General features: G+C 38.2%; 2 protein-coding genes across 3 annotated transcripts; one reads left to right on the plus strand and one right to left on the minus strand.

Annotated features, from left to right (window-relative positions):
• The first annotated feature begins 3494 nt into the window (after positions 1-3494).
• Positions 3495-20286, plus strand: LOC128614278 (guanine nucleotide-binding protein subunit alpha-11-like). 2 transcript variants are annotated; one of them, XM_053635676.1, is made up of 8 exons: positions 3495-3780; positions 4909-5059; positions 5981-6165; positions 7323-7477; positions 11484-11612; positions 14533-14662; positions 15877-16030; positions 16855-20286. In XM_053635676.1, exons 1-8 carry the CDS (start codon positions 3775-3777, stop codon positions 17055-17057), a joined length of 1113 nt encoding a protein of 370 aa, XP_053491651.1. In that variant the 5' UTR covers positions 3495-3774; the 3' UTR covers positions 17058-20286. The 2 variants fall into 2 exon arrangements, with proteins under 2 accessions (XP_053491651.1, XP_053491652.1); XM_053635677.1 differs by having other exon boundaries at positions 3497-3780; positions 4904-5059.
• A 35924-nt stretch (positions 20287-56210) lies between these two features.
• On the minus strand, positions 56211-58894 carry LOC128614282 (C2 calcium-dependent domain-containing protein 4C). The gene is made up of 2 exons (XM_053635682.1): positions 58773-58894; positions 56211-57582 (listed from the first exon to the last, which is right to left on the minus strand). Exon 2 carries the CDS (start codon positions 57536-57538, stop codon positions 56279-56281), a length of 1260 nt encoding a protein of 419 aa, XP_053491657.1. The 5' UTR covers positions 57539-57582; positions 58773-58894; the 3' UTR covers positions 56211-56278.
• Positions 58895-61464: the final 2570 nt, after the last annotated feature.

Below are 61464 nucleotides of genomic sequence, written 5' to 3' on the forward strand. Positions count from 1 at the left end.
CAAAAAGTTAGAGCGAAAAGGAGTGCCAAATACCAGTCAATGTATTTACCAATGTATACCAATGTGTATAGGTCTATAGTGACTGAATCAACAAAATGTATGTGTATGTCCAATAAAAAAGTGAAAGTTGTCTTCCAGTGAATGAAAGTATGCAATGTAATCAAAGTGAATGTGCTTATTAAACAATAAATCAGTCTTTATACAGAAAGCCTTATATGCCATAAACAAAGATTGATGCAGTAAGTGTTTTTTTAATGCATAAGCTTCACAGTCACCGCAGTTCCAAATCTATCTGCTGACACAATGCTAATTGTTTATTGAGAACAGGTCACCATTAAACTGTTGCCAAGACAGACGATTTTCAGTTTTAACTGTGCACACACAGACCACTGTTATCACACTACACTGGCACCCTGACAACCCAGCTAACAAACAGAAAACGTGAATGAGGAACCCGTGTTTGGGAATTCCAGAAATAATGTCTTTAGCTAAATAACAGCAGTGCACAAATGAGAATAACGCAAATAATAAAATGTGTAAATCAAGCAATGTTAACCCACTATGTCATATAATTTTAAGATTCGTAAAATATTATGAGAATAATTACATGTATCCAAGAAAAATATTCAGTAGTTATTCCTTATATTACAATTATAGGCACTAAAGTAAATGTCAACAGTGACAAATTAGAAGCCCTCAAGTACATAATTACAGGTCCTCAAAATCCTTACATATATAATCCTTTATAGTTGAAACTTTATTTCTTTTATAGTATATCATTCAGTAATTACACTAAAACTATTAGCAGAATGCATGTAGTTAAAAGAGAGAGGAATGTAAATATGGACCTATCAGAAGGTCCTGGGAGTTTAAGGAGTTAAACTAGCCTGCTTGTTGTATTTAATCACGCCTAGGTCTAGTCTGTATCCTATCCTGACATACATGGCAAAATGCCCAATGTTGAGTTATGACTGTTCAACATTGGGGCTTGACTGTGTACACACATCAGCACAGGCAACTGAGTATGAATATCATATTTATTATTGTAAATACATTTTAAATAGCTGTAGTATGGATTAAGCCCCCTATTCTGGGTTCACTTATATATATATATATATATATATATATATATATATATATATATATATATATATATATATATATATATATATATGGCCCACTTGTGAATATGCTCTGTAAGATTAAGGTTCCTTGCCATCAATCCAAGATCATATGTGGGTCAAAAAAATTGCCACTGACACTGGACTGTCAATCATTTGCTTTGAGAATTGATAAAGTTCAATATGGGTCAGCATTTATAGGCTAGGTCTTAAGCCTCATACACTACTAAATAGTAAGGGGTAACAGTCTCTGCTTAAGAACATGTTCTTGGACAAGTATGGCCACACAAATGCAAATTCACAACAATTTGCATAACTAAAATTGTACACAAATGTAACAGAGGTTAATGTTAAGGTTAGAGTTGGGGTTAGCACTTGTGCCTTTTCTTATTCATGTGAAATCAAACTGAATTGAAACACATTGTACTCGCTCATTCAAACATAAGAATTGTTCACAAAATCAGAGTTCATGAAATCAGAAACTAGTTGCATTTGGGCTATTTTGGCATGGATCCCAAATGCTGCAAAACCCTTAAATGTATCTGCTTGCATGTGACCTGTTTTGTATATTTTGTATTAATCCAGACCAGCTACTTCACAGCTCTGGAGTCCACAGTTTGATCCACAGCTTGAGTTACTGTCTGTGTGGAGGTTTACATGTTCTCTCCATGTTCATGTAGGTTTCTGCTGAATTCTCTGGTTTCTTCCCACCTCCCAAAACATGACAGTAGGTGGACTGGTGGCTCTAAATTGTCCCTAGGTGTGAATGTATGCATGCATGGTGCCCTACAATGGACTGACATCCCATCTAGGGTCTATTCCCACCTCATGCCTAGTATTTCTGGGATAGGCTGTGGATCTACCACGACCCTGACCAGGATAAAGTGGTTACTAAAGATGAATGAATATATCAATCCTGTAGCAATACATTGCCATTCTTATTACTACTCCAACACACTACTCCCAGCCAGCTCCAGTAAACCCTTTCAGATGTTTCAGAATGCAGCAGCACAGCTTGTTTTCAACCAGCCCAAAAGGACCCACATCACAACCCTTTTTGACTCCCTCCACTGGCTCCCTCTACCTGCCCGCATCAAATTCAAGGCCTTGATGCTCACGTACAAGACCTTGTCTGGAACAGCACCTCTCTAACTCAACACTCTCCTTGAGGTTTATGTTCCCTCATGCAAATTGCGATCAGTTAATGACCGACACCTGGTAGTGCCTACTCAGGAGGCACGAGGTCCCTTTCTAGAACCTTCAAACTGACTGTCCCTCAGTGGTGGAATGAACTTCCAACCTCAATCAAGACAGCAGAATCCAGCACTATCTTCAAAAAACAGCTAAAGACCCACCTCTTCCGAGAACACTTAAATAACCCCTAACTTGCCCCCCTCAAAAAAAACAAAAAACTGCACGTACTCAGGCTCTAACACCTCTACTCTGTGTACTTTGCTCCTCTAGAACTCAATTATAAATCTTACATGGTAGCACTACTTGTATTGTTCTCTGCTTGATATATCGCTTTGCTTGTGTTTCCTCATTTGTAACTCGCTTTGGATAAAAGCGTCTGCTAAGTGAATAAATGTAAATGTATTATTTTCTTCTAGCCTGTGCAATGATGCTCGTGACCTCTTCTGCTGGCAAATAAGATGAGACCTTATACTGTACATTATATGATCCACGGTTAGGGTTAGTGACTACTTCATTCGTACCTTATCTATGAAATCGATCAAAATCATTCTGCGCTCTCAATAATAAATTAACCGAACTCTACTTTTCCTTGTCGCTGGGTTGGTACCATCAAGCATACCTGTTTTGTACCTTTAGTGTGTATCTTTTAACTGAAAAGGCTCATGTGGTTTAAGGCATTAAAGACTGATCCATGTACCTTCAATTATAGTTGCACAGGTACACTGTATTCACGTTTTCGAGTGAAAGATTTTTCTGAGAGGAAAAAAGATGTCCCCTTAATGGTACCACAGCAGCAACAAGGGGGAGAAAGTTTTGGCAGCCTTATTTCTGAGAGGAAAAAAGATGTCCCCTTGATGGTACCACACCAACAACAGGGGGGGGTTGGCACCCTTACTTCTGAGAGAACGACTCATTCAAATGAATATGAATCTTTCAGAAACTTTAATCTCAAAAGCATTAGATCTGTCTGGTTGCATTTGGGCAAATTTCATCTTACATTCCGAATGCTGTAGAACATCTTGAACTACCTTTGGCCCACAATACAATTACCATCGCCTTATCTGAGTAAGGCGGTGGCCTGAGTAAAGCTGAGAGTATCTGAACACAGCTATGTTCTCAGTGAGAATCGTCTGGAGTCTAGGTATAAGTCGTAGCTAGCCCTGAGAGCAGCTCACTCGTTCACTCCCTTTACTCACTCCCTCGAGTCGCATTCCTCTGATACGCATCGGGAGCAGCCGCTCACATACCTGTCATATTCCTCACCAACACTGCACTTCCGTGAGTCATACTAGTCTTCTGACCGAAAATAATGCGGACGCACGAATATCTGCGTTTGTGGACTTTTTGATGAAGACAAAAAGTTTTCGGGACAACTCCAGTTCACCTGAGCAAAAGATGGCTCGTGTTTCCCACCGAGAGTCACAGACCGTGTAAGCTCCCGGAACAGGTGTGACAACGAATGAAGGTGAGTGATTTTGTTACTTTTGTCTGTCGTACCACGTCAACAGTTCGTTTGTTCACTATTACAGCAGCTATAATGAGTTTATTTACAATGTGTACCCTAGTGCTTGTAGACTATTTCCTTCCTTTGTTGGGGGAAAGTCCACCATCGTTTATCAGAGGCTCCTCTTTCTTTCACACATCAAAATGGCACCCAACAGAATCACCGCGCGTTTACACACTTAACTATCCACAGTATTCAAAATCCTTTAAGGACATTTACGAATCGAAACCTGGTAAATCACTGTCCACTGCCCATACATAATATACAGTAACTGCCTCGAGCAAAATCCACTAGTGTTGAATAAACGCCTCTAATATAGAGGTAAGACCTGTAGTGTTTATAAGCCTATTTGTCTGACAACAAATAAACTCTAAGAGAATTTACTACAATACTGAAGGTGTTCATTAAACACCCTTTTAGACCCTCTGAACTTGTGGGTAGTTTCAGTACCCAGGCAGCCTGTGGATCAGCTTTTTGGAAAATTCCAGAAACCCTTATTTACTAAACAAAAAATCAAAATCAATGCTGCATAGATGACAATAACACAACGATTCTGCTATGATTAGTAAACTAAATGTGATGATATTAAGAGTACATTAAGATCATGAAGAGAAACTGAAAATATTTGAACAGTGGCAAGAAAAAAAAAAAAAGTGCCAGCCCGAATTATGCATAGGTAAGAATAACCAAACGTCTGGAAATAGGCCTATTTAGCTAAATCAGATCATTTTATACTATGATTACTTAAGAAAAGTTTATGAAGTGAATCTGGATGCAATCGAGCGCTGAAAGGGGTAAACATTTAAACCCTTGAGTTGATATTTGTTTCAGTTAATCCATCTAAAGATTGTTATTCAGTATCTATTATGAATTATCCAATAAAGGTGAAAGGTTTGTAAAATGACATATAATTTTATAGGTGTGAGGAATGTAAGTCTGGACCCAGTGTCAGCTACTGGGAGTTTAAGGAGATCATTCAACATTGTAGGTTTTCAGCCTTCCCTAGCTCAGCACTAGAGACGTGCACTAAACTGCGCTAGCAAATTATTCCTTTTTTGCATCACAACTGACCGGTGTGTTTTAGGGAAGATGGGGGGCTGCTGGAGATGGTGCTACCAAACCTGCACCTGCTGTCTGAGCGAGGACGAACGGAAATCAGTCGCTATAGACAAGGAAATTCAGAGAATTCTCGCTGAACAGAAGAAAAAAGAGCGCAGAGAAATAAAAGTGCTCCTACTGGGTAAGGAGAAATCCACTGCTAATTATTTATTTTACATGTAGCCTATAGGTGACAGCTGGAATGAGGAATGAAGGTTAAACGTGTTACTCAGAATGCAGAGTTTGTGTCTGAAATTGTAAGCCATGAGGCCGTGCGTAAATTTTGAAGCAGAATATCCCATTCACATAGCAGTTTTCTTCATTTAAACAGCACTGGAGGTGACTGAGTCACTCACTAGGGAAATTACATCATTATTATCATTCTGCTACTAGCATTCAAACTAGTAATAAATTGATTTTAATAGCAATTACTCAAATGTAATTTCACAAGAAACTGGAAGTGTGGGTATCATGGGATTTGTAAGTATGAGGCAACAGTGTCCTTAAATGATAAACATCCAGTTCTTATGAACTGATCACATCCGTATGTAGCGTGAACGAGTAGATGAAAATAGGAAACCGATCGTCTGTTTTTGTAAGTGGTCTGATGGTGCCATCATTATGCCATGACGCTGTGGCTTATTTGATATGATAGAAGTTGCTCACTCGTGTCATTAGCAAATATTTCCTCATTGAAAAACAGTGATTAAATTGAGGACCGTCTCAGCAGCTGTGATTCCTCAAAAACATATGTGAGCCATGTTTGCATCAATAAGGGTTATTATGTAAGTAGTAGATTAATACCACACAATGTAGTTCGGGGGGGGTTGATTTTTCAACTCCCCGAATTCTTGGTGTAAATCTGCCCCTGTGCAACACGCTCTGCGATAGGATTTTTCAGTTTTTCTGCTTGTGATTAAAACACCTTGACTGTTCAGCTGCCTCATTCCTAACAGGATAGTTAACATTCCACTGTGGACCTGCAGTCAGCTGATGGAAATGAAGATCACTTATTGTTTTCATTCTTTCCATTTAAAAAAAAATTTTTTTTACGTATTCGTAGGCACGGGAGAGAGTGGGAAAACTACATTTATCAAGCAGATGAGGATCATCCATGGGAAGGGATACTCTGAGGAAGACAGACGCACCTTTGCCAAAATGGTTTTCCAGAACATCTTCACAGCAGTTAAGACCATGACAGTGGCTATGTCAGCTCTCAGGATTCCCTACACAAACCAACAGAACGAGGTTAGACGAGCCGGTCTTTCAAAATAAGCTTGAATTTTTGCCAATTGTAGATTAGAATAATTTGAATAAGATTTAGTGGTCCGTTTATTCTGACTTGCTATGTAACCATGAAAGTTGTTGACTTTATAACACAATAATGAAACATGGAGTACAAGTTAATATGCAACAGTAATAATAATAATAATAATAATAATAATAATAATAATAATAATAAAGAATCTAACTATCTCACGGTCTACCACAAGTAAATTAACAAACAAGTCCAGGTCAGCTTCAAGTTTTATGCAGATTTCTTTAGACAAGTGATTTAAAATTTTCAATGTATTTTATAATAATACAGTGTATTTAAAATGTTCTCTAATGGTTAATAAATTGCTTGACTTTGTAGTTTTAATAAAAAGGGACAAAAGTATCTATACGTTTACCCTCGAGATCTATGAATGAATATACAATTTAGAAACACCTTCATACACACATGCTTACCACCTTTTGCTTGTAAGCTGAATTTGCCTGGGCTGCATTTGCAATTCCCAACTACCTACCAACTTTCTCACATCATATGACAGCTGCCAAGCAGGGTGGGCGAAGGATAACACGTTCTTCCTCTGGGACGCTTGAACCCAGCCAGTCACATCTTTTCAAACTGTTGCTCATGCTCCAAGTGTGTCACAGGGCTGTGTAATACACTCTGGAAAGCACTATCTGCTCTCTTCCACATACGTGAGCTCACAGACACTCACAATTGGCTAGTGTCTCTGTGACAAGAGAGAGTGAGAGTATTCCATCCCCTCCCACCCAGAGAGCAAATGCTCTCCAGCTCCTTGTTTTTTAAAGGAATACAGTAAAACTGCTGCAGTGAGAGTCTGCACACAGAGATTAATCTGCTCAAAAGGGTTCAATTATAAAAAAAATTCTTTAGAAAGTTTACGGCTGCTTTAAATACATCAGGATTCATTGTATTTGCCGATGGCGTCCCACCTCACACCTAGCATTCACAGGATAGGCTCCAGATCCACAGTGACTCTGACCAAGATAAAGCAGTTACTGAAGATGAATGAATGAATTACAGATTCCAGATATAGATAAAGCAAGCAGTGTGTGTATATTTATATATGCACCTCCTTTATTGGTAAATTTTTCTTTCTCAATATTTATAGGCATATGCTCGACGGATTCAAGCTGTAAATATCCATCAGGTGACCCAATTGGAGCGAAGTTATGTGGATGCTATTCAGTGTTTGTGGGCAGACACGGGACTTAAAGTCTGCTACAGTCGTCGGCGAGAGTACCAACTATTGGACTCCACTGAATAGTAAGTTCTGTTAATTTCATTGTAGGATAACATTCAAACTCAGCAGTGTCATTCCTGTACAGTAGCACTAGAAATACAGCTCAGTAGATATTAGCTGGCTCATGTAGGCTCATTTGAGCTGCAGACAGATTGAGTAATGCAGTTCCTTATCCATGTACTTGAATGATTATTATTTAATAGAGGAAGGTAATGATAATAATCACCCAGTGTCTGTTATCTCAAGACAGTTTCATTAGGACACATCAGATACATTAAAGGAATATAAAATGTAATTTAATTCAACACATTTTTGTTTTGATTACGCAAAATATACAGAGCCACATATTTCCACCAGATGGTGCCACATAGCTGGTAGTGAAATGGAGAACCACACTGGAGATCATGCCACAGAGCATCACAGAAGCAGTTTGTCATCTTCAGTGCACTATAGAGATGCCATTAGAAATTTGCATGCATTTTAAATGCATTGTAGAAGTTGATTATATGTGTACTTCATTTTGAGTTTCAAATGTTCAGTCATACACAGCGTAAAATTCAGTATCAGATTTTATATTGCTCTTTTGCATCCAACATTTGTGTGCAAGCAGAGTAACCAGAGTTTTTATTTTAGTCACATAGTTATTTTAGATGCATGTTATTCTACATAAGTGCTAGATCATATTTTGATCAATGCATAGCGAACAACGATGTTGCCAAAAATTTTCACCTATCATTTGCATGCTATGATCAGAAAAATTGTGTATACAAAGGCAAAATTGTGTAGTTTAAATGATGTCATTACTTTTAGTTAGTTAAATGGTAAATGCCACACTTATATAGCGCTTTTATCCAAAGCACTTTATACTGTGTCTCATTCACCCATTCACCCATTCACACACACACCCATGGTAGCAGAGCTGCCATGCAAGGCACTAACTTGCCATCGGGACCAACTTGGGGTTCAGTGTCTTGCCCAAGGACACTTCGGTATGTGGAGTCACGTGGGCCGGGAATCGAACCACCAACCCTACGATTAGTGGACAACCCGCTCTACCACCTGAGCAACAGCCACCCCAGTTACAGTACGACAACAAATCGTAGCTACCTCGTCCATAATAGGTTTTTAGGAATCACTTACAGAAACATATCAGAAATATAAACTGTTTGTTAACTGCTTATCTATATTATCACAGCTTCTGACAAGTTCATTGACTAAGCTAACTCTTAGTTTAGCTAGCTAACAAAGTGAACCATACATTAGCTGACTAGCAACATATTAGCTAAATCTACAATATGTAGAATGTGGATTGTACTAGCAATTAATTTCTAAGTAATGGTTGTTTAGGTGCAACTGATCACGCAACATCTTTGTCAATTACTTTTACAAAACAAACTACAGTACGTTCTCTCTATATGTAGCTATAAATGCTATCATTTCTTACCTGTCTAAGAAAAGCACACATTTTTTAGGCTTTTTGCTGTATCACACAACCCTTTTTTTTCCTTTTTTTTTTTATTTAAGATAAATAATCTCTTAACGTTGTTGCTGAGTCCTTTGTGGTATCATCTCTTTTATGAGCGTAATGAATACAGACATCTAAAGGTTACAGTTCAGTGCACGTCTTTAGTTTTGGGCTTATGATGAACACCAGCAGTCTTAAATAAACTCCAGTAACTGACGTTGGGTCCTGACTTACATTCCTCACACGTAACTAAATGCGTTTTGGTTTAATTTTAGGAAAGGGGTAGCGGAGCTCTATAGAACATGATATGCAGTGAATGATAGGATTATTATTTCTCTAATGATGCTAATTAAAACAGCAACTTTAAAAAAATATATATTTTTATAGAAAAAAACATATTAACAGGAAGTCATGAGTTTTTAGGATTTCCCTCCAATTATGTTAATGCTTTTCCTTGTACATGTTTTTAATTTTGAAAACACACATGCACACACACAATTACTTATCATTAACCCAATACGTGAGCTTCAAATAGAATTGTTTATCAGTTAATTAAACTCTACATTACTGATTATCATCTAATTTCCTGTAATGGACAGAGCGAGGCATTTTGCTGTTAGATTTAAGTGCTAGGTCTCTCCCTGTCACTGGCTTGCTTCCTGCTTCTCTCACTTTCTGTCTCTCCTTTTCTCTTTCCTCATTCTCCCTCTCCCGCTCTCCTGTCATTCTATCACTCAGTCCTTAGAACACTTTTGTGATAAGAAACACAAACAAATCTTGGGCAACATTTAATTAAGGCACACAGGCTAAGCTGGCAATACCATTATAATACAATATACACATCCTTAAAGAAAACAGCTTCCATGTGTTGTCTGTCTAATTAACCGTGTTTTATATATATGATACATAATGTTAATATCAGATGTGACTTTGTGATTGACATTATTTCTTCATAAGTGTTGCATAAGTGTTTCTCAATCCTGATAATTTCCTGCACACTTTAATGTTTATGCCAGGGGCAGTTGGTATAAATAAGCTAGCAGGGCTAGGACTTATTTAAGTGTAAAAATACATCAATTATAGGTTTCATTTTTGTTGTTGTCTTAAATTGGATTATTTTGGACTTTTGTGGAACCAAGTGCAACAGCACCACCAATGATTGTAAGAACATTACAGACTGCCCATACTGTAGATTCATGTGGCCTATCAGCGACAGTCGTGTTGGGTGATTATACAGCGTGAAAGACCTCCTAGGTTTCATGTGAATTCAGGCTAATATTTTTCAGGCCCATGTTGCTGACACATACGTAACACGTCATCAGCAATGATTGAGAAGGTGCACATGACACACTGTTGTGGGTGTATTATTAGGTGGATTATTTACTATATAATATTTTGCCCTAAAATGCATTTAGAGGAGAAATGAAAAGTAGATAGACTAGACGCACATTGTCCAATCAAAGAACAGATTACACAAAAGGACAGACGAGAACTTAGTGTCTTTTATTGTATGAACAAAAGAGTTACAGTTTTTCTGTTTACCATGTTTGATATTTGGGGGAAACCCTAACAGTTTCATTGCAGAGCTATTGATAGATATTAGATCATAGCTCTCCCATCTAATATGGGAGCTGGCCCTGATTTTCACTGTTCCCAACACACCAGTTCAGACTTTAAGAAGTAAAAATTTAAATAGTAGAGGTCGACCTATAGTGGATTTTACCAATACCAATAACTAAGTTGGGCAGTACCTGCTGATAACGGATTAATAAACCGATTGATACTGAATGAAAACATAAAACTCAATGTAAATTATTGTTGAACTTTATTACAAAATTAAACAGTACTTATTGTACCATGAAAATATACTTTTAAAACATTTAAAATGAAATAATATATAAATATTAATATATTAACTATTAATAAATAATTAATTAATTAATTAATTAAATTAGTAAACTAAAAGATGTACATCCAAACTGAACGAAAAAGTAACACTCCAAATAACAAATAAAAAAATAGAGACTGCCACGTATCAAGGTTGAGGCGGAAGCAATCGCAGATATTCAAATAGTTTAATTAACAAACAAACAACAAAACAAAGACACTAAGACAACTTGGCATAAACTGTGGCAAAAACTAAACATAAACTAACAAGATCAATAAACATGCTAACATGGAACACGGTGGTCTAAGACAAACAAAAGACAGAGAAGCAGTGCAAACAATGGCTATATATAAGTGTGTTCATTAACAGAAACGTGATTCAGGTGCAGGTGGTCATGTGACATGTAGTACAGTGCAGTGGCTGATGGGAACTGAAGTCCAGAGTTACCACCTTGATATATGACAGAGACATCCAAAATGAAACAAAAAACAATTCAAATAAGACAACAAAATTTGTCAGTGATTTTATTTCGCCTCTAGAGCCCGCTCTCGTACTGTATAATGATTAATCTGCAAAAACAATCAATCGGTCGACCTCTAGAAAATACCCAGGACAGGGGTAGTCCATGATAAGTACTGAAAATCACTCATACATTATAATAACCATCCATTTGTAGCTTCATGATGAACCTGGAGCGCATCGCCGCCCATGACTACATCCCCACTGCTCAGGATGTGCTGCGGGTGCGTTTTCCAACCACTGGCATCAACGACTACTCCTTCGTAGTGGAGAAGATCACACTCAGGTAATAGTATTAAACACACAGTAACACCAGTTTCACTAGGGGATAAATTATTTGTGTGACCTGTAGTACCGTGGGTGCTAATGATGTTCAGTAGAATCAGAGAGTCTGCTCTGCTGACTGTTCACCTATCACGCTTGATTTATTCTAATTGTTTGCGACGGCATTAGAGTTTCTCTGACACGGCATTGTGTCCAAGGACATTAATGTTCTCTGTCTAGCCCATTTCCTCAGTTTAAATGGATGACATGATCAGACAGAGCCATTACTTTGCAAATCAATTCCAAAACCTGTTGAGAAAAACAAAAAAGAGCAACTGTCTTGACTGATGTACATCAACCATTTTAATTGTTAATATTTGATGCTTAACGTGCTGCTCGTCTTATTTGACTGTGCTGTATTTATTTATCTTAATGAGTGCCAGCAGGGGGGTGGGGGTGTTTGGTTTGATGGCGACCTGGCTGCTTTTTTTTTGCACTAAAGCATTAAATTAGCAGACTGGGTAACTTGTTTCAGGTTCACTAGCTTAGTGAAAGAGACATTACCTGACTAGCAGTAAACTAGGTACATTACATTGTGATGAAAATGGACTGCACTAGCAACTAGATAGGTAAAGTTCATCACGACAAGCTTTGATGTTGGCTTGAGAAAGCAAGTCTGAAAGATAGATAGAGTGCCAATCGTTATAGAGTTGATTAGATAGATAGCTGGAGAGAAGGTTAGAAGAGAGAGATGAAGTGAGAGTATGTGTTACAGGTACAATGACAGAGAAGATGGGCTTGTGTGTGTGTGAGTTTTGACAGTTGGAGTTTGAAATCTTGAACATTCCGAGCCAGGCTCTGAACATTCCTTCAGTGTAAGTGAATGGGAGTTTTGGGGATTTTTCATCGTTATTTTTAGGAAAACCATAAGTCCGAGCAGTTCGAAAAGATATAGCAACACGAGTCAGAACAGTCAGGAGGTCTGACCCGAGTTTGGTGGTCGTAGATTTAAAGCTCTAGGACAAGTAAAGCCGAAAGTATGCTTCACTTTTTACGTGTACTCTAAGAACAGCGCACACAAATTTCGTCATCAGCACAGTACGCGCACCGCCAGATTTTAGCCTTTGGTATACTTGGGGGCTTTTTTCAAGTACACATAGCCTTTTACAACATAGCATTACCACAACTTGCACTACCCTTCCTGGCATACAGGAGTCAGTACAGAGCAGTAAAGCAGGTCTTCTGGTGTGAAGGATGACAACGAAGAAGAGTCACAACACCACGAAGTTTGGGCAATCGATTATCACCAATATACAAATCCCTATACTCTTTAAGGCTAGAATTATACAACTGCAGGTACTTTCTAACGTGCACTCGTTTCCATCTCTTAAGTTTATTCCATTTTTTTTCTTCAACTACCTTGTGAATCAGCGGCCCTGGGTCACTGCTCCCACCTTGTGGAACAACTAAATAGTGCAAAAGAATTAAATGCGCACGTGTGACCTGCATGTATAAAGTACATTCGGTTAAAAAGATCGGGCAGCGCGCGTACTCTGCTGTTGATTAAATGTGCGTCACACGTACTGTGGGCTGTTCCTAGTGTACGCATAAAAAGTGAAGTAGACTTTTGGCTTTTTCCACTTTGTACACACAGCTCACACATGCGCATTTAATTCTTTTGCACTATCTAGTTGTTCCACAAGGTGGCAGCAGTGAGCCAAGACCACTGATTCTCAAGGTAGTCGAAGAAAAAAATGGAGGACACGGAAATGAGTGCAAGCTCTTTTCTAGTTGAGTGGTTGCATAGATCATCTTTTTCTTTCCCCATTTCTGCTTCCTCAACAAGTAACAACAAGTGAAGCAGCATGTCTTTCTCCTCCATTGTTTTTCGTATTGTTGTGATTCTTCTTCTTTCTCATCCTTCGCACCAGAAGACCTGCTTTGCTGCTCTGTACTGACTCTTGTAGGCCAGGAAAGGTAGTGCAAGTTGTTGTAATGTGCATGCATCGACCGCCTGTGTACGTGTACATGCCACATGGAGTATACTTTGAAAGGTTATCCATACGACTGTGCGCGTACACGAGCGTACGCGCATAAAAACGAAGAGGCTTTATTAGAGTCGGACATTTTAGTCTCAGAAGAAAAAAAGGGACGAATAATAAGTTCAAATAGCATTTCAGTATGTTTCGCTTTCCCAACAAGTAATAGACGGTGCTCTGTGATCACACAGAGTTTTCTAAATTACAAAAGGCAGCTGTTTCAGGTTCAGTAGTGTAGATAGCTAACATTAAAAGAAGCACTATCTGACTAACAATGTATTAGCTAAATTTACAATGTGAATTTGTGTGTTGCTATTTGCTAGCCGGGGAAGAAGAGTTGGTTTGATGGGACCTCTCAACTTTTATTTATTGCAATAAAGCTCTTAAGTAGCAGTCTAACTGTATATAAGCAAAGCAAGCTGTTCAGTAGCTTAGTAAACGCATCAACTAACTAGCAACATACTAGTTAAATTTACAGTTTGAAAAAAATGCAGTAGCAGTCAACATCTAAGCAATAGTCCATATTAATTTGTAGTAATGTTTAGCTGCAACTGATCACACAAAGTTTTATAAATTACAAAAAAGCACCTGCTGGTAGTGAAGGAGACATTCGCTCAGTAGCAAGACATTAGCTGTATTTCTGATCTAAATTTGTGTTGCTGTTTGCCAGCAGGGGAAAAAATTTGCTGGATGTGAAATTGTCAGCTTTTTTGCACTAAAGCATTAGCATTGTTAGCAGTCTGATTAACTGTTTGTGTAGGATGAAGGCAGCTATTTCAGGTTCAGCCTGTAATCTAATATGGCCAAACTACATATGGCAAGACAACAGTAGAAAATTCTTCTGCTTCTGTCTGTTTCCCTATGTACAATCTGTAACATACACATACACACACTCTGACACAGGATTGTGGATGTTGGGGGGCAGAAATCAGAGAGGAGGAAATGGATCCACTGCTTCGAGAATGTGACGTCGCTCATCTTCTTGGCTTCGCTTAGCGAGTACGATCAGGTCCTGGAGGAGAACAACACAGATGTGAGTGGAGGAGTTTTGGAGTTTTGCACAGTCCTTTTCATTCTCCCTCTTATTTAATCTCTTTCTTTCTCCGTTACTGGTAAACATGGATTCACAGATCTGATACTGAATAATGGCTTGCAATTTACACTATAACAAAACAAAACAAAAAGAATCACAGACCCCATGTGCTTCACTGACCCCTCTTTGCTTTCTTATCCAGTCAGAACTGATGCGAGATTATGTGACTAACACGTTTTACTAGCAGATTTGGGCCAAGACGCATCAAGTGACATCATCACAACATGCATTCAGCCGAATTCATACACGTCGAACATGAGTACAGCTAAAAGGTCTCATTTACCAACAAATACCACTGTGGAAAAAAGCACAAAAGACTCCGCAAATTGCATTGCAATTTTTTTTTTAAAAAAAAGCCACAACAAAATCAAGCAATTTTGGTCGCAAATTTCACAAAAAAAACAACTGCAAAATCCTGTAGGGACTGTAGAATTAGTGTTGTCCTTAAGGCATACTTATGTACCTTAATATGTACACTTCATTTACTATTCCAAAGGAAAAACGCATATTAAAGCTGTCAAGGATGAAAGCAGGAGTACAGTGTAGTTCACTAAACTGCAATGGCATCTTAGCAAATGAAAATATCTTGAATATATACAAATGTACCTAGCATTTCCAATTATAACATTATACCATAAACCAAATATAAGGTTATTAAGCCTATTTCTAGACTTTTTTCAAACTAATTTCAACCTTGAAATAGTCTTGTTCTATTGGCAGACAGTTTTGCTCATTTTAAGCATTTATGTCTAGAAAGAAGCAAAATTACCTTCCCAAGAATAAGAATACGCAAAGCTTAGATTAGGTTTAATCATCTTATTTGGTTTCCTGTAATCTTATAATAGGAAATACTAGATACATTTTCACTTGGTAAGATGTTGTGTGGTATTTTTGCCATATATCCCACACAGATACAGTAAGTATTGAATCTCAGCCAATACGCAGCTCTGATGTCATTACTATCAATGCACGAATGGGATCATTGTATTCATACTGAATGACAAATCTGTCCTGTTGATCTAAGAGGTGCTTCTTTCTGCCTCTTTTTTGTTCTTTCTCTCCATTTTTTTTAAAAAGAATTTCCCCCTCTTCTTTTCACTTCCTCTGATATTATATGTCTCGAATATGTTGTTAATATTCCTCGGATATTGCAGAACCGTATGGAGGAGAGTCTGACGCTTTTCTACACTACCATCCACTCACCCTGGTTCGCCAATTCCTCCATCATCCTCTTTCTCAATAAAATGGACATCCTAGCTGAGAAGATCAAAATGTCCGACCTGCAGAACTACTTCCCCAGGTTCCAAGGTACAACGAGCTAAAATTACACACACCTACAGTTCATACTATTTTAGCTGATAAGGAATGCCCTGGCAAAGATTGTGTTCACTTGTGTTTGTGAAAGTGCTCTGAGTCACTTTATATCTCTGTATCGCAAAACCTTCACTTTCTGTCTGTTACTCATGGCAACCATGAAATGCCCAGCGTTTTTGCATGAGCAAGCAGGCGGGAAGACTGACAGACTGTTTTCATGATGGAACTGGGTAGAATTTTCAGCTCTCCCCTATGACAGCTGTTTGCATGATGGGATTTGTGGCCCATTTTAAATTCTGAATGGAACAACAGTCATTAGCTGACTAAGAGCCTTGCATTAAAAGAGCAGTCTGTCAGTTGTAGAGCCCTCTGCTGCCTGTGATGTGAATTGCAATTGCAGTAAAAACATTGACGTGCTTTCCCCTTCTCATCATAAGACCTCACTCCATTTGTTGACACTACACATGCTGTGTGGGGTAGCTTTTAATGGAAATGAGGCTGGGCTGAGCGGTTCTGTTTTGGCTGGAGGTGGCGCCTGTTTCTGGGCCAGAAACCTTTATGCATTAAAATCTAGCCAGAAAAAAAAGCAAATCATAGTTATTTTAAAGTGTCTTTGAAATTATATTATTATGTTTCTTGAAATCTTGCATATTTCTTACATTTAATGTGTTAAGCCAGTGATATTACATTAACACATAAGTAAAGTGAATATTGTATTCACATTTCCTTTAACAAAACTCCAACCCATTTGTTGTTTTTATTAAACTTACTCCTAACTTCCATGGCTTTGACCCTTTTTCATTGGACTCCACTTGCAGGCAAGAAACGGGACCCTGAAGCAGCCATGGAGTTCATCCGTGAGATGTACAAGCAGCAGGCGCAGAGCCCCGAGAAGAATGAAAACAAGACAATTTACCCACACTTCACCTGTGCCACTGACACCAACAACATACGCATGGTGTTCAAGGATGTGAAAGACACAGTGCTAATCAAGTCTCTGCAGGAATATGGTGTGCTGTGACCAGGCCATGTCATGACTGCTTCTGAATATTGTGGATAAAACAACCTCCCCCTTCACATTTTTCCAGTGTCATTTGTCTAATTGTTTTGGGTGGTAAACATGTTACAGACGTCTCCAGACGTTGCAATAATGGAATGGGCCAAAGCTTGGCTGAAGAAGTCATTATGGTTTCTCAGCCATGCAACAATGAGGACAGATATTGTGGGGTTTTTCTCTTTCTGTGTGTATGCAAGACAACAATTCTGTGGTGAAAATGAAAATGTTCTGCACTTCGCATTCGACTGCTGCAGTGCCTTCTGGACAGACTACATTTCACTGTACACACAAAGTGACCTACGTGGATCGAGAGAAATCCGATTTTTCTGTCTGAGAACATTAGAACGAATGGAACTTTTTTTTAGAAAGTCCATATTCACCTTTCTCAAAAGGATGCTATATGTTTGATCAACTTTATTTCTGGGGTTACGTGATTTGTTGGTGTTACGATTTTAACGGAATACATTGTAAACTTTTACATGGACAGCAGTAATCTAATTATTGACCTTATTCTGAAGATAATATTGTGATTAAGGTGTTTACATGAGTCGTTTTTAGAATATTCCTTTCATGTTCCTGTTTAACATGTTATAGAACATAGATCGATTAATAACGACACACGTCATTACGTCCCCACGCCACTCCCTCCAGAATTTCACGTATCAACATACAGTTGGTCTTCGTTATGGTACCGTATACAGTTTCGGGTGTTTCATTTTTAATTTTTACGAAAGCTTCAAGTGCAGTTAATTATTTGTCATGCTATACGTGGAAATAGACGACTGCTTGAAGCCGTGGGCTGCGTCCAAAACCACGTACTTGCATACTATATAGTAGCTGAAATACATGCATGTGGCCTACTATATAGTCGGTAAGTACGCGGTTTCGGAAGCAGCCGTACTCTCTTGTTAGCCGCTGGTTGAGCACCTGCTGTGTGTGTACGTGTCCTGTCGGAAAATGCGGTGAAAACTCCCACGCGACGTTAATAGTGTGATTAAGGTGTGTACATGTTGATAATGCGACTAAAACAGGAATACTCCACATGTCTTAACTTGATTTGTGTTTACTTCGAGTATGACTTTAGTCGGAATAAGGTAATGAAAAATAGCTGTTTACATGGTAGTTTCTTAATCAGAGTATCGTCTTAATCTGGTTATTATCGGATTATTGTTGTCCATGTAAACGTACTGATTGTTTGACTGTTCAGTATCTTTACAGTCAAGGAAATAAGGCTGCAGGCTGTAAGGGCTCCATTTCTTCCTCTGGGACTAGGTTTTATGTCCTTTTTTCTTTTTTCTTTTCCTTTTTAAAAAAAATAATTTTCATACGTTTATTTTAGTCTGTATTTTATTTGCTCAATATACTCTTTTTAACGAGAATATAGTTGCTCTCTGTATAATTGATATTTATCGTATGGTTATAAATATAGGTGCTGATAATCATTTGTAACATGTAGGGTGAGCAGAATTTGTATTTTTAAGCAACCGAACATAAAATTTCTCAAAGAAATGAAGGACAATCTGATGCGCTCACCTTTTGACCTACAAATGATTTGTCCATTACATTGGGAATAAATGTTTAACTGTTTTTCTATATTATAAAGGAATTAAATAGTTATTTCTAGTAATAGTATGTTCATTGAGTTAAGCTCATTGAACATACACTCACCAAGTGAGCCTTTGCCCATGATAGCCTCAGATTGCTGTTCTTGGCTGACAGGAGTCAGCTGATGAATGAACCTGAACCTGATGTGATCTTCTGCTGTTGTAGCCCATCCACCTCAATATTCAATGTTTTGTGCATGCTGAGATGCTTTTCTGTTCACCACAATTGTAAAGTGCTTATTTGAGTTACTATATCCAGTTCAAATCAATCTGGCCATTTTCCTCTGACCTCTTTCCTCAACAAGATGTTTCCACCCACAGAACTGTCACTCACTCAAATGATTTTTGTTTTTCACACCATTCTGTGTAAACTCTAGAGACTGTTGTGTGTGAAATTCAAAGGAAATCAGCAGTTTATAAAATACTCAAACCAGCACATCTGGTACCAACCACCATGCCATGATCAGAGTCACGGAGATCACACTTTTTCTTCATTCTGATGTTTGATGTGTATATTACCTGAGGCACTTGACCTGTATCTGCATGATTTTTTACATTGTGCTCTAGTTTTTCATTGTGCTCTAGAAATGCATTCATGCGATCATCTTCAGCTCAACGTTATTTTGGTCATGGTTGTGGTGGAGCTGGAGCTTGTCCCAGGAAAACTGGGCATGAGTCAGGAATACATCCTGGATGAGACACCATCACAGGACACTATGCACACACTAATTAACACCTATGGGTAAATTAGCAAAGACAGTTCACATACAGGGATAACATGTACAGAAATGCCACACAGATAGGAACCCATGGTCTGGATGGAGCCGGGGACCCTCACGCTGTGAGGAGGCAATGCTGCCAACTGCACCACCTTTATTTATATAATTTATCAAACAAATTATAATTCACTTAACATGTAATTATATATCAGCATGGTAATTATCCATCCTGCACACAAACTAAGCCATCTGTCTGCAATGATCAACAATATTTTATGATTAATGGGCTATTTGTTTTCATAGTGCATGATTTATGCGGGAAAAGGGAAACTAACTAAAGGCTTCTTAATTGATATGACAGTGAAAAATACGCAAAAAATAAGGCATGTGCTGCTTCACTGTAATAAATCTGTATTATCTGTTTTATTAAATACACAGTGGTGTACAAATGACCCATACAATATTACCCTATTCCTATAGGGGATTATATTTGTCCCTTGAACACCCACTTTCTTTTGTGTCGAAAATGTTGTAGATTTCCCCCAAGAGTAGAGGTTTTACTGTGAGTTAGCAGTTGCTGGTTTACCTCTAACTAGTTAGTGGCCAGTTCATTTAAACTGGAATTGTTGGCCACTTTGATTTGAAATAATAAATACCACCTCCCACTCCCCCAAACACTCAGCCTTTTCAATTCTGCTGTGCATTATAGAAGATGTTTCCATATGCAGACCAGTGGCCACATTTTTCAGTACATGTATAGTAACAAGTATTTATTGCATAACACATCGGCGTTTCAATATGTCAGCATACAGAAATTTCACTATTGCATGACTGCTAGAGTGCGTATCAGTTAATATCACATGAGAGCAGACTGTTATGTGGAGAAGGCGGCTCTGCTGTCTTGACTGAGGTAGAATCAAAGATTGTCATCATGAGTCATGGTACTGCACCACAGTATACTGTACACTGATATTTATTTGAGTTTTTGTATGTTCTTTTCACCTATCAGTATCATGTTCCATTTGGCCTTTTTTCTTGTTTGTACATTTTTCATCTTCCTTTCCCATTTTCCTCCTCCTCTGCCACATATGAGATGTGGAAACCCAATCCTTCCACTTCTTCCAGCAAAACTGAAAAAAATTTAGCTCACACATGGCATTAGAAATTTTACTACTTATTTAGTCATTTTATTTTCTATTCTGTAGTGAGGTCTATTGTATAGGTGGATTATTTTTTTTGTGTACGTTTGTTTTTATATGTGAACTTCTTTACTTATGGGGCCCTTGATGGAAATGACATTTTTGTTCCTTTATCCTGTACAAACCTATGTGTTTAAAAAAAATTATCATGGGCTTTGCAGCACAGTTGAAAAGACTTACAAGAGACTTTCCTTTATTTCACTCTTCCACCCCTAAAGTACACATACAAATTTGAAACACTTTAGTTTTATGCAATATTCTTGTTTGTGTTTGCAAGCAAGTCTTTTCTGTATTTACACTTCCTCACACATTGGAGTAAACAGAAATGGCACTTCAGAAAGTTTTAATGAAATGGATCATCCAACTGCTCTTGTACAAATAATCATATTGTCTGTGTGTTATTTAGAAGCCCATTTTACCAATGTGTACCCAACTGATGAGTCAGGCAAGCCAAGTGTAGTCACATGTTCAGTTGTGTTTTCACAAAATGAAGCAAGACTGAAAGACTAAGCTCTATTTTATTGTATTCAGAAATGCTACTATTAGTACTAATAATACTAAGTCTGGTTTAACTATACTGTTGGTTATGCGAAAATAAACAATACAGCTATACATTTTATTCATGCATTTAATAATCAGCACTTGCAACACTGCAGCATATTACAGACTTAAATTAATGCATGGTTTGGATATACAGTTGGGTCCATAATTATTTTGAAACAATTTTCATAATTTTAACAAAAATAATTCTTAACCATTTAGGAATTAGATATTTTTTACATAGTCCCTCCATTTTAACATGCTCAAAAATAACAAACTAACATACAGTAATTATAAATATAAGCCTTATTTTTAATACTTGGATAGGAAGTCTGGAACCCATGGACATCATCAAATGCTTTGCCAGGTCTTTACTGCAGCCGCCTTCATTTGCTGCTTTTCTGTGGGTCTTTCTGCCTTCAGTTTTGTCTTCAGTAAGTGAAAAGCATGCTCAACTGGATTGAGGTCAAGTGACTGACTCAGCCATTTAAGAACATTCCATTTCTTTGCCTTAAGAAGCTCTTGGGTTGCTGTTGTATGTTTTTGGTTATTATCAAATCTGTACTGTGAAGTGCCGTAGTATCAGTTTTGCAGAATTTTACTGAATCAGAGCAGAAAGTATAGCTCTATACACTTCAGAATTCATCCTGCTACTTCTACCAGCAGTCACATCATCAGTAAACACCAGTGATCCAGTTCCGTGAGGCAGCCATAACACCTCCGCCACCATGTTTGACAGATGAGCTTGTATGCTTTTGATCATGAGCCCTTCCTTTCCTTCTCCATACTCTTCCCTTCCCATCATTCTGGTACAAGTTAATCTTGGTTTGTTCTGTCCAAAGAATCTTGTTTCAGAACTTTTTTTTTTATATGTTTTCTAGCAAAGTCTAATCTGGTCTTGCTGTGCCTGAGTGTTACCATTGGTTTGCAGCTTGAGGTAAACCCTCTGTATTTACATTCCTGAAAGTGTGTCTTGATTATAGTCTTTGTCAATGATACCCCTACCTCTTCCAGAGTGTTCTTGACTTGGATAGATGTTGATAGGTGTCTTCAACAAGGAAAGAATTCTACTTTCATCCACTTTAGTTGTCTTCCATGGTCATCCAACCCTTTTGGTGTTGCTGAGTTCGCCAGAGCATTCCTTCTTTTAAGAATGTACTACATTGTTGATTTGGCCACTCCTAAAGTTCCTGCTATCTCTCTGATAGGTCTGTTTTGTTTTTCTCAGCCTAATGATGGCCTCCTTCAGTTGCATCGACACCTCTTTGGACCACATATTGAGAGTTCCCATGAACAGCTACCAAATACAAATTCAACACTTGGAATCAACTCCAGACCTTTCATCTCCTTCACTTGTCATGAAATAATGACAAAACAGACCACACCTGGGCATGAAAATGCTTCTCAGTCAATTGTCCAATTACTTTTGAGCCTGTGAAAATGGAATATTCAATAGTTCATGCAATATTTTTGTTAAATCCCTTGAATTAAAGCTGAAAGTCTACACTTCAATCCTATTTTGATTGCTTCATTTCAAATCCGTTGTACTGGTGTACAGAGGCAACATTACAAAAATTGTATCACTGTCCAAATACTTATGGACCCATCTGTAATACCCATTTATAACTGGGGACAACTGTACATTAATGACTACGGTTCCATGCAAGAGAGCAGAAGGTTGTGAGTTCAAATCCCAATGACAGTAAGAGAACCACAGGTGAACCCATGAACAAAACTCTTAACTCTCAAATGCTCAACTCAAATTTTAGACTGGCTCTGGTCTTACTTGTAGCCTAAAATTCAATGGATCTCTACAGAGTTTTCACTTTACTCACATGTGCAAGTGATAAAATAGATAAAATAGTGCATAATACAAAAAGTACAAAATGGAGGCAGCATGGTGACATGGTAGATAGATACCCTTGCCTCATTGTTCGATCCTGAGCTTGAATTACTGTCTGTGTGGAGTTTCTGTGCATGTTCTCCCTGTGTCCATGTACATGTAGTTGACTGACTACACTAAATTGTCCCTAGATGTGAATGAGTGTGTTAATGTGTGTGTGCATGGTGCGCTGTAATAGACGGACATCCCGTTCAGGGCATGGCCCCACCTTGCACCCAGTATTCCCAGGAAAGGCTTCAGATCCACCTTGACCCTGACCAGGATAAATCAGGATGAAAATTTAAAACATGGAGCAAGACTGATGAGGTCAAATGATGGCTGTGGATTTATACACTTGGTAGGAATTGGCTTATATCACTTTGAATAAATTGTTTACATCACATTGGATAAATAGTTTAAGTAATTTTGAATAAATAGCTTAAGTCAATGGGGATAACTAGCCGAAGTCACTTTAAATAGATGTTTTAAGTCACTTTGAGTAAAAGGGTTTGTCAATGTATACAGTAGGTGACTCCTGGTATTGTTTTGTACTCCATGTTTCTCAGCCCCATCTGCAAAACAACAAATACCATTATAGTTTTTCTTCAGCTCCTGTCTCATCTTCATAAAGTGGTAAGAGGACAGCAAAACCCACTGGGATCCATGAGGGAAAGTGAGTATCCACTCATGCTACCTCTTTAAGCAGCACCACCAACACCATCCTCAATCCGCTCAACCATGAAAAAGTCCTTACCAAGAGACTGAAGGCCCTCTGAGTCATGCTCTAAACAGCCATGAGGACAAGTTCATTCCCTTGAAGTCCACATCACACAGACTCATCTCATCCCTGTAATCCAATAAACTGCAACAATTTCAGCTACTGAATCTGTCTGTTTGAGGTGCCAAACCTAGCATTCACTCTCCACACAAGCTAAAGCCTTTTAGCGCAAGCTTTTTGGGAGACTAGAGAGAAGGTCATTAAACTGTCTGCCTGAACTCATCTGTTGACCTGGAGTGATCTACAGATGCGCGATCTATCAGATTCAATCCATAATGTGCAGAGATTGTTTTTATGGTTATACTTGTTCACTGTATTACAATACTCGCTGCCATAAAAAATTATCCATCAGAAATGTGAGCATAGTCCAAACCAAATTTAGATCTTAATCATAATAGTCACAGCTCATGTCTATATTTGGTTTGAACCGGACCTACATTTCTATTTTGTTTCGCAAAGCCTGTGAGCATCAGAGCACTCCAGCTGCATATTGAGCCTATTAAACTCTCTGGAAATATAATTATACCACTCACTGTGGCATTTTTGAAGTGCACTGATTACCTTAGTGGATAGAAACACTATTAAAAAGTCTAAAAGATGAATTTCAGTGCCTGCAGAGAAACACGAAGGAGGCAGTTTGCACCTGCTGCTGCAGTGTGAGCTTGCCAAATTCTTAATTAAAGATACAGTAAGGTGTGTGTGTGTGTGGATGAATGTACAGGCATCTGGAATTAAATGATGTGCATGCGGAGGAAAGTCTTAATGTTTCCAAGCAACACAGTATGTGTGTCAATCCTATATTAAAGAAATATTTCAGCATTTTTCTATCCAAATCTCAATCTATTACATCTGTAGCATATATGCAATTACCACACATCAGAATTACAACATTGCTCCCTGTACTGAGAAATACGCAGAAAATCTGTTTACTTGAAAGTTACTTTTAATGGAAACCCAAAGGCAGCTGCTGAGTTCTGAAAAGTTACAAAATACAATAAATTGCAGTTACTTACATCTCTGTGGTGTCCATGTGCCATCAGACCCACATGACTATGTAGCAACATAACCATAAAATTAGACATCCACAGTGTTCCACTGCATAAGCGTAGCTTTTATAAGATTAGGTCAGATCGGGCCATTCTTATTATACTGACTGTAAACTTGCCCAGTTTACCTACTGAAGCATTTCTAGCATCATCAAAATCTCAAAGGGAGCAAGTAATAATGACTTATATTAAGACTCAGTATATTAGATGTTTCTAATCCTACCTGATGTAGAGTTTTCCCTGCTTCCAAAACACTTGATTCTTGCTCATTATGAAGCCCTTAATGAGGTGCAAATGAGTATTTTAGAGCAAGAAAACACTAAATAAAATTGAGTGTGCGGCTTCTCTAAACACAGATTAGAAAACATGACTCTAAATCATACAAATATATCTGCTGAAGGTCAACTTTGTTTGCCTTTATTTCTTAGCATGTTAAATGTGCAACGCTGTTACTCAGCTGGGTTTCAATCTAAAAAGACAGCAATTCTATCTTCTGGAGTTAAAAGCGTCAACTCAATCACTTCATCAATCAATTCCATAAATGTTCAGGCCTTAAACAAATGCAGCCTCTATATGCCCTCTTTTCTTTTCTTTTTAGTTTTTAGTCATGGCATTTCCACCTAGGATTCCCTCAACCCCTCCTAAACCCTCAGTGATGCCCCTAGCTAGAACCTCTTGCCTGTATGATTATAAACATTGAAACCATTGAGACAGGTTAGAAATCTGCAGTCTTTTACAGCAAATACAGTATTGGTTATCCAATTGACTTTACCAACTCCTAAAATGAAGAAATCACAAATCACAGTGTGGGTGATTCCACGATTGGGGTGACATTTAGCCTTGTAACTATAAAGTAAAAATAAAATGCCTTTGAATCTAAGAAAACATTTAACTTTTTAAATACATTTAACCATTAAAAAGTATTCCCATTTCAGGCAACAATCTCATTTTTACCAGGTTTCTTTGCTTACAATGGCCATATATCTTGCTCTTAACTGAGTAAAAGGGTTTAAAGTCACACAGATTATTAATTTTTGGCATAGAAGTAGGATCCATGCTAATGGCATGAGGACATTAACAGCAATCTAAAAAATTACTTAAAGATAAAAGATTTGTTAAATTAACGATGTACTTTTGATTTATTAAAACAGTTGGGTGACAGAGTTGTACTTTCAAACTGACCTCATCAGTCAATATCACTGAAATTAAAGGATAAAGAATGCAAACTTACTTTTCTTCTTCGCATGATTTTCAGGGAATATGAATGATGCAATTTCCTGTTGATCATGTGACTTGCAGACTATTCCAAATGTTTAGTGGTTGAGTCAATTTTGTGGGACACAACTAAAATGTTTAGAGCCTATAATGGATGACTCATGGAAAAGAATGTTTCAGGCATGAGATACTTTAATGTTAATATAGCAAGGGAAAGTGTCATTACAATGAGTGGGGACAGGTCAAATTCTGTTTTCTAAGTAGTATAGAAAACATAATTTATTAATGTTTACATTATTTATCTGAAATTATTCATCATAAATTACTTTGAAGTATACTTTATCTGTGCTGAAAAAAATGATTTTACCTTTACTTTACATACTTTACATATTTGTAAACGTAATATCAGCAGGACAGTGGCATCTCAATCATGAAATCCCCATACATTTAGGAAAGCCTCACACTTGTCTCACCTCATGAGCTAAAAGACAGCTTCAATTTGTGCAGAGAAATGAACCTCCAGGTTAGGAGTGAAGAACTGTACAGTGTACAGATACAATAATAAAGAATAGGTTTGAGTTATGAATGGTGAGACCTGTATTTGGTTTTAACCATGACTATATTTGATAGGTTTTGTGCATGAAGAGTATATATTTATCAGGGCATAACAGATCCATTGTTGGGCTGAGTTTGGTATAACCAAACCAAACTTTAGAGTTCAGAATTCAGAATACTGAATACTTTATTCGAATGCATCTACTGTAGTTAGTGTGTGACATTGAGAAAGAAAGACAGAGGGAGACAGCTCTGGTGATTCGGCAGCCCCAGTAACTGTCACTCCCTGTTAATGCATGTGACTTTCGTCCCACTGAACGCATGAACGCGCCTCTCGGCTACCCACCAGTTACAGCAGTTTTATTCATCATGCTGTCCTTGTCTTGAAAGTCGCATCATTTGATGTGCCTGCTAATCTCTGTACCAAATACTGTTGCCCTTGGAATATTACTGTTGATAGCAGATCAAAGTGAACATAATTGTGATAAAAGATGAACAGTAAAGTCCAGAAACAGAACGGAAAACAGAGTGTGCTGTAAAGCAGATAGATATTTGAGCATAATAATTTTTTTAATTTAAATTGCATAGGATAAACATGCAGAATTACACTGACACTGATATTTATGCCAGACAGTCTGTCTGACATTTAGAAAGATGGATTTGTCTAGGCCTTCTTCTTCCAGCTGTCCTTTTTGCTTTAGAGGTGACTTAATTATTGTTGCAGATCCTTGTTAGTGTGTGTGAAATGATGGAGCGATCCGAGCTCAGCATTTTTCATTCAGAGCTCTCACTGATACATTCTTCCAACTTTATCAATGTTTCCCAGGCTGGCGGTTTATCCAACATCCTCCCACGCTGGCAGACATATAAAAGACTAGACAAGTTATCCACTGCTGAGAGCAGGCTGGTTTAGGTGCCTTAAATACATGTAGCATTGGAGTCTGGATGCTGAGGAGATAGCAGCATATGCTTTGAGTGTCCGCCTTGGCCTGCCACTGGCACATACTGCACTTAGTGATAAGAGACTGCCAAAGCAAGTCATTCATTTTCATTACTGTCTTGTGTCCTATAAAAGCCTCTGGAGTCCTATGATGTGATGTATAAACAAAATGTTAATATTTTTGTATACTTGGAAAACCTGCTTTGCTGTCATCCTGCTGAGGCTATAGTGTGCTTTGTAAAACACTGGCTCCTTGTCTAAATCGGTGTAGTCCATGAAAGGAAACTAAGTAGCTTGAAATAGACATAGATACATCATAATGGCCCCACCTATCTAATTCTGAACTCCAAGCTAAATCTAATCACAATGTAATGCAAAAGTTCATAGTAAAGCGAAGATCAAAAAAGTTTATGATGTCCAATTTTGCAGATAAATTTCATCTCCAAATTTCTCACTCAGGATGGACCCAACTACAAAGCTGTTACCACAACAGTACATTAGCACTAATGCACTAATAAGCAGGCAGTGTAATACACATGTACACAGATAATGTGCTATTATTAATTCTTTGCTAATGTATCTGCTAAGGTATGTTGATAACTAGCACCTACCTAGTGGGTAAGCTGTTGACAGTGGTGTACAGGAGAGATCAGCTGGTGCAAGGGGGTGTCCTGGCCCTCCAATCATAGGGAGCCCTCACATGAGCATGAGCTAGTGAGAACTCTATCTGCAGATCTTATAGCTTCTCTACCTGTAAGCTACCTGTATTCAATATTATAGCAGCATTTTAGCAGCATTTGTGGGTATGGTTCTCCCAGGAGCCTTGGCCAAAAAGATGCCTTTAAATATGTTATCCGTTAAATACTGCTAAGCTAACTGTAGTTGTGAGAGAAATTGCATTAATTGCTTTAAACATTAATGTGTTATTATTAGTCTGAACAGTGAGTTGGGGTTGAAGTGAGTTTATTCATCATTCTATTAATACATTTTTTTTTGTTAGTGTCATATTCTCAAAGTAGGTCATTCATAAGTAAGAACACCAACATATAACCAATCAGGACAAGGAGACTGCACTTTTTTGCCAATTCACCAGCATTCATGGCAAATTTGTGAGATGGAGCAGTGGGAGAAGCCGAGTTATCAACTATCAAGTTCATTAAGCATTTCATCTGATTAGCTAGCAAAATATATAAATTGATATATTTAATAGAAGATTTTCTTCCTAGCAAATTTGAGAGTGGGGCAAGTGAAGGAAAACAGCAGCAAAAGAACGATGTTTGAACAAATGAGATAACAAGATGAGATTATCCTCAGTTCAGAAACTAAGCATTGAAAAAACAACTTCTAGACAATTATTCATCTTTTGTTTTTCTGTTAAATTGGAATTAGTGTAGACATACTTATTGCTTCATACTCTTCTATTCATTATATTGTCACCATTTTGATATATATAAAATTCTCATCTAAGGGGGCTTAAAAGTGTTCATTGCATCACAAAGAATGCTTAATCAAGTCTAGATCATCGCCTACTAGCATAGATAAAACATTCAGAGTCACAACAATGCTCGTACACACTCACCAAGCACTTTATTAGGAAGACTATTCTAATACTGGTTTGGGCCTGCCTTTGCTCCCTAAACAGTCTCAAATTCTTCATGGTATGGATTCCACAAGATGTTGGAAATATTCCTTAGAGATTCTGGGCCATGTTGATATGATTACATCATGCAATTCCTGCAGATTGTTCAGGTGCACTTTCATGCTGTGAATCTCCCGTTCTACCACATCCCAAAGGTGTTCTACTGGATTCAGATCCGGTGACTGGGAAGAACACTGAAGAACACTGAACTCATTGTCATGTCATGAAACCAGCTTGATGCGACTTCTGCTTTGTAACATGGTGCATTATCATGCTGGAAGAAGCCATTAGAAGATGGTAAATTGTGGCCATGAAGGAATGCACATGGTCAGCAGCAAAACTTAAATAGACTGTGGCATTCAAGCAATATTTGCTTGGTATTAACAGGCCCAAAGTGTGCCAAGAAAACATTCCCCACAGCATTACACCACCTCCACCAGCCTGGACTGTTGACACAAGGCAGGTTGTGTCCATGGATTCATGCTGTTGGTGCCAAATTCTGATCCTACCATATGAGTGTCTCAGCAGAAACTCATGCATTCTCAGATGCTTTTCTGATCACCACAATTGTACAGAGTGATTATCTGAGTTACTGTAGCCTTTCTGTCAGTTCGAACCAGTCTGGCCATTCTCCGTTGATCTCTCTCATCAACAAGGTGTTTCCATCCACAGAACTGCCACTCACTGGATGTTTTTTTCTTTATTGCCCCATTCTGAGTAAACTGTAGAGACTGTTGTGTGTGAAAACCCCGGGAGATCAGCAGTTATAGAAATACTCAAACCAGCTTGTCCTGCAACAACTATCATGCCACGGTCAAAATCACTGAGATCACATTCCCCCCATTCTGATAGTTGATGTGAACATTACCTGAAACTGCTGGCCCGTATCTGCCTGACTTTATGCACCACACTGCTGCAACACAATTGGTAGATTAGATAATTACATGAATGAGTAGGTGTACACGTGTTCTTAATAAAGTGCTCAGTGAGTGTGTGAGTGTATAATGATAAAGACAAGATAAACATTTTAAAACCACCTCTTCTGTCATCATGACATCTGTTACTGTGCTCCTCTGTTGTTAGAAATAATAACTCGGAAAACAAAAACATAAGGTTAGAAATTACCATTTCGAAACACCCATTGTAATCGTGGTTGGGGAACTGGATGGGTGCTTGACGACCATGTCACAGTGACCCGGCATTTTCTAGAGTATTCAATAAAAGGACAGACAGTGAGCCTGAAAGAGTTGAAAGAACAGTTTCCCGTGACAAGCCAGCATTTGGGTTTGACAGCGTTTGTCAGTGTACCATGAGCTTACATTTTAAGGAGTAAATTTAACAGCAACAAGTCACGACAACGCATGGGCTATAAATATATTATTTGCATCTATAAAATAAAATACGGTTACAAAATAAATAAATAACATCTGAAAACTTCAGCACTGAACAGCATCGAGCAAGACTGCATGTGACTTACAAGGGTAGAATGTAATGTTCTTTCTGAGCAGCTTCTGCACTGACAACATGAAAGACTTTGTGCACTTTAGGTTGGACAAACACACAGCAGAGTCTTGAGGAAGAAGAGACTGTTCGATACACCTAACTGAGTATGAGATATCAGTAATTCCGCTCTGAGAGCAGAACGTGGAGAAGGGTCTTCAGATTTCCTGATCTGGTTGATCCCTGCTGACAAAGTCGATGAAAGTATCCCCTTTGGAAACAAACCATGCTTTAGTTTTGAGACACGTCTAAGAAGACGCATTTGTTTACAGTCGGATGAGTTTGTGTCCATTTAGTGCATTCTCTCTCTCTGTCTGATACACCTGGTTCTGGATCCATCAATTAGATTTAGACCAAACTCCTCAGGTGTTGTGCTTTATTAATGCTGTGAAACACCAAACACAAAATGTTTTCAATTAAAATGAAGATGAATTGCATAGTGCAGCCCCCTGTTGTGCCTCAGCATGTGAATTATTACCAGGCAGACAGACTATTAAGCACCGGCTCTCCCGCAGTTTATATAAGGGAAGAAAGATAAAAAGCGAGGCTTTTTATGTTCAAATACCATGTACGTGTCCTATCAAATGGTCCCTTTTTTTTTAACGGCAGCAAAAGTTTTATGCTTCCATTATCCAATTAGCACTTATGGGTCCATAAAAATAAGCTATATGCCATTCTCAGTGCTCATTCTCACAATGCTTTTTAGCTATCTAATATAGCTCAATTTGGTAGCAAAGGTTAACAAGGTGTATAAAAAATAACTGGGATATCGTTGTGCCTCGAATTTTACAGTTAAGTTTTGCCCATAATTGTGTAGATTAACGAGATTGAGAAGATCTCTGGAATTAAGGTTTGTTTGTGCTTTTAGGTCAGTTTGCTAGCCGAGGGAAAGTTAGCCAAGGCAAGGCGTGCTTCTTGTACATGGGTAGATGGTGGGTTCAGGTAATAAACAAATTGTTCCAGTGCTATCATTGTAATGTTACTATGAGCACTAAAGCTCCAATTTCACCCACTAGTCCTTTAGATAAGTTCTGTTGCTTGGAGAGCAGAGGCAAATCACTATGCAAAATGAAGTGAAGTGGTGCATCATCACTGTGATTTTATACCGTGGAAAACTTGTTTGCCTCAGCTGAAGCCTGCTAAAGTTCAGAAACAGAGTGCCTGGTGATAGCTGTGATAGCAGACCTGACTGTGCAACAGCAAGACAAGGCCAGGCACAGAGAGAGATTTTATCCACTGCCTTCAGGGAAGCAATCTGTTTCTGAGATATTAACCTAAACATAACCAACAACACTCTCCTTCATCCTGAGAGAAACCGAGTGAAATGAGACTGAGTCATTTGATTGTTTCATGTTATTCAGATATATTGGTGCCAGTCCATTTCAGTTTGTAGCCTATTGGTTGATTAATTTACACATATACAAACGCAGGCCAGACACATTAATAATACATCCCAACAACTTGTAAACCAACCATAATAAGCAGCCGCTTATCTGTGAACACAAATGGTGAACATAAACGTTTCCAGATATCCAATTTTAAAAAGTTATTCATGCCCTTCCTGCTACAGTAGGGTGAGTCCAACTTCTTTCAACCCTATTTAAAACATTAATTATTGCATTCATCTTCAGTAAACATTTTATCCTGGTCATGGTTGCTGAGTTTATTCAGGGTACACTGGGTGAGAGGTGGGAATACCCACTGAATGGGAGGCTGGTCCATCTCACTGCATCATGCACACACATTCACACATAGAGGCAATTTAGCCTACAGACATGGAGAGATCATGTGACAGTGACCTGAGCTTAGGATCAAACCGGGAGCTGTGAGATGGCAATGTTACACCACCATGCCACCCAAAATATGAACAGTACTGCTCAATCTGTGACATCTGATTTAGCATGAAAGCACATTCACAATTTCATCTAACTATATTAAGTAATCTAGCTACCTATATAACAGAAACCTTTGGAAAAAATAATTCCGTATGTAGGAAAAACAAGACAGCAATAAGGTACGCTACTGTAGGATTGAGGCATTACTGTCTACTTTATATAGAAAGATAAAATACCATGAAACAAGAAGGATTGAAAACATACTTACACGACTGTCAAGAAAAAGGCAGGATGGCTACACACAGTTTGCGTAGCTAGCAGGGCCATTTTAATCACAATGAATACTAAAGATAATTTACATTTCCTTCAAATTATAGTACTGGAGCACAAGAGGTGCATGAGCCCACACACAAGATTTCATCTCACTGGTAATACATTATATTATTCATCATACTGATTAATATGTGTGTTTTGCTAAATAATAAGGTGGATGCTAGCTAGAAGGCAAAGCTGCTATGATCTCGTAGCTCTCACAAAGACTTTAGAAACCGAAATGCTTTAGTGCAGAAAGCCAGGGTGGTTCTGAATCTGAAAGATACCCAGTGTTAGCTTCATCCACCAGAGTGCTAACAATTCCTTTATTAACCACAAACTTTAGCTCTGTATTTTGTTTTTATTTATTTATTTACATTTTTGAGCTGCAGTATTTTTCAGTTCATGATATTTTATATTATGTTATATACAGCCACATTAAAATGATTGCAAATAAGAGCCATTTTTGAGAACCTGATTTTCTAAGAACAAGAATTGTTCAGTAAAAGTGTTCATAGCAACACGCCTTATTTATAACATCCCAAATTGCATAAATGCACAATTTTACATTGCATTGCATTCTGGTCTAGCTTGGCGATGCTAAAAGTGCTGTTAGAGGATGCTATCAAACAGGAGCAGATGTGTGGGCTGTGCTTCAGTGGTCAGAGAGATTAGGCTCTCTTATTTTCATATTGTATATTAATGAGTGTCTGATTTGAAGGCGTGAATGAGTCTGACCTTTTCTGCCATACTACAGCAGCCATGAGGATCACACATGCGAGCATGCAATCATGCACATAAATTTAAAAGCATATACACACACACACACACACACACACACAAAAGCATAAATCACGTGCACACACAGATGCACACATTGACGAACACACACTTTTATAATTGCAGTAACAAAAGTATTACCAAAATGCACTTTGTAAAAGTGGCACCAAAATGAAGGCAACAAAATACCAACACATACACAAGGAAAGGGCTTCTCTGTACATCAGTAAGTAATTTTCTCCTTGATGGATCTGCAAGGTGAACTGAGACTTCTTTAATATATTTCATAAACCCAAGGCTTCTTCTGCCATCGGTGCAGCCGGGATTGATAAAAGAATACTTGAGCTTTCCTAAGAGACATTGGACAGCACTTACAGTCATATTCTGCAATAATTGGAGATTTTATAGGCGGAGAGGGAAGACAGCTCTTTTAGCCTCAGGGAACTGACAGATAGCGTGTGATTTGGAGTGTCTGGAATGTGTTTAGTGCTTGTACAGAGAAGACAAGGGGCTGCTGTTTCTTTTAAAGTTAGAAATAGACTTGTGTTCTCATGTTTTGGGTAGATAATAAAGGATAGGATTCAAGGCTGTCCACTGTTGTGATACAAGCTCTATGCTATCCTGTGATGCACAGAAGGTTAAGGACATCAGCAGGGCCTTTTCCTTACAGTTTTAGCTCTTATAATGACCAATGCTGAAAACACTGCTTGGTCTGAGCAGCTACCAGCCTGGAGGGCACAGGTCGAGCTGGTCACACTGTTTGGTAAGTGCTAGTAGAGTGAATCATATCATCATGGAATCATAGAAACGTTGTTTTCAAGAAATGAATAATCTAGCAAGGCCAAACGTGAACTTTTAAAACTATATCGAAAAAATTTATTTATCTACCTAAGCATAACTTTAACCTTTGCAACTTTTCATACAACGTCTGCCAAAAGATATCGCACCAGTTTGTGTTTTGTGTTCTAACACGTTGCGGCAAAAATTTCCCATAGGTGTTCAATTGGGTTGCGATCTGGTGATTATGAAAGTCACAGCATATGACTGACATAATTTTCATCCTCACCAAACCATTCAATAAGCACTTGTGCCCTGTCGGTGGGGGCATGGTCATCCTGGAAGAGACTGGCAGGAGAACTCTGTATTGATTTGTTATTACTCTTCCTTCTAAATGGACAAGTGGATTCAAACCATGCCAGCTAAATGCCCCTAGAGCAAAGCATAGCCACTGTTTTTCTTTCCTTAATTTGTCACATAGATAGATAGAGTCTTGTCTGGAAGAACATATGCTGCATACTTATATTTAATATTTTGCTCTGTATCCTCTCATGACATATAAAAAAATACTAATTCAACCACTGAGTTAAATAACATTATGTATCCAGGATCATCCAAGCCATTTTTGATCAAGGAAATGACTTGTAATGATTTCCAACAAGTTGGATTTCCATCTCAGAGCTGAGCTTCCCTAATTAGTCATCATTGTATGTATTTTTCACCGAGACATAGGTGAGGCGCAACAGTGAGTTAATGAGCGTACGTGCGCAGACACCCACACCCACACACACACACACACACATTCTCATCGCCTCCAATCTAATTATCTATTTGAGAGGTGAATTACAGCAACCAAGCTACCCTTCTCTGGCATGGAAATCTAAATGCTGCTTAGAATTGGGGTGGGGGTGGGGGTGGGGGTACCAATTACAATGGAAAATGTCTTAAGGATAAACATTCCCTCTTTTCAATAGTGATATGTCAGAAAGAAGGTCAACAAAAAAGATCAAGCGTTTACAACAGCAGTTCCTTCAGATCACTACTGCAGATATATTTCTATATTTTACATAATAGATATTATACTGTCTCTGTCTCTGTATCTCTCTCTCTCTCTCTCTCTCTCTCTCTCTGTGTGTGTGTGTGTGTGCTGTTGAATGCACTGAAGCGCACAGAGCTGTCTGCAGCTTTGACATCCTTCACTGGTAAATAAGCCAAGCTGAAACACACAGCTAAAGAAGTATAATGAACAGAAATAAAAGTAATGCTCTATTTTTAATCGTGGACATTCCCTTATATGCTTTCAAACTCAAAAAAAAAAAAAATTCCATTTGAATGAATTAAGCAATTAAATTTTGATTGACATATAATTAACTAAAGGATAGGCTTCAAAATGTGAGTAGTTTGCTGTAAAATAACTGCCTGAACAAAACATTAGAATTATTTTGTGCTAATTTGCAAAAGGCATATGTATGCCTGCATTTCCTATATATCGAGTACATGCATTTACACTTGCATTTTTACTCACTGTCTAAAACAGAGCTCTGAATTCATGTTCTGAATGGTGATACTATTCTTCCTCACAGGATGGATTATAGAGCCCCTGTGGCTGCTCTCTCCCCGACTGCTCATTAGACAGGCGCTTGGTGGTGTAAGCCAGACCCTCCGTAACTTTATTAGATTGATCTATCGACCTGCACTGACCCGTATTCTGCACAAACAAGCCAACCAAAAAACAGCAGCATGTTCTTGGAGCTCCACAAGCTGTGTCCCTCTCTTCCTGATAGAGATCCTTTCATTTAAGCCGTATTCTGCCAGTAGGAGAGAGAAACAGAAAATTTCCACATTTCAGTAACAATAGACTCTCCTATGTCTCATGCAGCTGAACTTTGCATGTGACGGCAGCGAGGTGGAATGGCGCTCGGCTATCGAGCAGTAGCTGAGGAGATGAGGGAGGAAAGAAATTAAAGTCAGTCCCGGAGGAGTACTGACGACTGACAGTGAGGGTGAGAAGGAACGTGAGAGGTTATGAAATAGCTTCAATTGTTCATGTGTGGAACCAGAAGGCTGTAACAGACATATCTTAGGTTGAAGTTATATGCTACATGCTAAACAAAAGGGTAGAAGATGCAGTATAAGCTAAACAATAGTAGGTTTCTTCTCTGGAAAGTACTTTTCTGTTTTAATAGTACTGAGTAAGCAATAGGAAGGTATCAATATATAACCATGTAACCATAATATAACCAAGATTGTAAAGCACACTTAACAACTTATCCGAAATGTCTTCAGTAACTGCTTCATCCTGGTCAGAGGCTTGGTGGAGCCTATCCTGGTGAAATTGGGTGCAAGGTGGGAGAAGTCACCCTGGATGTGATGTCAAAGGGATACACAATGATACACTCATTCACACATAGGGGCAATTTATCATAGTCAATCTGCCTACCTGCATGTTCTTGGACAGTCAGTGGAAATCTGAAAAAACCCAGAGGAAACCCATATGGACATGGGCAGAACATGTGAAACTCCACACAGACAGTAACCTGAGCTCAGGATTAAACCTGAAGCTGTGAGAAGGCAATGCCAAATACAGTTCTCTAGGTTTGTTGGCCCATCCATCCATCCATCTTCAACTGCTTACTCCTTTTCAGGGTCCCGGGGGAACCTGGAGCCTACCCCAGGAAGCATCGGGCACAAGGCGTGGTACACTCTGGACGGGGTGCCAGTCCATCGCAGGGCACAATCACATACACACTCCCATTCATACACTACAGACACTTTAGACACGCCAATCAGCCTACCATGCATGTCTTTGGACTGGGGGAGGAAACCTCCGCAGGGAGAACATGCAAACTCCGCACACACATGGCCCTGGTGGGAATTGAACCCTGGACCCTGGAGGTGTGAAGAGAACGTGCTAACCACTAAGCCACCGTGCGCCCCAAGAAACGTTGGTGATTTACTGATTACATGAAAAAAAATGTACAAATTAAAACTGGCAAAGGGTGAAGTGGTGAATACTTCACACAAATTAAATTATACGAATATGTATAAATTCTAACCCCACCTCTAGCAATAAGCTTATCCTAACATACATATGAGCTGTGCAAAATGTTGTGAATTTGCCAGAGTGAGATCACATTGGTTCTTCCTCTCCCAATTAATTCCATTAGCAAATGATCAAGCTCAGGGTGTGTGTTGTCTTGTATTCAAGAGACAGGGAGGCATTTTTAATGAACAGTGGTTGTCCATGACAGCCATTTGATTTGCAATCAAGTGAAGGATGAACTGATACTATAGTGATTTACAGCACCATACCACGATGTTTCTCCTTTATATGCAGAGAGAAAGAGAGAGAGAGAGAGAGAGAGAGAGAGAGAGAGAGAGAGAGAGAAAGAAAGAAAGAAAGAAAGAAAGAAAGAGTGACTAGACCTTATTGATTGGAAGAAATCAAGTGAGTGGAAAGATCCTGTGCACAAAACGGATCTAGATACCAAACATGAGAAACTTCAATCAGCTTTTAACAATCAAACCAACAAGCCAGAAGTCTGATGTACCACAAATCATCATAAACTTTAATAAAATGAGGCCTTATGGCTCATCTCTCTTCTTTTCCACTAGGAAAATTGAAAAACACAAGCCATTATTGGCCGTTAGGCCATCACAGAGAGTCTTAGCCTGATGAAATAGAAATCAATATAAGTGTCAGTGGGAATCTCAGGGCACCAGAGGAAGAGAGACTAAATGAACCTAATCCGCTCATATCCTTCCTAAACTTACTAATTCTGGCTAGAAGATTTGGGAGCAAGATTAGAGCATGCACAAGGGACAGCAGCGATAAGAGAGACAGGTTAGAAAGGAGAAAAACTAACAAAGCAGAGACAACTGATTGGGTGAATTACTGTGGTAAGGTGTTGCAGGAATGATATCATGGGTGGGTGTGTGTGAGTGAGTGTGTGTGTGTGTGTGTGTGTGTGTGTGTGTGTGTGTGTGTGTGTGTGTGTGTGTGTGTCTGTGTGAGGGGGATTCCTTTCAGAGATTCAAAGATTCCATTCAGTCCCCAAGCATATCATGGTTTCCAAGTGACTGAAGTGTAATAATTGTAAAAACAGCAAATGATAAATCCTGTTTTACTTATAAAATACAACAAGAACTGGAAGGGAATTTGAGCCATGGTGGGATCTTGGGTTTTACAATCTGAACTCTGTCTCCTGCATCTGGGGCTTTGGTATGATTTCCACTGAGAAGAATTTTGATACTCTTACTGAGAAAAGAACAGGACACCTGTTGACATTAAAGTCACTTATAATAGAAATCTAAAGGCAGTGATTTGAGAACAGATGTAACCAGAATGGCTTTTTACTCTGTTTCTTCAGTATTTCAACGTCACATAAAGCCACATAAGAGCAGCATTGGTAAGTCCTCTATGACTCATCCTAAGACCTGTAGAATTTGTAGTTTCAGTTTCTGCTATTTAGTTACATATTTTTATAATGTATTGACAAAAATGATCAACTGCCCTTAGACCACCTGTATAAGTGTGATTTAATTGTGCGTCCTTTCCTCAGTACAAGGAAATGTGTCCAAATGATATTCTCAACGTTCTCCATGGTAATCATACATATAGTACACATGCAGTAGATAGAAATTAGGTGGATAAAACAATGCTGGAGTATTCCTTTAACCTAATGCATCAAATAAATGAATTATTAATTTATCATCAGTGGAAAATAGCAGTGAGAGGGGTGTGCTGTGGCAGCGGCAGTGACAGACCATGCATCAGTCCCACAGGCTTTCCTCTATTTGAGCCAGTCTGGAGATTATTTAAAGCCCTCCACACATGATCAGTCAAACTGATGGGCTAAATCAACTGAACAAGAAACTTGAGATTTATAGGAACTAAGGGAAACTTTATACCAAGACAGCCTTAGACCAGGACGTATTTCAAAATTCCACTTCCTTTACCACTATGTGTTGTATAGTGGCATGAATGGAGCCGTAATTAATATCTATTTCTGCATATATAGAGGCTGGTAGGAATCATTTCAAAAAGAATAAGACAATAATATTACACACAACACCTCTTTGATTTAGATTATGTGGACTAAACAACTGCTTAGAGTGTATGAGGCAGTGGATGCCTGCAATGGGATGGTGACAGTCAACAGAAATGTATTTTTTAAAATGATAATCTAAGCGCTATATGCAGAGAGGCGTTGATGTAGTGATGAGAAATGCACCTGAGACTTCATGCAGAAAAAAACCATCACCATCTGATAACGTGGACTACGGAAGGCATACATTATTCTCTCTCTATTCGTTTGCCCCTTTTATCCAGTATGAATAGCACGCGGCCTTGTAGGTGGGTCATGAGTTGGGTGTAACAAATCTTTTTGTATGTGCAAAGAGGTGCCATTAATACTCACCTAGAGGACGCATCAGATGTCTCTCCTAATCAGTGCTGTCTTTGTTGTGGTAATCATTCTCTCAGCACAGACAACAACCACACTCTTCTCTCGCTCGCTCTCTCTCGCTCTCTCTCTCTCTCTCTCACACACACACACACACACACACACACACACACTTATCTCTCTCTCTCTCACACACACACGCTCTTATCTCTTTCTCTCTCTCTCACACACACACACTCTTATCTCTCTCTCTCTCTCACACACACACACACACACACACTCATGTCTCTCTCTCGCGCACTCTCTCTCTCACACACACACACATGCTCTCGCTCTCTCTCTCTCTCTCACACACACACACACTTATCTCACTATTTCTATCTCTCTCTCACACCCACACACTCATATCTCTCTTTCTCTCTCTCACACACACACTCTCTTATCTCTCTCTCTCTCTCACACACACACACACACACTCTTATCTCTCTCGCTCTCTCTCTCACACACACATGCTCTCGCTCTCTCTCTCTCTCTCTCTCACACACACACACACACTCTTATCTCTTGCTCTCTCACTCTAACACACTCTTATCTCTCTCTCTCACACACTCTCTCTCTCTATCTCTCTCTCACACATACATACACACCGTCTCTCGCTCTCTCTCTCTCTCACACACACACACACACTCTTATCTCTCTATCTCTCTCTCTCTCTCTCTCTCTCTCTTACACTCTCTCTCTCTCTCTCTCTCTCTCTCTTACACTCTCTCTCTCTCTCTCTCTTACCTCAACTGTAATGCAAGCAAAATTATAGACAAAAAGATTTCTCTATAATTATAGAAAAAATAAACCAATCATCTACCATCTAGTACAGAGGCTTGCTACTTTGTCCTTTCTCTCCTGTGTCCCTACGGCTATTTTTAAACAAGGATTGTGACATATTACTTCTTGTCGATGACATCTTTTCTTCTAAGTGTATCTTTTTTCTCACAGTCATTGTTGCCATTCACTGTCAGTTAACAGATGAGATTGCTAGTTTGGTTAAATGACCTTGTTGAGCTTTGATTGAAAACTTGGGCTTTCTCTGCTAATGAAAACAAGTTGTTTATGTCAGCCTTTATAATCATATAATCCGATACAAACATGACACACCAAATTATTTTACAGTGATTTTATTGAAAATCAGTTACGGGATTAATGATCAAATTATGGATGTTATGAATTCTCAAATCATTTTTGCTGTTGGGAATTTTATATGAAAATGTTTCACTATATGTAAGACTTAACTATTTCCCTATGTCCTGTAAAAAATAAATAAATAAATAAATAAATAAATAAATAAAATTTAAAAAAAGTGAATTCTAACACCTTTCTTGTAGTTTCTCCTTTCCAGAATTAAATACATTATGAACATTATAGAATATTTAGTTGAGAACAAATATTGTCTGAAAACTAAAGGAAAGTGTAGAATTACAGCACATCCAACACAGCATGTAAAAAGTGTGTAACCCTGCAGCAAGCCAAGAAAAATGAGCACACAACAGAGAACAGAAAGACCAACAGCATAAAGACTAAAAAAAGAAAGAACTAAAAAAAAAAGTAACTTTAACCATACTCACCTTTTTCTTGCTCTGTTTTATGGGCATCTGATTGTTAGTGTGTAAGAAAACACCACAGTTTTCTTCACAGACTGATGACTACATCACTATGTACTGTAGTTGGCAAAAAGGTCATCTGTTTGCATCCTGTTTTGCGATCCATTTTCTACCCCCATTTTCTAGTAGCTGTTTCTGCAGCTCTAGTTCCAACCCCCACACTTCCCCTGATCATTATTTGTACCTATAATAATTAAATTAACTTCAATTTATTTCTATTTAGCCTTCAACAATAGAAATTGTCATGAAGCATATCTGGATGTAGATTTAGATTCTAAGCAAGCCAGAAGCAACAGTGGCAAGGAAAAACTCCCTGAGAAGTGACAAGGAAGAAACCTTGAAAGGAACCAGACTCAGAAGGGAATCCATCTTCTTTAGCTACTCAATGTGTCCAATACCAAAGAGCTGGTGGTGGACTATAGGAGAAAGAAGACCATCTTCATCTAGGGTCAGGAAGTCATGATTGGTGGTCAGTGACTATAAATACGTTGGTGTCCACCTCAACAACATACTGAACTGGAGGACGAACAGCATGGCAATCTACAAGAAGGAAATGAGCAGACTCTACTTCCTGAGGAAACTCAGATCCTTCAATGTATGTACCAAATTGCTGGAGACCTTCTACCAGTCTGTGGTTGCAAGTACAACATTCTTTGCTTTTTTGCAGCATTGGAGCTGGTGATGCAAAGAAGATGAATAAGCTAATCAGGAAAGCTGTCTCCATCCTAGGCTGCAAACTGGACACCCTGGAGGTGGAAAGGCAGATGGTGGACAAAATTAAGAGGCTCATGGATAATACCAAACATCCCCTCTATGCCACACTGGCCAACCAGCGAAGCTTATTCTCCAGTAGATTACAGCAGATTTGCTGTAACAAAGAAAGGTACAAGATGCAATTCTTACCCACTGCTATCTGACTCTAAAATGAGTCAACAATGAGGTTGGGGAGCTATGTGGACATCGGAGATGATGGACATGTCTAGTGATTTTGCATACCCTTTTTTTTTGCAGGGTCACTGCACATTCTTACACACACACTGCCACTTTCCTTATGACTACTGTCAATTTTTATACACACTACCAAATCTGCTCATCACACATGTCTAATATATAGTTTTAAGGATGCCAACCTGTAGTATATTTCATATACAGGGTATCCCAAAAGTCTCCATACATAGGGGACTATGTTGCTGCACCACGTTAGTTGTGCCTTCATCAGTGGATGTTCATGGACATCCACTTCTCAATTGGTCCACAACACTTCCAGTCTTTTTGACTTTGTTGATAAGTTTGGCAACAATGTCATGTGTGATGTTCTTCCTGTTAAAGCCATCACAGTTTCCCGATCCAGCAATGAGAATGATTTCAATGCATTCTTCTTTTGTCTAAGGCATTTGTAAAGGCTACCTGAAAAAAATATAATATAAACTCAGAACAAAAAATTTTTGGCAGAAATTTTGTTCAAACGTGTTAATTTGCCATGTGTGGAGACTTTGGGGACACCCTGTAGTTAATCTGTACAGGAATCTTAGTCTGTAAATAACTTGGAGAGAGCTTTATATGTATATTTTTAGTGTTATAGTTTAGTGTTTTTAAGCAGTCTTATGTGCATGCTTCACTGCAATTCCAAAGTGTTTCCCAGTTGTTTCTAGCTTCAACACCAACCACAGATTGAGTGTGCAATTTTATATGTCTTTCTACACTACTTACATTGTTTGCAACATGGGAGATAATGGGAGCTTATTGATGTTACAGTATATAGTGTTTCTATTCTTTTGATCAATAGTTCAGGTAAATCCTTTCCATAGAACCTGTTTACTTAAGACAAGTTATATATATAGTTTTATAAGTGTTTTAATAAGTAGTCACTTATGTGTGAAGACCTTCGCTCCTTGAAAGCACTTTATCTACTCTGCAGACCACAACCATCCCATTCCCAAGTTGAAACAGGCACTAACTTGAAAGTTGTACCAATCATGTTATTTGACATCCAGCCTCAGAAGCAGATTGCACTCACATATGGTGTGGACCACACCTGAGTTCAGTTGATGTTACCCCAAAAGCTTGCATATATAAATCCTAGATATGCATGTGTCCTCGTTTTTATTATTTTATAATATTCATTTTAGTAATCCACTCTGGGTATTTTTTTGTTTTGTTTTTTGTTTTTTACAATATCTCAATAGTCTCTCAGTTTGTGATCTGACCATTGCAGACTGGGATGTAAAGGGAGTGTCTATTCACGCTTAATGTATTAATTCTTGTGAGTTGCTACTGCATTAAAGCATAATCCTGATAGGAGCTATTACTGGCTTGCAAATAACACAAAGAAGCAGTGACAGAAATAAGCTTTGTGTTGAGAAGGAATTTGAAGAAAATAAGGACCATGCCAATCATGTGGGAAAAAAGCAGCGAAACATCATAAAAAGGAACAGGGAAAAAAAGAAGAGAAAACAGAAAGTCCAGACTGTTGCTGCAGACTGCTTCCAATCCCTTAATCTCCCAACAGAATGTACACCAAAGACCAGAAGAGCCACCTACACTGAGTCTTCCTGAGCAGAAACAACCTTCTCCAGATCAGGTTTTTCACTTCCCGTTTAGACACCTGTTCAATTGTGCACTAATTCTCTTTGATTTTATGGAAGCAGTGCATTAAAAAGATGTGCTGGATTACACTGTGCATTATGCTTGTCTTTCTCTCTCCCCCTCCTCTCTGACTCTAATTAAAGCTTTGGCTGTTGCCACTCGGCGAGAGGCTGATGTTAATTCACAGGTGTCCACATCGGCCAGGTCTCCATAGTGACCGAGAGGTATCCCATTACTCCCCAACATTTTATCGATGCTGATTAATCTGGACCAAAAACAATGTCTACTGCCTGCAGCCCACCCAGTTTCAGACTTCAAGATTGTAAAGATTGGACTGCAATTGGACAGCATTCAAGTGGAAATCTTTGTGAGTAACAATACGCCTGTCTCCTGGTCGGACTCAAATCAAGTTACACTTTCAGTCAAGGCTGTCGAATGGTATTGTCTTGTCAGGAGCTGGATTCCAGCAGTCTGGGGAGAGGAAATGTAATGGTATGTACCTCAATGGTAATGCTGAAACCTGTCAAAACCTGCAAATATGCACTTCTCTTAAATGAGACCAAAAAGCAACACTTCAAATTTTCCAAACTTTCACCATGTTTACTGCTATCACCATCAGCCCCTTGCTGCTTGGACGAAATGTCATGTTTGCTTATTTCAGAGTAAGGACATAGGATGACATTTGAAATGGCACAACTCGGACTTCCTGCTTATTAGCCACATGGAGTTACACGACTTTTAAAACTGGACCTATGGGTCCTGAGGTTTTAAGTGACTATAACCAAAATGCTAAATGAGGCAGTGAGGATAGCAATAACATCAAACACTTATCAATTACATAGCAATTACACAGCAATCAAAAACATAGCAATTATTAGCACATGTGTACAAATGCACTGTGTAATTAATATACAAGACTATAATGTAACTGGTATACATATATACAGGTATATTTATACTACAGTGCAGTTGAATTCTCAAATCATAAGATGTGGTTTAATTTTATATAACAGCAAGGCTCTGACGGTAGTTCCAGCTGTTACATAAGTGATATTAATGCATTCACTCTAATACGTTATCATTTCTATAGTAACTATAGTAACTCATTCACCAGGGCTTGTATGGTGGACTCTCCACAAAAGTGTAATGATGAACAGATTTATTTTCTTTCTTATTTAACAAAAGAAAACCCTATAATCTTTAACATGGTGAAGTTTTCTGTTAGCAGAGGTTTATGTAATATTTATGGAAGACTCCAGTGTCAGCAACAGTCAGTATGTTTTCTGACAGGACAGACGAGTTTGTTCTTTCTGGTTTCTCAGTAACATGACAAGCTGCATTAAATTCAACAGAGAAAAATACAAGAGGTATAAAAATAATAAAGTGTACTTATTATTTACTGTGTATACATGTTTGAATTGCATCACCAGCACTCAGCTTGTTTGTCTCCTAATGAATGACAACTCTCTGGTGCTGCTCTTTACCAGGGATTTTTTTCTTTAATGCCCTCACATCACTGTGCAAATCTGTAAGGCACATATGCCATGTACTTATGGATTTCTTGTGAAAAGTGATGAATTTTTACATTTGCCTTGTGAACAAAAGTAAGACGGAATGAATAAATAATAATGAGGAGTGTTTTTATAGTGACACAGTTTAACCAGTTTTGACGAGCCACAAATCATGAGGAATTATTAATTATTCCCACAAAAACAGTGAGTTAATGCAGTGTATTTTTGAGAAAAATCCCAACTCAGAAAACATTTTTCATAGGCTTTCTCTCTCAATCACAGCCAGAACTGTAAAAACACAGGCACGCTGTAAAAGCTGTAACATTAATGAATAAGAAAGACCTCCTTTATTAAATTCAGACAGGAGAAAAATCCCTTCAAAAACCAATTTAGACATAAGTGACTGTGGCTCATGATTTCACTTCACTTCAGAGTGATGATTTATACTTACATAATCCTGATATCTATATACATTCTGATTTAAAGCAAAGCAAAACAAAACAAAACAAAAAAATATAAAAGCTTATAGCTTGCTGTAACTGAGAGAGCATTAATAATTGCATGAGCTGTTAAAGATATAGTCAAAAATTGTGGGATTAATAACAACATGGAACTTTATGAATTAACAGGCACATGAACAAACACAAAGAGATGTACCTGTCATGATATAAAACCTGAGAACCAAAGCTTTGAGATTTTCATCTGCTGAGTAGCAGCTTACACCTGCATCTAATACATAATTCATAATGTTCACAAATTGGTCATTTTTAATTGAATGCAAAGGACTGAAATCTTTACAATGTGGATAAGGTGGTTAATTATTATAATGTGCAATGCTCCCAAAACAGTAGGAGAATGTGATTGATGTATGACCATGTGTAGATACATTGTTCCTCCCAGCTCTACAGCTGAGCCAAGAATGATTCTCAGTGTTTCCTCCTGAACAAATAGCACTTAATATCGTGATACACAGCATACACACCTCTGCATCATTTATATCAAGAGCAGTGACTTGCTCTGGCTCAGTTTACTTTCAATTTTCTGTAGGTGGCATCGTACTTTTAATAGAGGCAGCCACCATTTGATCTTGAAGGCAGATTTTGCTTTTATATGAATGTTGGGGTAATTTGTATGGAAATGAGGCAGAGTAAAGCTGAATAACTCAAATATACATTTAGAGCAAAGCCAGAACAGTGGCACTAGAGATCTGAGATGAGTTTGTTCAAATGAAGTGACCCTTATATCCAATGATGCTCCGAGGTTCCCTTCAAACACTTACACACAAAATGAATCTATACAACTATAAATAGCTTCATGTCTACTTTACTAACAGAGAATGATAAATATTAAAAGGTTCTGCTCAGTCTGGTAGCATTGCTGAAGTCAAAGTGAGTTCTGATTGAGAAGATATCCAAGGGGTGATAATATTTGTTATTCCTCAGGATTTTGCTTTGTTTAGGTAAGGAATAATACATGACATACCATCCATCCGTCCATCCATATGAAAATAATCCATGTTGAAGTGGTGTGAATTGTGTTTTTTCCACTTAGACTACAGCAACCTGCTTACACAGGGTGTCCCCAAAGTCTCCACACATGGGAAATACTTTTGAACAAAATATTTGGTAAAATTGTTGATACTTAGCTTATATAATTTATTTTTCAAGTAGCCTTTATGAATGCCTTAGAAAAAAGAAGAATGATTATAACTGTTTATTTATTAATGAACAATACATTACATTTAATTTATTTAACTGTTTATAGTTATTTAGTGCTGTGGAGCGTCCATGAGAAACATTAGTTCTTGTTATCACTTACATTATAGCAGTCGTTCTCTCACCAGCCCCTCATTTTTCTCTTGAAGTTAATATGTCCTCTTTCCATGTCAGAAACATAATGACTGTTACAAAGAGACTCCTACCGCAAATGTTAAAAAGTCTCCACCAAAACAGAAAGCTTCACCATATTAACAATTACTTTTTCTTTTTTAAACACCAACAATTTTTTTATCTGTTTATTACTAGACTTAGATTTTGTGATGTGTTCAACATGCATGTCCCTTTGTATGAGATCTTATTATAGAAACAATAATTTATCAGAACTAGTGCATTAATTAAATGAATGTATTATTTATTACAGCCAGAATAACACACAATCATTTGTGTTATTCATTATTTAACTGTTAAAAGGACACTTTTCCAGAGATTTCTCCTTGTTTTTTTCTTCTTCTTCTTCATTTCCATTTCACAAGGTGCTGAACTCCATGCGCTTCACCAGATGTTTTCTCCTTCATATTTCCACCAGGGATGGACATCCTCAGGTTACCATAGGAACGTGTCACTCTGATTTTGATCGTGCCGTCAATGTCTGCAGGTTCAATACTCCAGAAGGGCCTGTGATCATTGGAGCAGGCAACATCGTTAGGGTCACTGGGAATTAACTGTGACAGGCAAGACTGGAAAAAGTCCACTGTTGGATTGCTGGAGAAAGACACTGATAGGCTGTATAATCTCAAAAGATTTTTTTTTTTTTTTTTTTTTGCTAAATCAGGCTCCAAGCTTGATTAGCACATCTGACAGATAAGCATGTCTTTGTGCTCCTGTGGTACACAAAGTGGTATGGATATCATTATTACAGTATATCTGTTATATTCAGCACATTGGTAATACTAAAGCTAAAAGATCACAGACAAATATTTACTTCTTGTAATTATTTGGATTTTTACTAAACTCCTGCATGGAATGAATATAATTAAATCTTTTATTCAATATTTTATTCCCCAAATACTTCAAAAATAATTTTGAGTATGAAGTTTCATTTTGAGTATTTGATAAGTATTAAGTTAACAAAATATCGAGCTGGCAGAGCTCATGGCTGACTGTCAGACATATTTCACAATAAATATAGACAATGAAGATGTTTTTGCGCTACTATTAAAGCCTACCAGACTGATAACAGGTCATTCTGCATGAATGCTCTATTTCTCCCTCCCAAGTTCATGCCTCCACATGGTGGACAGAACAAACCCCTTCTCCCTGCTCCCCAACTCCCTAACAGTTGCCATAGCAATCCCCTGGCCAATAATAGCCCTTGCATTTGCACCCTGAAGCCCAGAGAGATAGATGAAAATGTGCTCACCCCCACCTCTTTCCCAAGACACCCCCACCTACCAGCACCCACCCACCTCATCTCCCCGTCTCTCTCTGGCATGTCTCATTCTGAGATTAGACTCGGTGTGATTGAGCAGGACTACCTCTTTACATGTTGTCTCTTAACATGGATGTCTTTAATGTTTTCAGAATAGTTTAATAAGCAAATGTATGTCAGGGTAAAATGTCTCTGCACCCAGATTTTTAAAAGAAAATAGGGACTATTGTGATGTTTTAGACATAACAGTACAATATAATATACTTACATAATTCATTCGATGAAATCTAAAAGGTTCTCCTGTTACGACCTAATCCTATGTTCTCTTCTTGCTTCCTGCATGCTAGGTATAAACCAGTTGCCAAACAGTGAGAGACAGCATGAGGATGAATATGATATAACAGAAGAGGAGAATAGCTTAGATTTCCTGCTGCTTGTCAAGTCCAAATACAGATAACATTGTTTGGATCATAGACAAAAAAAATGTGTAAAGGCTCTTAAACAAAAAAAAAACATCCAACAAGAGAAGGAAGACATAAAAAGAAGAATTGTATGGCAGCCATTCACTGAGGAAATGCCAGGTGAGGCAAATGAAAGTGTAGACAGCTTATTTGGAGGAACAGGTGTGCCATCTTCTTTCTCGCTTCTCACTCTCTACTTACTCTCTCTATCAAAATGAGCCATAGGGGCCTGGCAGCAGACAGCTATAACACATGATCCTGCGCCTTAATCATGGACTTCCTTTTGACTGTCTTGGAAATTTCTGGAAATTTTCTCCATGTGGGCAAAGATATGATTGCTGTCTTAAATCCAGTATGCACAAACCAAACTCTGGACATCAGGACAGGGAGATAAGATATCAGATTTGTTAAAAATAGTAGTTTCAGGTTTAGTCATTTCTGCAGTGGGAAATGTAAGAAACACCTATCATAAGAACTACACATAGTAGTCAATATTATACATCTGCCTTGCATCTATATTGATTGGCTCTTTTATAAGGAATGCTTTCCATATAGGTGCAATTTGTAGGTACACAATTACTGACTTTAGGCCCCTCTACCCAATATTGGCTAGTCATGATATTGAATGGCAGGACTAAAACAAATTCTATTATCAGTAGTTTCCCATTATTGTTATGAGAACAAAAAAAGTACATATACAGGGTTTAGGGTAACTGCCAGACGCTTGGAAGGAAATTCAATTAAATTTAATTCAATTTTATTTATATAGTGCTTTTAAGAATGGACATTGTCACAAAGCAGCTTTATAGAAATCCAATATAATCTGCTGCTTGTCTGTTTTAGTTCAAATGTACACACTGAAGTTTACATGCACACTTTCTTATTAATTACAAAGATTGCTTGTTTTGGATAAGTTCATTAAACATCCCAAACATTTTTTCAGTAAGTAGTGTATAATATACAAAATAATGAGCTATAATACCAAATAGAGTTCTATAATTTACAATAACTAGATAAAATAGATATTTATTAGTTGTAAGAACTCTACACTTTTATTCTTTAACATGAAATAAATTCACTAAGACAATTTTGAAAGATATACAGCGGAAATAAAGAAATAGTGATATACTGTATGTTCACTATATTCTATTCTATTCTATTACATTATATTATATTATACAACTCCAATTCTGAAAAAGTTGGGACAGTATGGGAAATGCAAAAAAACAAACAAAAAGAGTCATTTGAAAATTTAATTCACCATGTACTGAAAACACATTATTAACACATTATTTGATGTTTTACTTTGTGAGTTAAATTTATTTTAGAAAATATACACTCATTTCAAATCTGATGACTGCAACACACTCCAAAAAGTTGGGACACTCCACTGTTTACCACTGTGTAACATCATCTTTTCTTTTAATAACACTTAAGTGTTTGGGTACTGAAGACACCAGTTGGTTAAGTTTAACAAGCGGAATTTTCCCCCATTCATCCATTATGCATTTCTCCAACCATGACAGATGCTGGCTTTTGGACCTGACATTGATAACAGCTTGGATGGTCCTTTTCCTCTTGGGCCCAGAGAACACAATGGCTGTTTTGTCCAGAAACTATATGAAATGTTGACTCGTCAGACCACAAAACACGATTCCACTGTGCTACTGTCCATCTCAGATGAGACCGAGCCCAGAGAAGTCAGCGGTGCAATTGGACAGTGTTGATGTATGGCTTCTGCTTTGCATAGTAAAGCCTTAAGTTGCATCTGTGAATGCAGCGGCGAATGGTGTTGACTGACAAAGGTTTACCAAAGTACCCCTGCGTGTGTGGAGTTTGCATGTTCTCTCTGTGCGGCAGGGGTTTCCTCCGGGTACTCTGGTTTCCTCCCCCAGTCCAAAGACATGCATGGTAGTCTGATTGGCATGTCCAAAGTGTCCATAATGTATGAATGGGTGTGTGAATGTGTATGTGATTGTGCCCTACGATGGATTGGTACCCCGTCCAGGGTGTACCCCGCCTTGTGCCCCATGCTCCCTGGGATAGGCTCCAGGTTCCCAGCGACCCAGAAGGATAAGCGGTACAGAAAATGGATGGATGGATGGATTATATTATATTATACACAGTATATTATTTTATTCACTTAGATTTTGAGGCTGATTAAAAAATAAACTATGGTTCTTTAATTGTAAGTCATTACACAGTGTCCTTTAAGAAATATGAAAGAAAAACTCAGAAAAATGTATTGCGAAATTTCTATTTTTAGAGGCTAATATCATCAGGAAACTTCAGCTCGTAAACCAAAAATATTTATCTCAATAAAATTATACAGTGAATTAAACTAGAGCAGTGTAGTGAAAAATGGAAGGATAACATAACAGAGATTTAAAAATAGTAATTGATGTAGTACGCATTCAGCATTGTGATTTATTAACTATTACACATTTCTGCAGTGTAGACCTCCCTAACCTTTTGATCCTGGCTACAGGCCTGCTTAAGAACGATAAGGCCAATTCATTTGTTTGTGCTAAACACCAAAGGCATTTTGGTTTGAGATCAAGATGAGTATGAGATGAGCGTTTAGAATATTCAGCTTTTATCAGACCACCCAATTTTTAGGTGAGCAACAGACAAGTCTTGAAGTAAATTAAAGTTAATAACACTTAAGATTTGGTTGCATATCTCTTGCTTGCAATAACTGCATCACCATATTGTTGGTTTCTGCTGTTATAATGCTTTTCCAGGCTTTTACCACTGCCTCTTTCGGTTATTGTTTGTTTCGTGGGGTTTCTCCTTTCAGTGTCCTCTTCAGGAGGTGAAATGCTGCTCAATTGGGTTAAGTTCTGGTGATTGACTTGGCCAGTCTAAAACCTTCCACTTTTCCCCCTGTTAAAGTCCTTTGTTTAGTTGGCAGTAGGTTTTGGATCATTGTCTTGCTGCATGATAAAGTCAAAATGGCTAGCTTTTGTCCCATAGACAACCAACTGATCTTCATGTTGGCTTATCCTTTTTAACAACAAATGAAGTCTTTGCAGGTAAAACTGAAGTCTAAAACCAAGAGTAGGTGTTCAGGGCTATTTACTGTTTAAACCATCAATCTAACTGGACACACGTGGGTAACAAAAAACACCTGTTCCAATATTTTTGCTTGCCTAAAAATTGGGTAGTCTAGTACAAAATGTGCTATGTTCTATGTTGTTTAACACATCTACATATAAATACCCGGAAATAAAAGCTGAAATTCTAAGCTCTCTTATATTCATCTTTTGATCTCAAACCCAAATGTCTTCAGTCTACAGCAAAAACAAATGAATTGGCCTTGCCATTCCAACAGTTTCTGAGTGGACTGTATACAGAGGAACATATACTCACTCGCTGTATAGTGAGTGCACCATTCATGCTTCCTAATCTTTTTAAAGTCAAGTGTTTCGAGTCCGTAATCATGCTGAATAACAAGCATGGTAAACAGAAAATCTGCTTTTAGCAAGCTATTTCATTCAAACCAAGGAACACAAAACGTATGGTTCTCCCTCTGTGTGTAATTTGCCTTTCTCTTCAAAGTCAATTTAAACAACAACAACAACATTAAACATGCATAATCAAGCGAATAAAATCCAACTTATTCATGCTTTTGTATTTCACATGTCTCACATTCATTGTGCTACGGATGACACGCTATGGATGTGTCAGTGGCGCAGGTTTAATAAATAAACCCTGATGGATACTAAATTTAGGGGGTGTTTCACTTCTCACACCAAATATGATGGCAGATAGCAAAATGAATTTTCTTGAAACAGAGGGACAGCTGTGAGGGAAATTCTTCATTTTTACTTTGTAATAAGTTTGTTCTTGTTCTGTTTCATTCTCATGTGAGGATAACGCCTAAGAAGGCCATGTCACGTCACTGAGATGAGTACAGAATGTTTATCATTTATACAGAGACACAAACATGTTCTTCTGTTCAAGGTTCGTCTGTCCAAGATCCTAAAACAAAGCCTGTTTGAACTGCCTCAAACAGGTATCCTTATCGGTACACAGAATTATGTCATGCTCTGCGTTTCTTATATATATAGTAGTGGTTTAGTACAAGGGCTTCAGAGCGCTCTCATTATTCTATCCTGCCTTATTCTATCCTGCATTAACCATCTTTCTGTAATAAACCTTTTTACCTTCAGAGGACGAGTCTGCGAGTGTTGTCTAATTTTCACGACACAGCTTAGCCCATTTATACCAGCCGGCTCTGCCCTCTACACTCTCTGAAAAAGGGCACTAAACTGTATCTTTCCTTGTCGCTAGTGTGGTAGTCTCAAGGGCACACCTTTTGTACCTTTAGTATGCGTCTTTTACCTTGATAGGTTCCTGAAGTTTACCTTTAAAGCTCTAAGAACCAATTCTGGTCCATTCATGTGCCTTAATTAATTTTCAGCGGTACACTATATCCATGTTTTTTTCTGAGTGTACCTTGTCCATGAATGAAAAGAGACTACTCTAGGACGACCACTGACCAGACATTTGGACAGAGGCCCAGCACACCAGTGACACTAACATTGACACAATGTTTTCAGATGAAACTCAGGTACACACTACAATGTTAGTGCCAGTGTTGTGCTGAAAATATTCAAGCACATAAATAATTTCTTGTCTGTGGTATTTCTTTTCATGGATGGGTGGAGTAGATGGAGGAGAAACAATGTATAATAATAGTTATACGACACTTATTTCTGGTCTGCTAATTTGATTGGTCGAGCAGTGTTCCAAGAGTGATTATATTAACTATAAATGTACTGGGAAGTTTCACTGTGTGCATCACTCCACTCGTCTGTGTTCACCACATAAAATTCCACTTCCTAATTCGAAACAGTTACTACAGTAGTGTTAGTGACAACATCAGCATACATGGCAAATGATACATTTTTCATGAATAACAACTTAAATAATAACTTAAAACATGAAAGCTCATCTGATGAAGATGAAAAGGAAAAAGAGAAGCCAATTATCACCAGAAGCAACATTCCCTATAACGGGAACGTACAAATCAATGTGAGCGGGCTAACCGACGAGCTATAAAGAGAGTGTAGCTTCTTCGGGATCTATTTCCACTAACGGAGCAAAAATAAACAGAACATTTGGCCATATTGCGTCTAAAATGTCACTTACCTAATATTCATTTCTTGTTTATAGAACTGTTGTATAAAAGCAATATCACACTCGTGACCATGCGGTTATGCTGAATATCAGATCTTTTATTCATCACACAACATAACTTTATTTTTCTCACATTAACCAAAGTGTACATTTCTTACCACAACCTGCAGTTTTCCATTAAAAGCTTATCAGCATATACATCAGTATGTCGCAGTATTCATGCAAAAATGTGGACAGCATGCCACATATAAAGCACATCTAATTTCCCATTCTACATTTCACAGTTTAATCTACAGGTTTTTGGTCACAAAATCAGTTCACATCAATGACAAATACAAAAACAGAGGAACTAGAATCCAGCATTTACAACTTTAGACAATAAAAACAATTTACGCATCAAGTATATTGGATTGGCACTGCAAAAAAAAAAAACCTGTTAGAACAGGAAGACTTGAGTATAAGAGGGACTCTGATCAAAACCTATTTACGATAAATAGGTGAACATGAACAGAAAACATCAGCACTCTTTTAAAAGCTGAAACAAGTAAAGTTTCAGCTTGTTTAATTAAGCAGCATTTCAGGACATAATTATTAATTTTAATAACAGGGGAGAATTTGCACACTCTGCACCACTCTGGATTTTAATGAGGGCTGTCACAACAAATGCTGAGCTACAGTCATGGGTTTTCTTAATATTTTTACCAAATACACAATCACACAGTCTATCATTTCCATCAATACTTATACTCTTTTTCCTGAGTGTTTGGTTAATACCATTATCACCACATCTCAAATCATTTATTTTTTTTTTTTATCATGTCTCTTAAGGAATTATTCATTATTTAAATTAATCCAGCAGAATATATTCAGTAAAAAAGATTATTACAATAATGCTTACATGCTTAGACTTTCCTTAGTTCCCCATTGTCACTCATAGTTCAGTAATCTCTATTTATCAATTTTATTTAGTGGCCAGGACAAAATTGACTATTTACAAGAATAATTTAAAAACATTATCAATCTACGATTTTTTTTATACAGTGACATATAATAAGCAGAATTAGTCAGAATAGATTAATAAAGTCATACTCAGCATAAGATAGTCCAGATAAATTTGGTGAAGACATGCAAACCTTCACCTCCATCATTAAGGCTTTTGGGTCTCACAAAACTATTCACAAGTATAAGCATACGACAACGCACCACTGTCAGACAAGGTGATGCAATATCCTCAGGTTGTTTATTCATCCTGCAAATTAGCTGGTTCGTGCATTCAGGATCAAAGCTGACTTTTGCACATTGAATCATCGTGGGGGTTTCAAAGGCCCTGGACTCCATAGAAGAAAAATGCTTTTTTGGGGGGTTTTTTTTTGCTATCAAGAGGCAAAGATTCTGTCTGCATTACTTTACACAACAAGCATAAAACAATAAAATATACACTGTCAGTCTAACACTTTTGAACAGCTGCAGTTTATCTTTTAAAACAGTTCGCAAAATCTCATTTAACCGGCTGCTCTAAGATCCTAATGAGACCCTAAATGTACTAGTTTTAAACATAAATGTATGTTCTAATCAGAATGAAAAGGTTTTGGCCATTTCTGATAAGATCGAAATTGTTTCAATTAAATAGTAATTTCTAACATATCTCAAATCACACACACATGCATTCCTTGGTCAGACTTTCAAGATCTTTTGACTGGTACTGTTTTTTTTTTGTGTGTTTGTGTACAATATATGTAAAGATTTCTATTTAGTTTCTATTCATACCAGATTCAAATGTATACATATACTTACTATAAAGGCTGAGCTAGTGTGTAAGTTGTAGTCATGAATAAATATGTCACTGCTAAATGAACTGCTGCTAATACTACATGGTAACAGGATTATCTATTTACTGTAAGGTATATTAGGCCTCCTTTCAACGCACTAAGCCCTCATAAGACCTTATGCAGGCTTAAAGACCAGGCAGCAGCTTCCCCAGAGGAACCTCTCTCTCGCCTACTAGGCTGTCCCTTTTCAGGCTAGTGCCCTTGTTCACCACTTTGATCTTCAGAGCTAGGCTTTTCACCTGAGCTGAGCTCACAGAATCAAAAAAGAAGTCCTCGTTGAAGACAGGATTGCGGCTGTTCTTGATTATAGTGCTTCTCTGCTTTTGCTGCTTGCCCGGGTTGAGGTAGAGTGACACACAGCAGTTAATGCTCTTTATGTCAAATGTCTGGTCATAAATGTCCTCAGCCGAAATGATGCGGACGCGCAAACGTGCTGTTCCTGGGTCATAATCAGCACAGAGCCGGAGAATGCCTCCCTTGTGGAGGTTGACCTTGTGCTCCCTTTGCTGTCTGTCCTTTCCATGCTGATGGTCCAGGAGTCCACCACCTGCGGGAGAGTGGAGCCTCCTGGGCACGCTGGGGCTGGGCTCTGCAGAGCTGCACTCATCCGTGGAGAGCGAACTGTGCCGGGCGAACGTCCTCTTGGCTTTGACCACTTTGGCCTGAGTCTCATGGGTGAAGATCTTGAGCAAGGAAGCAGAGCGGGACAGCAGAGGTGAGCTGAAAGGGGACGACTCAGCTGAGGAGCATGTGTCGCTCTCGCCCCCACTAAAGTAGCGATATGGGTTGATGTGGGACGTGTTGAAATCCAGAGGGTTCAGACGGTTAACTTCAGTACCGGTCTTGCCTGGTGACTTGCGTTGGGTGTTGGGGGACGTGACTGGGCTTGAGTGGTCACAGTGGAAGAGCGACTCTTTCCGGCGAGTGTGGGGACTCTCCAATAGTGTAGCAAATCCGTAGGAGGTCTGAGTCTTTGGAATATATGACAAAGACATAGCTGTCTGAGACTGAGGGTCAGCATTGGTGTCCCCAGCAACGACATCATCTGCACTCTCGATCTGAATGATGTGACGGTTGGCAGCCCTTAGCAGGTTTTTGGTGTCTCCAGCTAGTTTGCTGACCAGGCGAGGACTTCGAGGGCTGCTGATTTTGTTGCCAATGGTCTGCTCTGAGGTGGAAGGCCGTAGACCTTCCTTGGGCTTCACGTCTAGTGTTTCAGTCTCTGGTGGGCAGCTCACCAGCTTGGGAGGGATGAAGAAGTCCGGGATCTTATCAGGCGTGAGAACGTTGCTGTAGATGGGTGCTTTGTCCTGTTTGTCTCCTACCTCCCCTGGTCGGGGAGCATTGTTCTCCACTGTGCTCCGGATTTTCTCCAGAACCCACATGATTCTTCAGGGTCTGACCCACTGAAGGACAGCTGGGTTTCTATCTGCAACATTATGCAGAGTTGCTTAACATACAAATATGATGGTAGATAACATAAGCATGTGTCAATCATTTCCAAAATAAATCAAATGGTAATTGAAAATTGGGAAATGTACTATGCAAAGTCATTGTTAAACCAAAACCAAAAGACAGTTTGTTATGTGTGTACATAACATTTTCAAAGGCTCAGCCTTTTCACTCGATGGTAGATGGCGGTATGGGGAGGGGAATAAAGACATAATATGACTGGTTAATATTACATGCAGTGCGAAGTAGACAGGTGATTGAAATTTCAGAGAACATTAAAGAAAACAAGAAAGTGATAAAACACCTACTGTTTGTTTTGTCTTTTTTTTTTTTTAAACTCCGATATGTGTTTAGGTTTCTAATGTGTTCTGCGATACAGAAATGTCCAAATTCTAGAAAAGGCTTCAATCTTAATTATTTAACATTACAACAATTATCAAATGGAGAAATAAAACATCTCTTTCTTACCGTAATTTACCTTAATTAAATGTAAGGTTTTATGATGGCATAATCTCATCAAATTGATTGTCCAGGGATCTTGAAATAACAAATGTCATGTTCATCAAACAATAGCTATAACAGTATTTGTCGGCAATTTATTAAAACCCCATGTTCTCACCATCATCATGCACACAGTCTGTTCACTGCACTTAAATATAATGAAAATGTCTGATCATGTTTGAGCGTGATGCTGTATAGAGACTGCATGTTAATGAAACAATAAATGGAGCAACAGGTTTTCTCGAATAAATCCAAGCATTATTTCAAATTATTATCAATAATCATTTACAAAAAATTACAACAGACCAGATTATTACATTGAAACCTATTTAAATCACTAAGAAACTATGATACTAACATACTGTAACATGCTATAACATGGATGGTAGTAACTATGATGGCGTACTATTTAGTATGTTACTATGTATGGTGGTGTGCAGGTCCAGGACCACTGAGATGCTCGCCAAGATTCACACACAAACACACACGAACAGTTTTGTATAATCACTGTAGTTAAGCTGAAATAGGTAAGTAGCATTCAGAGCAAATCCTTAATATTCCGTTTTAAACGACTTAGAAAAAGTGAGTTACAAGGATGAAACTACTTCGTTATGAACGCACAAGCCACACATCACAACCTGTTGCATTACAGCAGACTTGACTTACTGTGAGCTTTCGTTACAGCTCTCCTGTGGTGAACCTCAGCACTCTAACGGCTCATCTCTGCCCAGCTGAATGTCCTTCTTCAAAGCGCGAGCACCACTTCGCATTCGAAAAGTGACCGTTACCGTTTTATATCCCTGAGGCGGCCAATCAGAGCCCCCCGATCGCTTCCGATCAACAGCCAATCATCAGCGTCATCATCACGTACTGTCTGCGCGCGAGCAACTGTAGCACAGACCAGAGCCTCGAGTTAACCGAGGCACTGACTGATACAGGACTCATACAGGACTCATACAGGACTGATGTGTCAAAATAACACTTTACTGCAGTTCCCACATGTGCCATATCAGTTAGTGTTCGGTTTGAGACAGAGCGCACTGCATGCTATTTTTTATTATAAGGATCAACGAAATGCATAAATGCACGAGGCTTAATTAAATATGACTAGGATAAAGGACTTATGTGACGTTATTGTGCGGGCAAAAGTCGATATCTGAATTCCTTTTACTCTCAGATTTCTTTTGCCTTCCTACCAAAATTCATGTGAGCTAAGGCTGCATGAAATACAATACCAATATCTCAGAAATCTGCACTCTAACAAACCTGTGAGGGCTTTAACAACCATGGCCTGATTTCCTGATCTAAATAATGATGATGATGATAATGGTTTTTGTTTTGTTTTGTTGTTGTTGTTGTTGTTGTTGTTAATAATAATAATAATAATAATAATAATAATAATAATAATAATAATAATAATAATGCAGGCCAATCATAACCATGACATATAATGGGATCGCAGGGGTTTTCATATGCTATTTATTGCCAATATCATGCAGTCTTGAGGACACTCAACCCACTCCTACTCTTACTGTTCGCTTTGCTCATGCACACGTGAACTGCATGCACACACATGAAATTGTGCCATTTTGGCATAAATGGACTCTTTTCATGTTTAGAAAGTGTGCATGGACACACAAACTTATCCTGCCTGCTCACAAACTTTTTATACTCATGGTAGGTCCCATAAACTTCACTAATGGATCTTCAGTGCAGTAACACTACACCGATATTGTTAACCAATCAGAATGAGTTATGTCTTACTGTATACTCTCAATTTACATTGTTGTTGGTAGGTAGAACTGAAGGGAAGCCCCTCCCACTCCAGCACTATTTTGGTGATGTTAGGCAAGCAAGGTACAAGCCATGTTGATTGATCAGTTTTACAGTATCATCTCAAATCTTTTGCTGGCACAAATGAGTTACATGCACTACCAACAATCTTTCATTATTTAGATGAATGTTAGCATGCCAATTCTATGACATGAAGAAAAAAAAAAATTGAGAACATTAGCTCGCTTACTTAAACTGCACAGGGGGAAAAAAAGGGAATATGTGGTCGGTCAGATTTAAGAGAAAATATTATGTACAGTTAACATAAAAATATTGTTTCTCATCAAAACGTGATTTCATTGATTAGACAAAACTAAGTATCTAATCTACTCATTTGAAGTATGCAGAGTGTGATCAATTCACGTAGTATTAACGTGATCAGTTGTGCTATAAAATCTCATGAGGAGGTTGACAGGCACTGATGAGAAGAAATTACCATAGAATGGAATTAACTTGATTAATTCACGTGTGACATGATAGCACACTGCCTAAAAATGCCAGGGATCTGGTTTTATCCTGAGTTATTTTATTCCAGGGCTTCGAATATACATTAACAAATCATGTTGGCTGTACGAAAACAAATTATGTGAATGCAACTCAATTCATTCACGTGGAAGTAACGTACACATTTGAATTAAGTCAATTCAGTATAATTTTTCTCAATTTTCTCAATTAAGCGGAGTAGAAATAAGTACTATAACTAAACAATAAAAAAAAATACAACCATAGAATCTCAAGATTAAGCAGTTATCTCAAAACACACAAAGGCCAGCATGTTCTGGATCCTCCTGCTAAATTATGATCCCATTGCATGGTATGAGTGTATGTGTTCAGAGGAAGGGGCTTTAGAGAAAGGTAGATTGAAGGTAGATGCCTGCAATTTAACCTGTCTTGGATCTAAGACGACAACAATTATAGCAAGTTAAACTGCTTAAATATTTATCTGTTATTTGTTTGCTTATTTATGTTTGTTCATTTGTTTTGTTTGTTCTTTCTACCTTTGCCTGATTGTAAAGCACATCTGCATTCATTTAGTACAGACAGTGTGTCATCATGAAATGCTTTGAAAAAAAGAACCTCATGATGAGACATCATGGGACATCCCATCATACTTCTCTGGTCATCAGTTGTCCTGGAGACCAGGTCATATCTATAGCAACAAGCAGATGTGTACAGGTGAAAAACAGATCCATAAGAGAAAAGGTCTGTAGGAGTGAACCTGAGGTGAAAGCAATTTCAACAGTGTAGGTACACACACACACAAAAAAAAACAAAACTACACATACACCCAAATGTATTGTCAGGACACGTGTCACTGCCTGTTTGCTTTTGGTGTGGTCAATGAACTGGTTATTAAATATTTTATCTTTAGTCAGTGTGAGATAAGAGGTATGTAATTCTATAGATTATTCTATAGAAATAGTGATAAGGTCAGCAGAGCGATTATGATACAAAGCAAAAATAATAAAGCAGCAGACTTCATTGGAAAAAACTGGAAAGTTGAATGGATGAGTTATTACCTTAG

Source organism: Ictalurus furcatus, chromosome 10 (genome assembly GCF_023375685.1).
Source record: "Ictalurus furcatus strain D&B chromosome 10, Billie_1.0, whole genome shotgun sequence".
NCBI classification, from domain to species: domain Eukaryota; kingdom Metazoa; phylum Chordata; class Actinopteri; order Siluriformes; family Ictaluridae; genus Ictalurus; species Ictalurus furcatus.

Excerpts from the sequence above, each read along its gene's own strand:
- LOC128614278 (XM_053635676.1), top strand. Across the intron at positions 7,478-11,483 it reads CTATTGGACTCCACTGAATA|CTTCATGATGAACCTGGAGC; the intron begins GTAAGTTCTGTT and ends ATCCATTTGTAG. Across the intron at positions 16,031-16,854 it reads CTACTTCCCCAGGTTCCAAG|GCAAGAAACGGGACCCTGAA; the intron begins GTACAACGAGCT and ends CTCCACTTGCAG.
- LOC128614282 (XM_053635682.1), bottom strand. The coding sequence starts at position 57,538 with ATGTGGGTTCTGGAGAAAATCCGGAGCACAGTGGAGAACAATGCTCCC.